General features: G+C 37.6%; 2 protein-coding genes across 9 annotated transcripts; both read right to left on the bottom strand.

Annotated features, from left to right (window-relative positions):
• Window positions 1-897: 897 nt before the first annotated feature.
• LOC147505638 (uncharacterized) lies at window positions 898-7,778 on the bottom strand. 8 transcript variants are annotated; one of them, XM_086558130.1, is made up of 4 exons: window positions 4,612-7,778; window positions 4,015-4,527; window positions 3,873-3,949; window positions 898-3,787 (listed from the first exon to the last, which is right to left on the bottom strand). In XM_086558130.1, the coding sequence occupies exon 1, from the start codon at window positions 7,290-7,292 to the stop codon at window positions 5,808-5,810; it is 1,485 nt and encodes a 494-aa protein (XP_086414256.1). In that variant the 5' UTR covers window positions 7,293-7,778; the 3' UTR covers window positions 898-3,787; window positions 3,873-3,949; window positions 4,015-4,527; window positions 4,612-5,807. The 8 variants fall into 8 exon arrangements, with proteins under 8 accessions (XP_086414256.1, XP_086414251.1, XP_086414253.1 ...); XM_086558125.1 differs by having other exon boundaries at window positions 898-1,723; window positions 2,734-3,787; window positions 3,873-7,778; XM_086558127.1 differs by having other exon boundaries at window positions 4,015-7,778.
• A 25,840-nt stretch (window positions 7,779-33,618) lies between these two features.
• LOC147505637 (Bifunctional inhibitor/lipid-transfer protein/seed storage 2S albumin superfamily protein) lies at window positions 33,619-34,634 on the bottom strand. The gene is made up of 2 exons (XM_086558122.1): window positions 34,242-34,634; window positions 33,619-33,942 (listed from the first exon to the last, which is right to left on the bottom strand). Exons 1-2 carry the CDS (start codon window positions 34,585-34,587, stop codon window positions 33,920-33,922), a joined length of 369 nt encoding a protein of 122 aa, XP_086414248.1. The 5' UTR covers window positions 34,588-34,634; the 3' UTR covers window positions 33,619-33,919.
• Between the last annotated feature and the right edge of the window lie 26,314 nt (window positions 34,635-60,948).

The raw sequence follows: 60,948 nt of genomic DNA, 5'->3' as shown, positions 1-60,948 counted from the left end.
CGTAGATCTTGCAACTGGATATCATTAATATTTTTGAAAATGAGGAATAACATTAATTACAACTTATAATGGGTATTCCTAACTAACCCAACAAAAAATATCCTCACATCATCAAAAGCTTGTAATCACTTTCAATCAGAACTTTTCAGAAGTTCATCTTGTCAATGAACCTCGAGTCCTCAACCTCAAGGAAGCTTGGAACTCGGCAACATTATTAGTGGTATGTAGGATGCAGCAGTCACTCCAAATAACCTGCCATTTTCATCTCTTATGCAACTTACCCAGCAGCTCCTGTGTTGCTAACTGACGAGCCATCTGCGTAAAAGCTTCAACCAATTAAAAGGAGGTCCTTCCCATTTGATGTAGATTATTGTATGAACCTTAATAGAAACTGCATCCTCGTCTCTTTTGAAACTTTTGCTACCTTTGACAGGTAGCAGCCAGGGTTCACTCATTCTCTAAGCCACCGCATTATATGCTTTAGCCCTCTTGATGAACACTAGTTTTCAATCGAAGGACTTGTAATCGACAATGCATAAACACATTAAGCCAAATGAGCAGTTGGTTTTACGGGATGGACTATTTATGACAGTGCTTTTTTTGGAACAATAATCTTACTTGCACATCAGATTCTGCAACAGTATAAGGTTCGTAGTTATAACGTGTTCACCAAGGGGTTTTAAAATTTTGGTTATGTGGACAATGAATATTGTTTTGTGGTAATTGGAAAATCCTAAAAGAACCGATCATATTCATACATTACAGTCTATTGTTTACAAAACTTTCAGCCAATTCAACAGTACAATTTTTAAATTTCTTCAGAAAGTTAAATGTCATTTTCTCTATTCATGGAAACAAGTCAAACAACAATGAGCGCCCAACTAGAATGCCTCAACATCAGAATCTGTTTACAGGATGATCCTTAGGTTCATAATGTCTTGTACTTCGCTCTTGCTCACAAGTTGCAATTACATGTAGAAATAAACATCTGTCTCCGAGATACTATTTATTACACAGAGATACTATTACACCGGATTCAAAATAATGACAACAAACAATAAAAACTTACCTGATAGCTGAACAAGTTCTTCAGTTAGAACAGAGGGAACAAGTAAACAGACATAATGAAACTTTCTTCACGCATGATCTTGTCGTGGACCGAGGGTGCACTATACTGAGTTCATAGCAGCCCCTTGCTTCTACAGGCAAAAATCAGTTTTTCCTTGACCATAAACTCATTTCTCCTTTTAGCTTTCCAAGAGTTTATGAAGCTTCTCAATGGTCATCATCTAGTTCATCCATGGATAGTAGTTTGAGTTATATTGGTTCAGCAGATTTCTTTGGCATGAAACTCCTCTTTACCATTTCCTGGAGATATGACAATAGCTTCAGTGTCATTTAGTTGAAGAGATCCTCCACGAATTGAACTGAAGATAATATAATCTAGAAGGCAGCCCTTTTCTTCAACTTTTATAAGTAAATAATTAGCTTCTTCCAATAGCCCTCCTTTACAAAGCCCATCAATCATTGTGTTATGTTACAGCATCTGGCTTGTAACCTGCATCCACCACAGAGCTGAAGACCTTTATTGCTCCATTAATTTTTTCCTTCTTTGCAAAGCGCATCAATTAGATCATTGAAAGCAGTGACATTAGCCAAGATGCCACATCTCGATATCTCATCAAACAGTTCGGATGGTTCCTTCTGATGACCTGAAGTACAGCTGCCACAAATTAAAGAGTTATTAGTAATGGCATCCAGTAAAATGCCTCCGTTGATCAAACCTGAAAACAGTGTCATGACCTTTGTGATCATTCTCTCTTCAAAGATTATCAATGATTGTATTATACATTCCAAATCAATTGCAACTGAATATTCCAACTTTGCAGAAACCATTAACTCTCAAGCATTTCTGTAATCAATGCATTTAAAGGTTACAACAATATTATTTGTAACTAGATTTGAACACTTTCTCAGGCATTGAACTGAAAATGTTCAGGGCCTCATCAAGGTAACTGTATTAGGCTCACAACCTCTTTCCGCCATAGAATAAAAACTTCCATCACCTCATCTATTCACCTTGCAAACAATAACAATCAATAAACGAGTTCAACATCACAGTATCCGGTTTAATGTTTTTTTTCTAATCATCTCTAGCAATAACTAATGGAGTTTTTCAGGCATTCCATCTTTGAAACTGAAAAGTTAACTAGCTGAATGTACATAAACCAGGTAAGATTCCGCATATTGATGTTTCACCAAAACAAATTGGCCCCTTCCTTCCATTGCTCGGATTTAGAAAAGCCATGAAAGTGGCATCAGGGGAACTATCTTCAACGATCATAGAAGTTTCAAGGCCTCTGTCACCATTCTACGTTAGCAAAGATTGTAAATGATTGCAACATAAGTTGTAAGTTGTAACATTCCAAAACTCGAGCAGAGACACAACCCATAGAACAACAAAGAGTAAAGTTATAGAGAACAGAGGCAAAACGTATGTCCCAGGGACCCCGTGGCAAACAACAATTCCACAAAGAGGAAGAAATACATTATTCCCATGAAATGATATTATGTAAATAAAAGAAAAAAGAAAAAAGTAAAGCAACTAACGTAGAAATTCACAATAATGTAGTTACTTCGAGGAAGATTATAAACGAAAACTAAGGCGCAAATGTAGAACAATTTAGTTAGTACTCCAAGAAATGAATGGTATGTGGTAAAAATTTGATTCACCTTTGCCTCAGCCTTTTGGCAACAACTAACGATTAAAGAAGCATTTGCATGCGGTTGAAATCTGGTTCACCTTCTGCGTTCAAGTCCAGTAACATCGATGTAGTTCCTGCATTTGGTGAGAAACCCTTCTTGGTCATGGTTTTCAGAAAGTGCATTGCTTTATTACTATCATTCTTTTTCAGCAAGAATCCTTGAATGATGATATTAAATGTGACATCATCTGGAGCTAAACCTCGTTCGATCATTTCATTGATCAAGTTTTCTGCTTCATCTAGCATCCCCACCTTACAAAACCCAATGACTCATCAAGGCCAAGTGTTCCTGAATTATTACATCATGCTCTTACAAAACACTCGAAATCAATCCGACTTTGAGTAGTTGTATTTTCTGGTTGTTAATGTGGGTATGGAATGAAATTTGTAAAGAGAAGAAGTCCCCTTTCGATTAACCAACAATCCTATAAACGCTTGTCATCTCTGCATTGCCATTTCCCAAATCTTTGTCCTGAAAGCCGAAAATATTCAAAAAAAAACACTACCACACTGTAACAATGGTGCCCCATATTTCAGCTATATACAATTCAGGGTCAAGGACTCAAGGTATCATCGTCATCGGCAGCTGTCCATTTCAATAATGTGACCCAATGAGCTTAGTGTTAGCTGCTATATCACAGTAGACAAATGTAATTTCGAATCCATCTTCGTTACTTCACAAATTGTGCAACCTGTTTCAATAGCTATGGATACAAAATGGATTTAATAAAATACGTGAACAACTATGCCAACATATGCAAAACATCGTCGTGTTTAAAACAGAACAAAAGTAGTCTTTAATAAATCACCAACAACAGCACCCCAAGTTAAACTGTCTTAGGCAGCTGCTTAAAAAGCTCTTACAAAGACCACTGAGCTTGTTTTCCCATTAATCTGAAGAAAAAAAACCCCTCTCAGTAAGCAACGTATGCATGTGGTGCTGGCTGATTTTTACTTCTCACTAGTACATAGTATGGAACACTTGTTATGTGGCCTGGGCACTTCTCAAGTTCAGCGTAAAGCTTCAGATAAGCACAAAGAAATGTCAGTTCAAAAATGAGAATAACAAGTGTATATAAGAAAAGGTTTTGAATACGAAGTACAGACCTCCTGGACGCCCTCATAAGGGTCTTCAAAAAACTCTGCTGATCATAACCATTTTAGCAGCTTCTCCAAAAAATACCCTGCATCAAAATTTCATGAGTCATACTGCTAATATTTCTAAAACAAAAAATGCAGAACATTGTACCACTGTTATCAGGTAATCACCACTTGTCTCCATTCCCTAGGGTGCAACTCCTCCACAAGGGCGATTTGCTTATCGCAACCTTGATGCCCTGCAAATATCAAAACTGTTTCCCCTGCATATTTAAGCATATAGGTCAATGATTATCTGGCAACATTCTCTTGACTAATCTATAATGAGTTAGCTTGTGTGAGCCCATCCACGTTGTAGTCAAGACCATTACCAGGAAACACCTGTAGGCTGTAGAATTCCAATTGTCATACAAAAACCATGTGTATTGGACCAAAGAAACTTACACAATATATAGACAACAAGGGAAGGAAAAACCTCAGCAATTTGAGTTTCATTCCTACAGAGTTCAAACAGTCCAATTTTTTTCCTGTAATAAACTTCCCTAACAACACCTTCATTTGGAGCTAAAGTTAAAATGAAATGATATTGGCACAAATAAAGAATATCGTAGTCATTCACGATAATGGAATTCCTTAGAGGAGGCTACATTGAAAACAAATACACCTGCACAAATAATTGATGAATACGACACTAATTAGTACTCCCAAAGGAACTTGTCAACAATGAACTCAGCTTTGATAATATTACCTTTGCCTCGGCCTTTTGGCAAAAACTTAAGACACCTTTGTATGCGCTCAAAATTTGGTTCACCGTCAGCATGCAAGTCCAACAACATAGACGTAGTTTGTGCATTTGGAGAGAAACCCTTCTCTACCATGGTTTTCAGAAACATTATTGCTTTATCATTCTTTTGAAGCAAGAAATCCTTGAACAATGATATGAAAAGTGAAATCATCTGGAGCCAAACCCTTCTCTATCATATCTTCGAACAAATTTTCCACCTCATCTGACATTCCTTTTTTACAAAATCCATAAATCATTATGTCATAAATTCTACAGTTAAGTTCCACATCTTTAGTTAGGAGACTGTAGAAAAGTTTCTGTGCCTTAAACAGTATGCCAGCTTTACACAAGCCATCAATGATGATGTCGTAAATTGCATTGTCAGCCTTCAGCCCATCGTTTTCCATCACATGGAACTGTTCTATTGCTTCTAGAAAACAGTTGTTTGTGCACAGTCCATCCATTAATACAAGGTAGGTGACTAAGTCTGGGCTTTCCTAATGCACTAGCATGCCCTTGAAAATCTCTTTTGTAGCTGAAACTTTCCCATTCTTGCAAAATCCACCTATAACTCTATGTGCATTATAAACAGTAGTGTCTGGTGTCATCCTTGTGCATTGCATTTTCCTAAAAATTTGGACAGCGCTGTCCATTTGCCCAACCTTGCATAAGTCATTAATAAGTTTTCATTCTTCGCACATGTAGAGAATAATATAATATAAATCACATCGGTTCTTAACCTATTGCTTTCCATCAAATGAATGAATTCCATTGCTTCTGAAAGACTATCATTAGCACACAAGCCTTCCATTGCTTATGTTGTCTATTGACATAGGTATATATCAGCAAGAATATGGCTTCTTACATATGAGCCGATTTCAATAGTTGATACATGACAAGTGTACCATTGTATTTGGTGTGTAATGTATAAAACAGAGTCGCACAGATTAGGAATGAGGAAAAATCCTTGCTCAAATGAGGGAAAAAATGGAAAAATGATCGACAAAGAAAGAAATGTCACCACGAACACAGTAAATGATTTAACAAATGAAGATTCAAGTTACAGAGTTCATCAACGTGGGTGGGATCTACACAAGGAAATATTACTAAGAACAAAACCTGAGCAAATGAGCCATCAACCAACATGCATACTAACGCCCTCATTTGTCACTCAACAAGAACTTGCGAAGAATATATGTACCTTCATCATTCGGTTCATCTCTCACAAGCAAATTCAATATCATAGACATAGTTTCTGCACTCGTCGAGAAACCCCTATCAATCATTTTTTCATGATAGTTGAGTGCCATTTGAGTATCTTTTTCCTTGAGAAATCCTTGAACCATGATATTGAATGTATAGTCATTTGGAGATAAACCCCTCATTTCCATCTCAATGAACAAACTTTGAGCATCATTGAGCATCCCCTCCTTACAAAAGCCACTGATCATTGTGTTATATGTTATGGTGTCAGGTTGCACCCCTTTTGAAGAAAGGCTGTAAAAGAGTTCCTTTGCTTCCAACAAATTTCCGTCCCTGCACGTGTGGTGAATAATACTGTTATAAATCACAACATTGGCTCTTAACCCATTTCTTTCCATCGCATGGATCAATTCCATTGCTTTAGAAAGGCCACCGTTAGCACCCAAACCTTCTATTAAAGTACCATATGTGACAATATCTGGACTTTGTCCATGAGTTTGCATGTCCTCAAAAATCTTCTTCGCATCCATAACTCTCCCAACCTTACAAAGGCCACCAATAAGGGTGTTATATGTAACAACATTAGGATTCACTTCCTTGCAGGTCATATCGTTAAAGAGTAGTATAGCCTCATGAACTCTCTTAGCTCGGCAGTAACCACTAATCAAAGTGTTATAACTAACAACGTTAGCTTCCACACCACCATCCACCATTGAATAAAAAACATTTATGGCCTCTTGCATTCGACCTTGCAAACCATAACCATCCATCAACGCATTGTATGTGAATGTGTCAGGCACCACACTTCTTTGAAACATCTCCTCTAATAGCTTATGCGCTTCACTAACCTTCCCTTCTTTGCAATAAGTATCAACCAAAACATTATATGTTTGCACATTTGGCCAGACTCCTCGACTAATCATATCATGTAACAATTCAGCTGCCTTGTTCCAATTACTGGAGATGCATAGGCCACGAATCAAAGAATTATATGTGACGACATTAGGCGCTATATCTCGTTGAAGCATCAGTTCAAACACCTGAAGTGCTTCACTGGTCCTACACTCATTGCCAAGGGCATCGACAAGAATGGTGAAGGTTACTACATTAGGTGAGATGCTTCTTTTCGACATATCTTCAAATAAACTAATGGCTCCTTTCAGTTGACGAATACTGCATAGCCCATGAATTAAAGAGTTAAAAGTAATGGTATTTGGGACAACTCCCTTGTCAACCATTTCCTGAAAGAGAATGACGGAGTCATTCACCCGATATTGCTTGCAAAGACAGTCAATGATCATACTGAATATGTGGATGTCCGGCTTCAGCTTTTCCTTTTCCATTGAGCTCATCAATTGAAGGGGAGTATCTGAATTTAATGATTTGCAGAACCAATTGATGAACAATTCCAAAGCAGGTGTCGGTTTTCCCTCCAAAAACATCCCCTTAATTAGAGCGTTAAAAGTAAAAGCATTCGGTTGAAACCCACGTTTTAAAATATTCCCCAATACAGCAATTGATTAGTGTAGAAAGCGTAACAATATCAGGTTGGACTCCAGCGGAACCCATTGCATTGTACATGGATAAAACAGTAGAAAAGTGTTTCCTTTTGACAAGGGCTCCTAGCAATTGAGTAAAAGAGTGAATGGAAGGCAAGGGTCGATACCGAATCAAACGGTTGAAAAATCCCAATGCCTCGTCAAGGCCAAGTGTTCCTGATTTAGAACGATCTCTAACCAATTTCTCTAATAAATGAAAATGAAGGTGGTCATTATCCATGGAAGTGGGAGATGAGTGATGTGGGTGATTTGTGGTCGTTTTGAAACGAAAGAATGAAAGAGAAGGGAAGAGAGGAAGGAGATTAGCAGAAGTAACCCTCCTTAACATCGCCATGGAAATCCAACAAACAGACAAAAAAGAGGTCACACCTGCTGCAACACTCTCACTGTGTCAAAAAACTTCTGATTCAAAAAAGAAAAGCATGTGGGCCAAGGCCCATGTCGTTTTATTTCTGGCCCATTACTTGCTCGATTTGTTGGTGGTTTTCTTGTTTAAGAACTTTCTCCATGTGCTTGAGTGCTTGCGAATTAACCTATCAGCCTTCGCTACTATTTTTCAAGGCCCAAAATATTGATATCGATAAATATATTGGTATACCCAAAAACCGATATATATTAGATATATCAGAAATATCGGATATATCTATTTTTTTTGTGACCAGTCAAAATTTTGTTTTGTATGTCGATATATAGAAAATATCGTCGATTATATCGGAAATATCGTCTATTATATCGAAAATATATCAGTTAAAGTCAATAATATTTGGTCAAAGTCAACAATATCAGTAAAAGTCAACAATTTATATCGGATATATCGTATATATCGGTCGATATATATATATATATATATATCGGAAATTCCAATATATATCGGGAAAAAAGAGTTCTATATTCGGTGGATATATATCAAAAATATCGATGTCGGCGTACCAAAATACCGATATATATATATCAGCGATATATCGGATATATCGGTGATATTTTGGTCCATGCTATTTTTAACCTAAAATGCAGACTACTGACAATACTATCATCCTCCAAGAGATCCTCCATCAACTCCAGAGAAAAAAATGTATTCATGGTTGCATGGCTATCAAATTAGACATGCACAAGGCATCGATCCCATCAGAACTTTGCAATTAAGCGTGCTTAGGCGAGAATAATTCTAAGATAGGTGACCTCTTGGGAAATCCTAGTGTTGTATCCAATAGCGGATCTATTCATGGACCAGCCTAGGCCTAGGGCCCTGAACTCTGGTTAAAAAAAAAATAGTACTATTGCTAACTTAATTACTACCCTACCTAAGGCCCACTGTCTAGCTACAACCCCACCCCACCCCCCCCCCCCAAAAAAAACTAATTGAAGTGTGAAAAAAGCCTAAGTGCAAATGATCTATGCGTTGTTAAGACTCTGTTCGACAATAACAATTAGTGTTGTATAACGTAGTACTTGATCATATTTGGAGTATCCAATTCTTGTTGTTGATGTCCCATGGAAGATCAATGTAGAAAGTGTTTGGTTCCATCTCTCTTCTCCAACCAAAATTATCTCACCCCAATTAAATGAAAAAAGAAAAAAAAACTTTAAAGATTATACAAAAAATAATCCAAAAGGCTTCAAATTAAAATCTCAACCTTCAATTCAACCAAAATTAGATTATTGGATAAAACTTCACAACTAATTTACAAAAACAACTCACAAAGATAAATCACATCAACTTCTTTTAGAGCAACAATAACCAATTTAAATTGGGTTTAATGTATTTGAGAATATGGAGGAATTCCCACTTTAAATCTTTTGAGAAATTAAAAGATATTATGTGGAGAGAGACGAAAGAGGTGAAGATGGAGTTTTGTTTTGTTTTGTTTTTTTTTTTTTAAGTGGAAATTTTATTGATGATAATAATGAATTTTACAAATAATTAGGACAAACGTGCAACAAGCTGCACCGCAAGTCCTTTATAAATAACAAATCCTATCATTTTAAAAACAAACTCGTTAGAACTAGTTGTCATAACGTTACTATATCCATAACTTTCTAAAGTCTCTTGAGGAGCTCCACAGACTGTTGTTCTAAGAAATCGAAAGTGTCGAAACTAAACGGAATGAAACAATATTGGTTAGCCCTGCAAGCTTCCTCATGCTTCTCCATCTTTCCTGTCGCTGCTCTCTTAGCTGCTTCTCCCACCTCAAAATCACTATTCCCTAACCCTACCAACGGAGAGACTCCAGTTACATCAACACATGTATGTTTTCCCTCAGACCAACTATAAATCAAGACATCCGGAGGCCGAAGTGTCGATCTACCCTCATTTGGATCAATGAGAAAGTTAACCAGGGCTTCTTTCTTCACTTGTACTCCAACCCTCCAAAATGCATCACACAAAATGTCTCTAACATGATCATGTCGGTATTTAAAACCCAATTTTTTTTTATAATGTGTTGCATGGTCCCCATAAGCATCTAATCTACTATTTTTGCATACAGGGCAAAGACCACCATCAGAGTACAGAGGAATCATAAGACGGTACTGGAGAATGACATGATACTCCACCTGTGACATACGTTGTCCAAGTCCCACAATTGGAATAGCAAGTAGAAAATCTTTTGCATGTTCCGACTGCAAGCATCCCATGACTACTTTCTGACGAGCAGATAACTCAAACTCCCTTTCAACACTAACACCAATCTTATCGTAGAAAGCTTCCGCCAAAACTTTTTGTGGTTTTGAGGGGATGGTAACATTCACAGCCAGAGAATCAAGGTCAAAATGGGAAGACAGAGATGCAATGCACTGGTGGCATCATCAAGGATCTCACCCATAGGCACTGGACCACAACTCCTAAGAATGTGGTTCTGAAGCTCTAAAGTCTGACAACGGAGGCCACAAAAGCAAAAGTAGAGACATCAAATGCACAATAGATACCTAACCCATCCATCAAGGCGTAATGGAAGCGTCGCTAAACTCCACTGCAAATCTCCGAAGCCAGGACCATCAGAAACTATAATACCCTGCAGAACCATGTGAAGGTGCTGATCAAAAGTTTTAGCTACATCCCTAAAAAATGATGGTGGACAAGTATGAATCGCAAATACCAACTTAGAGAGCCCAACACAAGCTCATAAGAGGGGTTTTTTTTTTTTTTTTTTTTTTTTTTTTTTATTAATAATGATAACGAGTTTTACAAATAATTAGGACAAGCGTGCAACAAGCTGCGCCGCAAGTCCTTTCTGAATGGCAAAACCTATCCTCCTAAAAACAAACTCGTTAGAACCAACTGTCATTACGTTGTAGTCCATAACTTTCTGCAATCTCTTAAGGAGCTCAACAGACTGTTGTGCCAAGAAACCAAAGGTGTCAAAACCGAAAGGAATGAAACAATCTTTGGTTAGCTCTACAAGCCTCCTCGTTTTCTCAATTTTCCCTACCCACCGCTGCTCTATTAGTTGCTTTTCCCACCTCAAAGACTCCATTCCCAAGCCCTACTAATGGAGAGGCTCCAGTTACATCAACACACGCATGCCTCCCCTCGGACCAACCGTAGATCAATACATCCATCCAGTCGGGGTGTCGATCTCCCCTCATTCGGATCGGAGAAAAATTCACAGAGCCTCCTTCTTCACTGCATACCCAAATCTCCAAAATGCATCACATAAAATATCTCGACATGATCATGTCCGTATTTGAAGCACAGGAAATATCTACAATATCTTTGCATGGTCCCCAAAAAGTATCTAGTCCGCTCTTTTTGCACACAGGGCATAGACCACCATCAGAGTACAAAGGAATCATGAGACGGTACCGGAGAATAGAACGATACTCTACCGGTGACATACGCTGTCCAAGTCCCTCCATCGGAATAGCAAGTAGGAAATCCTTTGCATGTTACGGACCAGAAGCATCCAATGATCGCTTTACGACGAAAGCAGATAACACAAACTCCCTCTCAAGACCAAAGAACAATCTTACCATAGAATGCTTCCGCCAAAACTTTTTGTGGTTTTGAGGGGACGGTAGCACTCACAGCCATAGAACTGAGGTCAAAATCGGGTAGACAGAGACTCAATGCACTGCTAGCAACATCAAGAATCTCGTCCAAAGGTACTGGGCCACAACTCCTAAGAATGTGGTTCAAGCTCGAAAGTCGACGGTGAGAGAGGCCACAAAAGCAAATGTAGATACATCAGTGGCACAATAAATACCTAAACCGCCTAGACGTAATGGGAGTGTCGATAAATGCCACTGTAAATCACCGAAGCCAAGACCATCAGAAACCACAATACCCTGGAGAACACTGCGGAGATGCCGATCAAAAGTCCGAAATCTCCGAAAAAGGATGGTGGACAAGTACGAATCGCGAAGACCAACTTAGAGAGCCCAACACAAGCTCGTAAGAGTGCTAACTCACACTGTGGATCTTCTAATACAGCCAAACAGTCCATCAAAGTCATAGCCTTGTCAATACGCTTGCGAATAAGACCCATGACAAAAGATGCATCAGTGCTAACTGCACCTCCAAGCAACCTGACCCCCTGCTGAGGATGGGACAAATCTGAAGGAAAGAGACCAGGAGTAGAGCGACGTGAATCTAGTGATGGCCAAAATATCTCAGTTTTAGCCACATTAAGAACCAACCCATAAGAAGGTCCTTCTTCCTTAATCATACCCAAAGCTGTCGCCACCTATTCTGTATCCCCGACCAGAGTCCCATCATCTAAGTACCATGCCTTAGAGCAATAACTGACAACTGGACTGGATCCGTAGAATAAGAGGATGCAACACCAGTGCAAATAGAAGGGGACCTAGAGGGTCGCCTTCTTTGGACCCGTGCTTGAGACCATATGTAGCCATCCCCACGATAACCCTCGCAGTGACAATACAAGTACTTTCGACCCAGGGGCAATAGCCGGGCATCGGATACTGAACCTCTTTCAACATGATGGTCCAATCAACCATGTTAAAAGCATTTTGAAAATCTACCAGCATCATAGAAAGAGAGCTATTGTCGCTGTTAGCATACACCATACGGTTGACAAATGCAAAATCGCCTCTGCTCCACCGAAAACACCCACCCCATACCGGAAATCCCGTAAGTACCCAACCACATCACCGAAACTCCTCTCATTGCAATCTTAGAGACCGACGATGCCAAACCATGCCCACGGCTATAGGGCCGAATCATCGTTATCCGGCTTTAAGAAGTGGAGTAAGCGGAGCACTCGCTATGAATTCAGCTAACGGCTGTGGACAACGCCCCTCAGAACCAAAGATTCACCATTGGGGTCAATGCATCTAGCAAATCGGGACGATATAGGCTGCTGCGGCACCACTCATAGCATCCAACAAATGCCGAGCTCGGGAGACCATCACGGCCACAAGAAGTGCCTTTTCGAAACGACCTAATGCATGACAAAAGGGTATTTCTCTCTACAAATAAAGGAGGCTCGCAAAAGGAAATCAGTTGGTCTCACGGTGGTTGTCGACCGGGTGTTTCTCCTCTAATGCTTGGATAGTCTCTGCCCGAAGTTAGGGCTTACCCACGATGATGACAACACTTTTACAAATGCCGTAAAATGTCCATCGCAACCTTCAGAAGCATCGGCATTTTCATTCGAGTAAAACAGTCATCGCCGGGTGGCTGGATTGAAGGAGGCTCTACCGCGGACTCTAAAGAGGTGAAACAGTCCACCAGGCTCGTTCCATATCGTCAACGCATGGAGTATCTGTTTCTGCTGAAGGTTTTTCCTAGTACCAGATCAACGTTCCTGACGATTCTGTGGTTGGAAAACCTATAGAGTGCAGCACGGGAGAAGGAGAAGACGAACCCATGACAAAACTGAACTAGGATCAACCGTAATATCCCAGAGAGCAGACTTCAATGCACCAGAAAACGCCAAATGACATGCACGTGGTATACTTTTCACAGTGCGAAAGGGTATACGAAATGCCCTATCAAGTAACATCTCATCAAGAGAGGGAACAACACCCTGAGGCCTCGGGATATCACTAGCGTCCCCTTGTGATGTGAGTGCAGATTGCATAGTCATAGGGATAAGCGGTGGTTCTGGTATACCAACAATAAGGCATCCCAACTCTCCATTATCAGTCATTTTCGGTGGTTTTGTGATGCCTCCTGAATGACGACATGGTATGGTTAATGCATGCATGCTGAGACAGTGGCCACATATCCATTTGTTCACCGTTTTCAAAAAATTAAGAAGGGATAAATATAAACTTATGTCCTTCTTAATCTTATCCCGCAGGCTATCTATATCTCCCTGACCACCCAAGTGTTGTTTTTTAATGTGAGTTTTGATATACGAAACCGCAAAGCCGCCACCACCATTGGCCCCATCTTTGCACTTGTCAAACTCACGAAAAGGACAATGCACATGCTTCTTCTGAGAGAGCATGATGACGACACCCTATGTTTGAACCCAAAAACAGACGACACCAATACGAAACCACAACAAACAAAAGCACTACCATAAATCAAACCCAACCACCAAACATAGCATGGAAGCAAACCCAACTCCAACAAACCCAACCGACAAACCTTGCTCTGTGCTTAATGGAATTAAAGTTCCAAGCAATTGTGGAAAGCGTCGTCCAAGCGGTACATATAGATGGACCAAGGTATGGATCCAGACAGACTCAACAGCAGCAGCAGAAGCTTTTCAAGGGATCAGTCCACTTTGGAAATGTAGAAGCGACCGACGGAGCAAATTAGGAGCAAAGTCCAATGGCTTCTAATCACTACAACATAGCGAGAAGCTAATTTCTCGGCCGATCAGTGAAAGGAAGGGGTGGTGGTGGTATTGCACGAGTGGTGCGGCGAAGGTGGCGTTAGTAGTCGATGGGAGATGATGAATGGGGATGGTATTTTGGACTGACGTGGCTTTTTTTTTTTTTTTTTTTTTCGATGATGAAAGATGGAGGAGGTGAAGAGTAGATGCTAAGTGCTTGCATGGTGGAGGATATAGGAATGGAGGGAGATGAGTGCGTGAAGAAAAAAAGCTTTTTGTTGCAACTCTCGATCTAATTTACACAATGAGTATCATAATCGTAGCTAAATCAAGAGATAACGTTATACCGATTATTGGGTTTTTTTGTGTCCGTTATTCATAAGTTGTGGCCCGTATTTGATCAGTAAATAAACATGACCAAACAACTAAAGACCTTATTAAAGGCCTTATTCATTATACAAGCTACCCAATCCATGCCACCAAATAGGCCCTAAAGGACCGAAAAGATTGTTTATGCTCCTAATTATTTCCTAAGGTAATTTCGTCTGTTCTTTTATACTTTACAGTATGTTAAAGTAATGATCCAATTGTTGTTTTTCTGAAATTGGGTTGTTAGTTTATCTGCGGATTGTGTTGTTTTGGTTATGGGGGTTCAAGAAGCCATGTTCATACTTTTATAATGATGTTAATTGGGTTGTACAACATTGCATTGTAATTGTTTGAAAGAGTAATTATATCATTGTCAATTAAGAAAAGGTTATGAAATTGGTCTGGATGAAGTTTATTAAAATATTGGATTGTAGTAGGTAGTTATGTGGTTATGTTGTCTAAGGCTCAATTTTTAGTATCGACGACAAGCAATAGTTCTATAAAAAAAAATCCAAGGATTTATGGTCTGGACATTTTAATATTTCAGAAAAGTTGTCAAACAGGACAGAGGGGTCAAGGGAGGGATTAAATGACCGTGTGTTTATACTATGTTCTCAGACTTTGTGTTTGTATGTTTAATTTGTCGGGTTTTTCACTTGTTTGGTTAGCCTTTAAGGAATATATATATTTTTTTTATAGTGTATGCAATTGATTTTTGTGTAGATAATTAGATATGGATAAATTCCTAGTAAGCATATACCTGATCAATCACTCATGGACGTGGTAGTAGAAATACTCCCCCTAATCAAGTGCAACATGCGCTAAAGTGAAACTGTGTTGTTTTCATATTCAAAAGGTTATTGCGATATACTCCTAAACATATTAGGAATTTATCGTTAGTAGTCACATTCTGTAGTGCCCTACCTGGATGAAATTTTTGGCTCCACCACTGGTTGCACCCCTCAATCTTTTGCATTTTTTTTTTCTTAATTTAGTTTTAAGCGAAGTTTGTTTCGATTTTAAAATGGGTGTAAGTTCGAACATGAGTTGGGTCAACTAAAAATAAAATCCCAATACTTTCGGGTGCGATCATACCAGTACTAATGCACCGGATCCCATCAGAATTCCGCAGTTAAACGTGATTATTGGGCGCTTTTGATCAAATCGAATGACCTTTTCTTCTCCAAATCTTAAAATAGTTTGGATTCTGTCCTAAATGGCTAAATTGGATCAACATCTACTTAAGTAATACTTCTTTCTCTATAAATTTGAATGGTTCCCTCATGGTAGATTTGTTGCTTCTAGGAAGATAAGGCAAGGAGAGCCTCCATCCTTTTTTTTTTTTTTAAGTGGAATTTTTATTGATAATGATAACGAATTTTACAAATAATTAGAACAAGCGTGCAACAAGCTGCGCCGCAAGTCCTTTCTGAATAGCAAATCTTATCCTCCTAAATATAAATTCGTTAGAACCAGCTGTCATTACGTTGTAGTCCATAACTTTCTGCAATCTCTTAAGGAGCTCAATAGATTGTTGTGCCAAGAAACCAAAATATCAAAATTGATGGAATGAAACAATGCTGGTTAGCTCTATAAGCTTCCTCTTGTTTCTCAATTTTTTATTTATTTATTTATTTTTTTTTATTTTTTTCTCATTATATATACAAAATTCTTTTCTAGACATATTTCTAATTTATTAGTTTCTAAACATATTCATGGCATTAATATCTCTAAATCATCTACCCTATTACTCATTTCATGTTTGCTGATGATTGTTTTGTCTTTATGAGAGTTAATATTGTTGAATCTCATCATGTGGTTAACTGCATTAATAAATATTGTGATTTGTTTGGACAATGCAATCTGTGAACTTTGGGAAGTTTGCTTCTCTAATTTTTAGCCATAACCTTCATTATAGACATAAAAAAATTGGTTTCTCGAATCCTTAAAATCCCTTTGTCTAACACTAATAATACTTATTTAATTTAGGTATTGAATTTAACCCCTCTAAACCTAATCATATTAGTACTGCTAGAATACAGAAAGATAAAAAAAAAAGTGCTTGATAAGCTTAACTCTTGGACTAATAAGTTATTATCTATGGCTGATAGAAGTACTTTAGTAAATAGTGTTGTTTATGCTATCCCTATCCCTATCCCTATCTACTCCATGCAGACTAACCTGTTTTTTAAAAATTTGGACAACGTTGTCCATTTGCCCAACCTCATTATGTTAAAGCTAACAACAGAAAGTTAGCTTTTGGTTCAATCAGTTTTCATTCTTCGCACATGCAGAAAATAATATAATATAAATCACATCGACTCTTAACCTATTGCTTTCCATCAAATGAATGAATTCCATTGCTTCTGAAAGACTATCATTAGCACACAAGCCTACCATTAATTGCTTATGTTGTCTATTGACATAGATATATATCAGCAAGAATATGGTTTCTTACATATGAGCCGATTTCAATAGTTGATACATGACAAGTGCACCATTGTATTGGGTGTGTATTATATAAAACAGAGTCGCACAGATTAGGAATGAGGAAAAATTCTTGCTCAAATGAGGGAAAAAGTGGAAAAATGATCGACAAAGAAAGAAATGTTACCGACGAACGCAGTAAGTGATTTAACAAATGAAGATTCAAGTTACCGAGCTCATCAACGTGGGCGGGATCTACACAAGGAAATATTACTAAGAACAAAACCTGAGCAAATGAGCCATCAACCAACATGCATACTAACGCTTTTATTTGTCACTCAACAAGAACTTGCGCAGAATATATGTACCTTCTGTATGAATCTAGTATCGAAAAACAGTAATAAGAAAGGAAGTAAAACTTATCACTGAGGATTGTGCTCGGCACAATTTCCTTAAGACGAAAAACGCCGCCGGTATGGTAGCCGCCGACCTCTCCGCGTCGCCTCCCGGATACAACAGTGGATGAGCGTGTCACCAGCCAATGACCAGCTCTGCAGGAACTCTCAGCATACTCCAGACCAGTTTTTAATCAGAGGAAAATAATGTTGTGTTTTCCTATTTCCTAAAAACAGGAGAGACCTTAGTTTTATAGATCTGAAAAAACGCAACTTTCAGGCTATTGCCTTTATTGTTTGACTCGAATCAAGGAAAGACTGCTACAGTTTCAGTTTTGGAAAGAAGACCAAAAACGCAAAAACAAGCCCAGTACTCGCACCCACGCGAAGCCCAATTGGGTGGATTTGCACCCCCCCCCTGCGCGCGACGTGTGTGGGGGTTTTTTGGAGCTCCCACCTCCCGAGAGCCCCCAAACCAAGGAGGCCTTGTGTGCGCGCGAGCACCTCCTTATATCTCTCTACACTATCCCTCCATAAGGACACAACCAATATAAACTTAAGAGTCTTAAGTTTAGTAACCAATGTGGGACTAAAGCCCCCACATTAGAGTGTAGTAGATACAAAAAGGTCATGGGTTCAAACCCATGAGGACACAAATTCATTCACATTTCCAACAATCCCTCACATGAATGGAATTATTAAGAAACGTAAGAAAAGAAAAACAAAACAAGAATGTCCGAGTATGAAGAAGTTATGAATGGGTCAAGGTGTCATAATGACTTGAACCTTCGCTTGGTGTTTGTCCGTCGATTACTAGTTGACCGGTGACCTTAGTCTTGAACCGCTCAACCTATATGTAAGCCTAGTCAACGGGTAACACACATAACTTCAAAAATCATCATAGAGTTCCCTCGCTTGTGCTCAGTGAGCCCATGAGCTTCCTGTTTTTCATGAGTGCTCTAGAGAACAAGCCTATAAGTTCTCATAGGAAGCGGCTTTTACTTCCTCACTCATATAGGTGCCTCTATCGAGTGTATTGTATCATTACACCCCAATCGAAAAACCAAATATAGAAAGCATTAAGAGTATTCACTCATCCTTTAAAAGATACGAAGAGGGTACTACTACATCATAGGGATGGGTACAGAGTTTTCACTCTAGGTGTAGTACCCCCCACAAATCACGCAGATAACTTGTTTCCCCATTGAACCTTGATCCCGGGATCTCCATTCACGAAGGTTGGGTGTCGCTTATCGGTGATTTAATTAAATAGGCAATTAGTCTTTAATAGACTTTAGCCCCATCCCCTCGATGTACTAAAAAACCACTCTCTAGCCAGGCCTTTAGTTAAAGGATCACCTAAATTTTCTTTTGACCTCACAAAGTCAATAGCTATGATCCCATCTCTTAACAACCGTCGCGACAAGTGTTATGTCTTCGAATTAATATGTCGAGATTTCCCATTATAGGAAGTATTTTTGGCCCTCAAGATAGCAGCTTGGCTATCACGATGAATAGAGAGCAGTGGGAACAGGGTTTAGGCCAAAGCGGGATATCCATCAAAAATTCCCCGATCCACTCTGCTTCCTCCTCACTAGCTTTGTCTAAAGCTATAAACTCGAGATTCCATAGTGGAACGGGCAATGCAAGTTTGCTTAGATGATTTCCAAGACACTGCACCCCCTGCCATAGTGAACACATACCACTAGTGGATTTAGATTCCTGAGAATCAGCAATCCAATTGGCATCACTGTACCCCTCAAGCACAGCTGGATATCTGCCATAATGAACACCATAATTTGAAGTATATTTCAAATATCTCAATACCCTGATAAGAGCATCCCAATGCTCATTGCTGGGATTTATGGTGTATCTACTAAGTTTGCTTACGGCGTAAGCTATGTCGGGTCTAGTGCAGTTCATAAGATACATGAGACTACCTATAACCCTAGAAAACTCTAAAGGAGATACACCTAATCCAGTATTTTTTGTCAAATGTATACTAGGATCATATGGTGTTCTGGCAGGTACACAGTCAAATTGATTAAATCTTTTAAGCATTTTCTCTACATAATGAGATTGAGACAAAGTAATTCCATCAGAATTATATACTATCTTAATGCCAAGAATGACATCAGCGATACCCAAATCTTTCATGTCAAAATGCTTACTCAAAAAAGATTTAGTCTTATTAACGGTCTCTAAACTGGTTCCAATGATCAACATGTCATCTACATATAAACAGATAATTACACCAGATTGTTCCTCAAATTTGCAATAAATGCATTTATCTGCCTCATTAATATTAAAACCATTAGAGATTAGCACACTATCAAATTTCTCATGCCACTGTTTAGGAGCTTGTTTGAGACCGTAAAGAGATTTCTTTAGCCTACAAACTTTTCTCTCAAGGCCTTCTAAGACAAACCCTTCTGGCTGATCCATATATATCTCCTCTTGTAATTCCCCATTTAGAAATGCCGTTTTAACGTCCATTTGGTGAATTACGAGATTACGAGTAGAAGCAAAGGCTATTAACATTCTGATAGATGTAATCCTTGTCACAGAGAGTAGGTATCAAAGAAATCAAACCCTTCTCTCTCGTTTATAGCCTTTTGCTACTAATCTCGCTTTATATTTATCAATGGATCCATCTCATAAGTTTTTCTTTCTAAATAACCATTTATTCCCAATAGTTTTACAACCAGGGCAACCGAACCAAAATCCCAAGTGTTATTGGTTATAATGGACTCATATTCACTTAGAATGGCCTCTCTCCAAAAAATCGCATCGAGAAGATGACATGGCCTCTCGAATAGGTCCGAGGATCCTCCTCTACTAAGAAAGTAAGGAAATCAGGTCCAAAAGAGGTGTTAGTCCTAGGTCTTTGCTCCTCCCGAAGTTCAATTTCATCTTCGCCAGAAGAATCTTCTCGAACTCTAGGAGCAAGTGTAGAAGAACTTCTGAGTCCCTCCCCGATCTCTCAATAAATGGGAATTTATCCTCAAAAAAGACAAAGATCCCTAGACTCAATAATGGTATTATCATCAACAAATTTATTTTTTAGATTTCAAGACTAAAACCAGAGGCACCGCTATTCTTACGGCATACCCAATAAAGACACAATCTACAGTTTTAGGGCCAAGTTTAGTCCTCTTGGGTGTTGGTATAGATACCTTAGCCAAACACCCCCACACTTTAAAGAATCTATAAGTCGGTGTCCTATTTTTCCACATCTCATATGGAGTTTTATCTGTGTCTTTAAAAGGTATCTTATTCAGAATATAACAGGCCGTTAGCAAAGCCTCCCCCATAGGTTCATAGAAGCCCCAGAGCTATTGATCATTGAATTGATCATATCTTTGAGAGTCCTATTTTTCCTCTCTGCTATCCCATTGGATTGGGGAGCATAAGGGGCAGTGGTCTCATGTACAATACCATTATTTTCACAAAATTTATTGAAAGGACCAGAATATTCACCTCCTCTATCAGACCTAACTATTTTTATTTTCTTGTCTAACTGGTTCTCAACTTCAGTTTTAAAGGAAATAAATTTAGCTAAGCTATCATCCTTACTCTTAAGAAGATAAACATGACAGAAACGTGAAGCATCATCAATGAATGTAACAAAATATTTATTACCTCCTCTAGTCATGTAACCTTTAAGATCACATAGGTCAGTGTGAATCAATGCCAACAACTCAGTGTTTCTTTCTACCTTTTTGAAAGGTTTCCTAGCATATTTAGATTCTACACATACTTCACATCTCTTATTTTCAGAAATAGTATTCTTGGATATGTTACCTAGATGCATCAGTTTTTTAATTGAAACATTATTAACGTGTCCAAGTCTACTATGCCACAGATCAAATGACTCAACCATATAAGAAGAAGTAGATGCTTTATTTAAATCAAAATCAGTTACATTGAGCTTAAACAAGCCTTCATCTAAATAACCTTTACCCACAAAGGCTCCCCCCTTAGTCAGAACAAATTTGTCTGACTCAAAGACAAGTTTGAACCCCTTCTTACTTAAAAGGGAACCAGAAACCAGATTTTTCCTAATATCAGGAACATAAAGAACATCCTTCAAATTAAGAACATTTCCAGAAGTGAACTTCAAATTAATAGTCCCTTTTCCTTCAACTCTAGAAGCAGATGAGTTACCCATGAACGGACTTTCTCCTTCTCCCGGAGGAGTGAAGGACGAATGCACTTTTAGTGCCACAGATGTGTTTGGTAGCCCCAAAGGTCTACCCACCGGTCCATCATGTTACTCACCAAGTTAACCTCAAGAACCCAAAGCAGAAAAGTTACCATCCCCGACTACATTTGCTTGTGCCTTGTCTTTCTTCCCCATCATTCGGACCTTTTTGAATTTATAACCGGGCTATATGACCTCGAGATCCGCATTACATAGCAATGAATTTCAGGATTGTAAGGTTTCTTTTTAAAGTGAGGTTGGGACTGTTTATTCTTGTTCGCATATGGTTTCTTTTTGACGGGGAATTTAGTTGATTTAGACTTAGAAGAACTAGCAGCGTTACCTTCCACCAGGTTAGCCTTAGCCTTCATTTCTGAAGTCTCCACATTGATTTCAAATTCTTCTGTTATCCTCCTCGATCCGAAGGTTGACGATCAGATCTTCTAGTGTCATCTCTTTCTTCTTATGTTTGAGACTGTTTTTGTACTCCTTCCACGAGGAAGGGAGTTTCTCAATGATGGAAGCAACCTGGAAGCCTTTGCAGATTTTATAACCTTCCTGCAAAATCTCATGAATAATTATTTGCAGCTCCTCCACTTGAGAAACAACAGATTTCCCATCTTCCATCTTGAATTCCAGAAACTTTCCTACAAGAAACTTCTTAGAACCTGCATCTTCAGTAGCATACTTCTTATCAAGTAAACTCCACAATTCAAGAGCGATTCATTACACAAAGATAAACATCATACAAATCAAGGGAAAGACAATCAAGTATATAATTTCTACATAAATAGTCTTTCTTTTCCCATCTCTCCACACCACCAGAACGACCAGGTTCATCACTAGGTTTTTCCATCTTAGCAGTATTAACAACAACGAGCACAATACTAGATAATAACAGTCGTTATTAGACAATCGATTTTTTCGCCTTAAGATTGTATGAATCTAGTATCGAAAACACAGAATAAGAAAGGAAGTAAAACTTATCATCGAGGATTGTGCTCGCACAATTTCCTTAAAGACAAAAACGCCCGGTATGGTAGGTTTGCCGACCTCAAGCGTCGTCTCCCGGATACAACGGTGGATGAGCGTGTCACCGACCAATGACCACTCTGCAGAACTCTCAAAGATACTCGCACCAGTTTTTAATCAGAGGAAAATAATGTTGTGTTTTCCTATTTCCTAAAAACAGGAGAGAGACCTTAGTTTTATAGATCTGAAAAAAACTTCGGGCTATTGCCTTTATTGTTTGACTCGAATCAAGGAAAGATCATTTTTCAGTTTTGGAAAGAAGACCAAAAACGCAAAAACAAGCCCAATGATCTTCGCACCCACGCTGAAGCCCAATTGGGTGGATTTGCACCCCCCCCTGCGCGCGACGTGTGTGGGCACACGCGCACTAAGGTTTTCTGGAGCTCCCAAACCAAGGAGGCCTTGTGTGCGTGCGAGCACCTCCTTATATCTCTCTACACTATCCCTCCATAAGGACACAACCAATATAAACTTAAGAGTCTTAAGTTTAGTAACCAATGTGGGACTAAAGCCCCCCACATTAGAGTGTAGTAGATACAAAAGGTCATGGGTTCAAACCCATGAGGACACAAATTCATTCACATTTCCAACACCTTCATCATTCGGTTCATCTTTCACAAGCAAATTCAATATCATAGACATAGTTTTAGCACTCGTCGAGAAACCCCTATCAATCATTTTTTCTTGATAGTTGAGTTCCATTTGAGTATCTTTTTCCTCGAGAAATCTTTGAATCATGATATTAAATGTATAGTCATCTGGAGATACACCACTCATTTCCATCTCAATGAACAAACTTTGAGCATCATTGAGCATCCCCTCCTTACAAAAGCCACTGATCATTGTGTTAAATGTTATGGTGTTGGGCAGCACGTCTTTTGAAGAAAGGTTGTAAAATATTTCCTTTGCTTCCAACAAATTTCCTTCTCTGCACAGGTGGTGAATAATACTATTATAAATCACAACATTGGCTCTTAACCCATTTCTTTCTATCGAATGAATCAATTCCATTGCTTCAGAAAGATCACCGTTAGCACACAAACCTTCTATTAAAGTACTATATGTGCCAATATCTGGAGTTTGTCCATGAGTTTGCATGTCTTCAAAAATCTTCTTTGCATCCACAACTCTCCCAACCTTACATAGGCCACCAATAAATGTGTTATATATAACAACGTCAGGTTTCACTTCCTTGTAGGTCATATCGTTAAACAATAGTATAGCCTCATTAACTCTCTTAGCTATGCAGTAACCACTGATCAAAGTGTTATAACTAACAACGTTAGCTTCCACACCACCATCCACCATTAAATCAAAAACATTTATGGCCTCTTGCATTCGACCTTGCAAACCATAACCATCCATCAACACATTGTATGTGAATGTGTCAGGCGTCACACTTCTTTGAAACATCTCCTCTAATAGCTCATACGCTTCACTAACCCTCCCTTCTTTGCAATAAATATCAACCAAAACATAATAGGTTTGCACATTTGGCCAGACTCCTCGACTAATCATATCATGTAACAATTCAGTTGCCTTATTCCAATTACTGGAGATGCATAGGCCACGAATCAAAGAATTATATGTGACGACATTAGGCACTATACCTCGTTGAAGCATCAAATATAATTCAAACACCTGAAGTGCTTCACTGGTCCTACCTTCTTTACCAAAGACATCGATGAGAATGTTGAAGGTTACAACATTCGGTGAGATGCTCCTTCTGGACATATCTTCAAACAAGCTGATGACTCCTTTCAGTTAACGAATGCCGCATAGTCCATGAATTAAAGAGTTGAAAGTAATGGTATTTGGGACAACTCCATTGTCAACCATTTCCTGAAAGAGATTGATAGCGTCATTCACCCGATATTGCTTGCAAATTAAAGATAGTCAATGATCATATTGTATATGTGGACTTGAGGCTTAGTAGGTGTTTGGATTTCATTTTTTCAAAAAATCAGTTTTTCTCAAAAAAAATTTATTCTAAAAATAATTTTTAAATAAACATGTTTAGTTGAGATTTTTTCTTAAAAGCTATTTTATCAAACCAGATTTTGGGTTTAATCTCCCTGGTTCATAAACATTCTACATAAAAACCCCCTCACTATGATGTACTAACCCATAAAAACCCCAGCTTTTTCTAAAACACCCGAACTGACTAAAATACCCCCACACATATAAACCTAGATCTCAAATTTCTCTCTTCTCTCTTTCTTCTCGCCGCATCCTCTCTTCTTGCAAACCCTAGATATCCTGCAAAACTAAATTCACATAGAAGATAAAATGGAAAAACAACCCAAAAAGAGGAGAGAAACACCCAACAAAACAAAGAAATCAAAAATTTCAAAAGAAGATGCTCCAGTGAGAATGAAGCGAGTGGTTCAATCACAAACAAAAGGGAAGAAAGCAACAACCGATAAAAAGACGAAATCTAAGGTGAGAATCATATTTATTTTTGAAATTTGTTTGTAAATATATGAGAATTTCTATATTTATATATGAAAATGCTTAATTTATTATATAAATTTGCATTTTCATATATAAAAGTACAATAATATATATATATATATATATATATATATATATATATATATATATATATAGCTTCATATGTAAATTCGTATTTAAGCATATTCTAAATGTGAATTCGTATTTTTACAAGTGAATTTGTATTGCAACAGGATGTAAAATCTACTAGTTCTAACAAGGTATTCCGTTCTTCTACATTGTTAATGCTAAAACTTGTGCAAGATTTGAAGGGAAGAATTAGGGATGTTCATTTCACCAAGATGAAAGAAACTCCTTTTGGCAATCTTTTTATGATTTTAGTTGATGGAAAGGTAGATAATAGAATGTTAGAGAAACCAAGCCACATCATTATAAAGTTGTTAAGCAGTTGGTGCAAAGAGATACGTAAGTTTAAGATAGGAAATCAGTTTGTGCCTTTATGTCCATCTAACGTGCCTGTAACCTTTGGGCTTCCCATGATGGGGAAAGTTGTTGTTTTCCAGTCAGGAACGAGAATAGACGAAGCTATTTCTGGATCACCGTTTCTGTTGAGACGTTTCTCCGGAGTTAACAAGATAATTAACAACAAGGGTTGTAAAATAAATCTTGAACCAGACTGTAGACTCAATAGACCATACGGATATTGAAGATATGGTGAGACTACTCATCATTTTTCTGGTGATGACAGTATTTGTAAGTAGTGGTGCAAGTGGAATAGCTTGTTTGGTCCTTCTCGAAGCATGTTGAGACTTTTGAAGCTATGTGGAGTGTGTCATGGGCTACCTCAGTTCACTCAGAACTGATTGATTTTTTTTAGAAGTGGGATAGCGGTAGTCCATTCAAAATTTCAGGATGCATCATTCAGCTTTTGGTAAGATACTTACATTGTCTACAAATTCATATTTTCATATGTAAGTTTAGTTTGTTTTTTGACATATGCGTAGTTATATTTTCATATCCTATATGACCTCACATGTAAGAAAATATATATTTGCATATGCAAATTGGTTTTTACATATGAAGACAGATGTCATATGTTGGTAAGATACTAACATTACATTGTTTGCATTTTAGTATTTTCATATGTAAGTTTGTTTTCACATATGCATAGTCATATTTTCATAGTCTATATCACCTGTCAGGAGTATGAAAATAGAAATTTGCATATGAAAATCTATATTTGCATATGAAAATTGAACTTTACATATGTTTATTCATATTTACATATCCAATGCAGATGTCATATGTTGGAAAAAGAAGTCTATTGAAATGTTGCTAATACAAATTCGCATGTTATATGCAATACTTTTTGTGTGAGCATGTGAAACTTTGTGAGCCAGTACGCGAGACTTGTGCGCTTCCCACGGATTACAAAGTGGTCGATGGAACGACTAGCGAATGAAGTACAAAAAAATTTCAAGCTAGAAAATGTTCCCAATTGCCACATCAAAGTAAGATTAGAACTGACCCAGGAAAAGAAAGAGGTATTATACCCTGAACACCACCAAAGTGAAGCTGAAAGCTTAAGGAGGGAAAATGCTGAGTTGAAGAGGGAGAATGAAGAGTTGAGGAAACTTAATAAAGAGTTAAGGGGTGAACTTGGCAGACTGACGAGAATAGTTTGTAAAGAGAGTCTAGAAGATATGTTTAAAAATCATGAACATAGCGAGTTCTATGGGGAGGAGAATAGGGAAAATGTAGATTCGGTTTAAGGGGGAGGAGAAGTAGATATGGTTAAAGGAAAAGGAGATGTAGATATGGTTGAAAGGGTAGAGAACAGAGGAGATGTGGATTTGGTTGAAGAGGAGGGCAAAAGAAAGTCCGAGTTGTCCGAGAAAGAGTTGGCTAAAAAGGAGGACATTGGAGAGACTGAGTTATCTGAGAAAAAGTTGGCTGAGAAAAAGTTGTTTGAGAAAGTGACATGTGAAGAGGAGGAGAAAGGAGAGGCAAATGAAGAGGAAGAATCCGAGTTGGATGGAGAGGAGAAAAGCGGAGAGACAAAGTCAGATGAAGAGGAGAGGAAAAAGGTGGGGGAGAACCTAACTCGATGTTTAAGAAAGTGAAGGAAAGGGAGCGAATGAAGAAAACATCAACGATAAATGAGTTTGGAAATATTAAGAAGCAAACAAGGAATATTAAAGTTGTTGAAATTGAATTGGATGATGAACTGGTGATTAATGCAGATGATTTCGAGACTCCACCACCACGCGTAGGAAAGCCTATGTCAAGACCACATTCAAACAAGTTGTGGAGTACGTCTACTTGATAAAGAGAAGTTGTCGTTGGTGGAAAGATTTTTCAAAAAGCAAACCAGAAGTAAAATTTATTTTTCATAAATATATGTAAGTTTTTCTTATCGTCTATGTAGTTGCACAAATTGTTTTGATCGTGTATATATATTGCAGTACAATTGCGTGGATGGACATCCAAATGCATTTGAAAATATAGGGGGAATACTTGAACCACATGATGTTGAACTTCTTCGTCAGTGATAAGGTAAATATTTTGATTACTCAAATATTTTGAAATGAAAAAACTTAAAATTTAGTAATTTTTCGTACTGTTTATGGTAGATCATTGATTGGTACATGCACTTCCAACTCCTTAAGGAAGTGGAAAAGCTAATTGGATGTTCTCCACCAAAGTGTCTCCATTTCCCATCATTTGTATGGGTAAGCATCTTCTATGTAATTTAATTACTGAAGTTGAATATGTAAATTCACAAAATCTCTGAAGATGTTGTTGTTCTTATTTGTTGTAGCTGACTTTAAGAGATAACCAAAACAAGGCATGAAAGTCTATGTTACAGATGTCCTAAAATAATTGGATAACAAGGCCGCCCATCTGTTTTTCATCATAAATAGTCCCAAGTTAAGAAAGTACAAAAATGGTTATCACTGGACTTTGCTTCATGTTGATACTTTGAATTGGGAATGAACACACTATGACTCTTTAAGGCCAAGGAACTACAAGAAGAAGAAATGCATTTCGTTAGAAGATGATGAAATGTTGGTAAGTGAAATTTTATGATTTGGGCTTGTTTTGTTTTCAGTATTGCAATTAGTATAGCTTTAATATATAACTTTTTTTTTACATAATCAGGTGTTGGGTAGTCTTTTGGTAATTTAAATATTGTTCATTTTTTGCTGATTCTAATTCAATTTAATGTAGCAAGAGAGGGTGGTGGAAGCTATTATATGTAGGCGTCGGGAGCTAAGGTTGCCAGATGTGGATTTGATGAAAGATATCAAAGTTGGAGTATGCACACAACAAAGAGCATTGTAAGAACTTAACTTTCCGAACATAAATGTTTTTTTAATATCTTATCTCTTATCTTAAACTTCTTTTTTTGCATTTTTAGTTCAGATTGTGGTTCTTCGTCATTTTGTTTGTGAATGCTATAGTATATGAAAAAACTATCCCTATCTAAGATATTACGCTAGAAACCGCGAAACAATTGAGGGTTGACCTGATACATGAGATTGTATCAAGCCAACAAGAAAAATGGGATCCAAAATAATAATGCAAGAAATGATGAGCTGGTTTTTTGTTTAATCATGTGTTATTGGATTATATTTGTTAGAATTCTAGATGTAAAAAGGCTAATTTGGGTTAATGTGCTGGCAGTAAATGATGTAATTAATGGGAATCTCCTTTATATTTTCAGTTGGTTTGTCTATCTTTGCAACTTACATATGTAATGCAAGAAATGATTGTTAGTTTGTCAGATTTACATAGCTATGTTGCATGTCAGGAAAAAGTCTATGAAAATTCATATTTGCATATGTAAGTTGGTATTTACATAGCATGTGCAGGTGTCACATACATACTCACATGTCAGAAAAAGTCAATGCAAATTCATATTTGTATGTATAAATTTGTATTTGCATATGTTAAGTTACTATGTAAATATAGATATATTTACATATATTTTGTATATGCAAATTCATATTTGTATGTGTAAATTTGCATTTGCATATGTGGAGTTACTATGTAAATATAGATTTATATATATTCTGACAGGTGTCAAGCAATTTTACTTCTCAAAGGTTACTATGTAAGTATAGATTTACATATATATGACTATGTAAACATACATTTACATATATTACGTAAGGTGTTGGACACTTTTTCTTAAAAAAGGTTACTATGTAAAAATATCTTTACACAGTAATACAAAACTTGTGTTAACTGGCTGTTTTAAAAATCTTCAACTAAAAGATGTAACATATTCAAACTAAGCTCAACATCAAAATATATAATCTATAATATTGGAAGTATATTTTTTCCATATAAAATTCAACTTCAGAAAAAGAATGCAAGTTCATCGACATCTCATTTTTATATACGAGCAAAATATAGATTACTAAATCATTGAATTGGTGTAGAGCATGTTATAGGAGTGGAGCCCACTCTTGGATTACGATGGCCATAGCAAGGGCCCTTGTTCTTCTTCCTACCTCTTGCAGCACCCGTGTTGTGCTTCCGTTTCTTGTATGGTCTCCCTATCTTCTTTTTCAGATCCGGAGATAGTAAATCAGGCACACTTGGTATCTTAGCAGGCATTTTATTGTTCTCCACAGGTACTATAACTTTTGAATAACTATCATAGAATGTTTGAGAATAGAAGAATTTATCACAGTAGGAATACACACTCAATCTATCAGCCAAAATGGAGTGCAGTGCGTGCGCACAAGGGAATCCTTCGATTCATCTTCACCAATTACAAGAGCAATGACTTCTATTCAAGTCAACCAAGTGAATATGGGTAGCATGCACCTCGAAAACACCCTCCCTTGACTTAAGAACCACCCAACTTCTCCCCACCTTGATCCTGCTCTTAGCCAATAAAATTTCCATAGACGGACATAAGATAGTAGTCCAGCTCCTAGATGACTCCTGCCGATTAGACATCATTTTTATAATTTTCCCATGGATCTTGTCCACCATTGCAGTGATAGGCAAGTGGCGTTCTAGCAGGATCCATGGGTTGAAGCTTTCCGCAATATTGGAGCACATATCGCCATATCTATTTCCTTGAAAATAAGCATTACACCAATGCTCATAACCTGTGGTGAACAAAACTTTGTTCGCTTGATTGCCACAAACATCTCGAAAATTAGCAATCAGTTTCTCAAACTCATGGTGCGTCCTAGCATAGGCAAGGACTGAAAAGAGATCTAGGGTATACAAGCGGAAGCAATGGTTGCTAGGCATAGCTGAATTAAGCTTATTTTTAAGGTGCCACAAACAATAGCCATGATGGGATTAAGGAAAAATGCGAGGCACCACGAGCAGACCATGGTTTCTGTCAGATATAAAAGTTAGCCTACGATCTTTAGAGACCACCAACCTAAGTTGCTCCAAGAACCAATCCCAATTGTCATTAGTTTTAGAAAGTACAACCGCCATAGCTACTGGAAAAATACCTAGAACACAAATAAACATTAATTGCTGAATTGGTTTTGCATATCATACTCACTATGAAAACTTAACTCTTATATGTAAAAATAAATTTTTATAGGTTAAACTATTATGTAACTACTAAAATGTATAGGTTAAACTACTATGTGAACGTAAATTTTCATAGTTTATGTTACTTCACAAGCTTGTTCAGCTTTACAAACTACTATGAACTACTATGTGAAAAGTCACAATACCCCCATTTGCATTTTTAGCAGTAGTTGACAAGACACACCCCTTGTATTTTGTTTTCACGAAAGTTCCATCCAAACAAAGCATATGACGACAGAAGTTAAAGCCGTGAATACAAACGCCAAATGAAACAAATAATCTCTTGAACTTTATTGTTGTTGATTCTTTTTCCAAAACAACATGACTCCCTGGATTGGTTTCTTTCAGTTTTCCAACATACCAATGTAACTGATGATAAGATAAAACATGGTCCCCATGTATCTCCTTCAATGCAAGATCTATGCCGGTATGTGCAAAGTAATAATTCAAGGTCACACCATATACTCTTAGAAAATGGTCAGTGATTTCACCTGGCTTAATTAAAGGCTTGTCTCTCACTATATCTAAAACAATACTCTTTACAAGTTTACTATTCACTGGGGGATTGTTAACATCAACGAATCCAGCTCCACATGTGTGTTTTGCTTCCATTGTTTTATTTCAAAGAACTTCGTCATCTTATACTTTTTGGATGCGTGAACTCTCCATAGACACCCGGTTTCAGTCTTCAAATAACACTCAGCCATGACTCTTTCGGGATCATTCTTCTTAATAAGAACTCTGTAATGATTAACAAGACAATGACGTAAAAGCTCAACACAAAAATTAGCGGCACCACTAGGAAATCTCTGTCCCACACCAGTCAAAATAGGCAAAGAAATGACATTAACATATTTTTCATCATATGTAGCAGAAGACATAGAATAACTAGTAACCAAATCTCTAGAAGTACAAGAAAAAGCCTGAAGAGAGACTTTGGAACTTGAACCAGCGTCACACAAAGCAAAAAATCCTCTTGACGATGCTATTATCAATAATGTATCAAAACCTTTAACCAAATTGAAGAAAACAAGGGATTGAAGCTCCGAGTCAGTATCTATCACAATACGCTTTGAATCCCTTACAAAAGACAGTTCTATAAACAATGGAGTAAGCTCTGACCACTTTTCAGAAATCGTACGCTTCAAATAAGCAATTATACCATTAGTCCGATCCCGACATAGACACTCATAATTTGTGTCTCGTACATAATAACAAAAAGAGCAGTCCCATCCATGTCTGCATTTGGAAAAAGCAACAAAGAAAAACTAATAAATAATAATCATTGTTCTAGCAAACAAATTGATGAATCTATGTAAATGTATTTTTACATAATCAATATTGCTAACGAACCAATATTTTCAGCAATTTAACTTTTAAATTTTCATGGTCAAAATCAAAATCGCAAAGAAGATTGAAAAGAGGTGAATATCTTCAGCGTCAAACCTTCTTTCGTCAATAGAGAAACAAAGGAGGTCAAATCGTGTTATCCAAGCAGATGAATCGCCGTTCTTCGTGGTCGAAATGACGATGAATTTGTAAAAAGGGTAAAACGGATAATAAAATAAAATAGGAAATAAAAATCAGACTGTATTTGCCCTCTTATTGGAAAACAAGGAGGTTATGTGGTATGAGTCAATAAATAGGGAGGTTATGTGGTATGGGCCGATAAGAAGGGGTTTATACTCAACCATATTAAAACCAAGGGGCTGAGCCGCATTTTTTGTTTGTCAAACTAGTAAATTTCGTGATATTTTTTGAAATATTTTAGCATATTTGACATTTTTAACTGATATGCCTTTGGAGTTGGATGAGAAATTGAGAAGAAAAAACTGTTTTTTAACATGAAAAACAAGTTTTTGCTATTTATCATAAAACATGTTTTTTGGACCAATAAATGTTTCTTGGGTGAAAAACTACTTTCTACAAAAATAGAGACCAAACATGTTTATTTTTTTTCAAAAATGTATTTTCACTAATAAATGTTTATTGACAATAAATAAATAGGATCCAAACACCCCGCTTAAGTTTTTCCATTTCCATTGAGCTCATCAATTGAAGGGCAGTATATGAATTTAATGATTTGCATAACCAATTGATGGCAACCCATAAGTGACTTCATCTCGGGCTATTTTGTCGAACAATAATTCCAAAGCTAGTGCTGATTTTCCCTATGTAAACAAACCCTTGAGTAGAGTTCAACAGTAGTACAATGAAAGTAACCACATTCGGTTCAAACCCACATTTTAAAATATTCCCCAAAACAGCACATCCGAAATCCACCGGACCCATATAAGAGTAGCAATTTATCAAGGTGTTAAATGTCACAATATCAGGTTCCATTGCATATATTGTACATGGATAAAACAGTAGAATAGTGTTTGGTCTTGACAAGTGCTCCTAGCAGTTGATTTGATTGAAAGGGTGAATGGAAGGCAAGGATCGATACCGAATCAACTCATTAAAGAAACCCAATCCATCGTCAAGCTCAAGGGTTCCTGTTTTACACCTTTCTCTAACAAAATACTTAAAATGGGTACAAGTGGAAGAAGGTTGTTTTTGTGGTTGATTAGTGGTGGTTTTGGTATGAAATAATGAAAGTGAAGAAATTGCCTTTTGAGTTTGCGACACTACGCCAGTAAATGCTTGTTTTTCATGCATCGCATTTCACATATCACAGGCAGCAAGAAACTGGGCTTTTGGCCTTCTGGGTTTGAGGGATATCGCGGCATTTTAGTAGGCATTTGGAAACTCAAAATAACATCATTAAAATATCGCAGCATGGAGAAATATCACCCCGTCTCAGCCCCCTTTTGGCATTTTACATGTTTTTTAAACCAAAACTTGTTACTTCGTACTCTATCGTTTTTCAATTTTACATGTTGGCTAAACATCAATTATTGCTGAATAAATCCAATCTATAGATACTGAACTTGTTTAAATATTGTATAATACACTTGCGAAAACTATACATTATTATCAGAGACCTTAAATGAGGACCAATTAAGTAAGCAGTAACTAGCTTCTCCAATAATTTATTCATTTAACAACACTACAAAAGACTATGGTATCTGGAATGTATGTGTTGAGCACAACATGAAACATACACTGTGTTAAGTACTTCAGGAAACATAGACGATCATCTTTTCACTGTTGTTCTCTCGATCACTCTCACTGTTGTTCTCTCGATCACAATATTACACACGCACGCAACAACTTTTATTCAATTAACTACTTGTCTTGCCCATGAAAATTTGCTGCACCGACTATATATAGCCCCGCTTCATGGTAAGAGAGAAACTGACATGATCATTCTCGTGGAAGTGTATAACCTGCACAGGAAAATATTTACGTACAGGACATCAATATTGACAGGAAGAAGAAATTATATATGAATTTATAACCTCAATAGGCATACCATGAATTTTTTTTTTTTTTTTTTTTTTTTTTTCGATAATTGACATACCATGAGATAAGGTAGCTTGCAAGTTGCAACACAACTCCCCCTGTATTCCGTGGCAGACACTGAAATACAAGGCGAGTTCTATAGCAAACGATGCCCTAGTATAGGTTATCTGATTTCTATCGTCAAATGTTTAAAAAATTTAGCGATGAGTTAATGTGGTCTTACGTCCACATTTCTTCCCAATTGGTCGGTTCCTGATGTTGCAACGCTTAGGAATAGTGATAGCAACTGCAGGCTTAAGTCCAGCTTTAATCACCAAGGGGGACAAGAAAACTGCACACAAACATCTTGGAGAATTTTTCAGCAATGCAGCAACTTTAGAGCAACAAAGTGGGGGAACCTTTGCACTGACACTTCCTGCAGCCCCTAAGCATGGACTCAGGCTTACTGCGGCATTGTTAACAGGAGTTCTGCCACATTCTCCAGCAGCTTTTGTTTCTTTGATATGAGCATATGAAGCTAGCAAGAAGATGGTCATAGCAATATAAGGTGTTCTTGAGATAGATGCCATTTTTGTGCTAGTAAGTGAAAGCCTGTAAGGAACTTGTTTGCACAGTCTTTCCAAGGGGTAGAAATATATATAGTTGAGCAAAAAGTTGGATTAAGAATCGACTCAAGTGGGGTGGTTGTGGATGTGATACGTGGATTTTCTTTATGGTAGTGTAATCCTTGTAATTCAAATGTCAATGATTCAAGCATGTTAGAAGATCAAAAGAAACAGTTCCACTAACTAAATTTGGAATAACTTAAGATAACTCTAAGCCTTTGCTTTCACATTGAATAGTAAACAATTTTTCAAAAGTAGTCTGAATACTGCAGGACAGGTGTGGATGCGTAGTAAATATTATTCTAGGATGATTTCTTATTTGGAATTATATGCAAGGGAAAGTGATGCGTATGTGCTATTGTACTACAAATGCTCCGTACTTTGAAGTCACTCATGCATAGGCGGATCGTCATTTGGAGTCCCTCGCCACTCGTGGTAAAATTATTCCAACGTCCAGCTTACGTACAGAGGAACCAAACCTCCTAAAACCACGGTACTGTCGTAGTTAGCTGTGGAGTAAATTGGTGGCGCGTTGGGACTTGGGAGTGGGAGTCCTTCACTCGTGACACGTTGGAAAGTCTTCTCCAACAGCATTTCTAGTCAAGTTCATAAGAGAAGATTGTTTTTTAAATGATTGCGAACGTTATAGGCAAAAACAGTTCTAAACAATTTTAACATTGAAGTTTCAGACTTATCGTCTACACGCTCAACAGAGACTAAACAAGGAACTAGACTGCCAATGGAAAAATAAAACTAGTAGTGTCAATTCGAGACTGCATATATATAAGCATATTTATGGTACTTCTACTTTTTTTGGTAACCTATGGTATACTTCTACTTGATCCAATGACTGTAACCTTTGCTTCAACAATACATGTATCATTAACCAAGTAGCCCTTCATTGGATCTTTAAGATCGACAAGTCTAATGAACTTTGACCATCCCCATACTCTGCTTGAGTTCTTGAACCAATAATTATCTACAAGAAAATGTATAATCAATAATCAGTTTATGGTCGTCGACCCAGTTGACACAATCAAACATGAAAAGGAGTAGTTTTAGATTTTAAACATATTGGTACAGTTGATTACAAAATGAGAATACCAAGCAAGTGCATTATGCTGACGTATAGTCTGCAAGGACCTATAAATTAATCCCTACTTGTATGTGCTCTCACTTGTGAAGTACTATCGCAGATAAAGCATAGGTAGAGGACACACGGGTTCCTTCCTTAGTTTTATCAATTAAAACAAAAACAAAAATATGTAGACTAAAGCATAACTGAATACACAATCGGGAAAGGTCGCTCTGCTTAGAACTCACCTATATATTCAATGTGTATTCCGTCCTTGCTTTTCAAGCGCAATAAGAATTTGGCATACACTTTTCCGCCAGAAGAGAGTGACTCAGAATTAACTAGAGATAAGTACACAGAAAGGTGACTATGCATCCCCTCTTTGGTACATTAGGATGAAGTCCTATTCTCCTAATAACGAAAAACAGAACAACCAAGAAAAATGCGCGCAATTAACTGACTGTCAATATATCATAGATTTACAAAGTTTTAATAGTTAACTAAAACTTACATACCATTTGTGATCTGCTACCGTGAAAACATGGGAAGTAAGAAAATCCTTCTCCAGTTGTGAGAAGGTTCCAATTTTCCACATATAGGTAGATGAAATCGGTTTATTCAACATAGACAAATACTCACTTCCACCAGTATTCCTAATAATGAACAAGAAATTGGGCCTAGCACCCAATTTTGGAGAAAATGAAGTCTAGAGGACACGGTTTTTGGTGAGTAACTCACAAAGACAAATCCTAGCAATTAGTAATTCACGAACCCACGATTTTAAATTTTGTAACCCTCAAAGACAAAATAAGTTGGCTCGACCATTTTATTTTTTTTAAATACCAGTTATACCCTTTCGTGAAAATAACCTTCAAGGACGAATGACCCGGATTTAAAATAAATATTTTCCAATTTTATCTTTTCTGTCATTTTACTATAAACAATGAGTGTTCATACATTCTGCTGGTGTATGAACAATGATTGTTCATATCTAAATAGGTGAATGTACCTTATACAATATATTGATGTATGAACATTGAATGTTCATACCAAAAAGACTATGAACATTCAATGTTCATACTAAAAAACTATGAACATTGAATGTTCATACCCAAAGGACCAAAGACTGTGAACATCGAATGTTCATACCCAAATGATTATGAACATTGAATGTTCATACCCAATCAATGTTCATACCTAAGGACTATGAACATTGAATGTTCATACCCAATCAATATTCATACCCAAGGACTGTGAACATTGAATGTTCAAAGGACTATGAATATTGAATGTTCATACCCAATCAATATTCATACCCAAGGACTCTGAACATTGAATGTTCATACCCAAAGAACTATGAATATTGAATGTTCATACCCAAAGACTATGAACATTCAATGTTCATACTAAATACACCAGGTCGTTTCGTCTGGGCCGGGCCGTTAATTATTTCGCGTCAGGGGTATACTTGACATTTCATCTACCCGATCCGTTTTTTATTTTGCGTCAAGGGTATACTTGAACTTTCATCTATCCGGTCATTGAGAGTTACTTTTTCGGCATTTTTGCCCTTGAGAGTCACTCCCTGAATAATGAAAGCCTCCACTCCAAACTCACAAGTGTCGTCGACAACGAACCCGTTAATAGGATCAGTAAAATTTGCAATTGATAGTAGTTTCGAGAAGCCCCATTGGGTCCTTCTACCATGAAATCGCCTAGCTCTTCCTCCAAAATCTAGGCACCATTACAATAATACTAGAATAAACTTAATGATGATACACTGTAAAATAGTGGATTTGGGTAAACACCTAATAAGAGAGCGCCCAAGGATTATACCTCCAATTGTTAAGTAATTATCCCTGATGTGATCAAATACGAAGAACCTGAAAACCACATTAACCTCCCAACCTGGTGGGAGAGAACTTGGTTCGGAAATAACCAAATAGAGAGATATATGATAATTCACATTTTTTGCTACATCTCCATTTGGGTAGAGCAACAATTTCCTGTAACCAGATATAATATAACCATTAATATATAACATTTGTAATATATCTAATATGTCTAATATGAGAGCAACATACCATTTGTAATTTCCAACTTCGAAGTCACATGATTCGTACTTTTCAACTGCATTCTTTGAAAGTAAGGAGAAAGATTGAATTATCATGGAATAATGAGAAGGTGGATCATATCTGGTGAGTTCTGCGACTTCTGAAAAATCAAAGTTGCGTAGTACGATAAAACAAATATAATTATGATCCCTCGTATAAAAAACATTGTTCGCTGAAAGAAATTTTGCTACCTTCTAATTGTGCTTCCGATGTCAAAATGCAGAATGAAATCAAAACTATAAAAACTCTTAAACTCATCTTAGTTCTGCAAGCTTTGCAGTTTGTTCTGCTAACCATTTTCCTTAGTAGGAAGTATTTTTCTTTGGTGTGTCGTCTTAGGGCATCTCCAATGGAGAGTGTAAAGCGTATAATGTGTGAAATTTACACTCCTATTTTGAAAAAACTCCTTCCAATGGAGGGGGTAAACCGTATACAATAGCTATTAGTTGTTAAAATTTGGTGGAAATTCCCTCTCATGTTTTAGCTAATAAGAAACACGGACGTAGCTTTAAATGTCGTTTGGGTTTTAAGTCCGGACGCCAAACGAAAAAATTTTCATTTATTTAACGGGCCATGACCGTCGCTACGCTTTGTTTTCAGATTTTGAAAATACGGACGATAGTTGAAGTGACGCGATTATACGATTCTCTATTTAAATTTTACTTTTGCAAACTTTAACGCCTCTATTTACTCTTATTTCCACACCACCATTGGAAGAGCCATGAGGTGTATCTTTATTACTTTAAAAATAAGAGTGTAAAATCCTAATGGCCTATGTGGAAATGCCAAAATGTGGAGATTTACACTCTCCATTGGAGATGCCCTTATAATGCTTAAGAAATACACTCTGGAACATATTCCAAGATTTCTGTCATGTTTAATGTGTAGTCTTTGTTTATGCAAACGAAAAGTTTCATTCATTAAGCTTTTCAGTATTCCTAATAGATACATGCACTACATTTTTTATATATACCTGGTCTATAACACTAATGGCTATTGAATGTAGTAATTTAATTAATTAGCACGTACAGTTAGCTTTTTAGATGCAATGTTATTTTCAAGAAACAGAATTTACATAGAAAGGAAGGTTACGTTGCGCTATGATGTGATCTCACTTCGCTTAGACAGCTATCCAAAGATCCTGTCTATGAGTAATTAATCCTCCAAATCCTAACGTCGAGACTTTTTCCGAATTGTTTGGCTGTGAGGTTGGTGAGAACTCCATAGTTAAGCGTCCTCGGGCAGAGTAGTCTAAAGATGGGGTTACCTCCTGGCTCTTGGGAAGCTGCTGCCTGAAGTTCAAAAACCCCACACTGTCGGATGTCCATAGTGGCTAAGTGGGGGCAGTGTCGACGAGATAGGGTGAGGTGGGTCATTGCATGCTAACTCAAAAAGGTCATAGTAGGAGTGTTAGTTCGTGGGATTTATGCCATCACAATGGATCTTTGCTGCATCACAATGAAGAGGAAGATTACAAGAGGAGATACTAGATTGTACACAACAATCAATCTCACAAAGTTAAAGAGAAGATAATAAAGAATACACTCTCTCAACCCTCTTAGGGCATCTCCAATGGAGAGTGTATATATACACCTCTACATAAGTGCCACTAGGATTTTATGGCCCCTCTTACACATTAATAGTTTCCACATCCAAAATGGTATCCAATGCAATAAAGTTTGAGAGTTTGTAAAATTAAAAAACTGAGAAAAACCGACGGTCAAAGTCCGTCGCAAGGGGTTTAACAAAAATAAAATAAAACGTAAGTAACGTCCGTAGTTTATTAAAACTGGGCCAACCAATAAATGACGATCTTTACCCGTCGCAAACGTTACAATTCTAAAAGTAAATAAAACATATGTGAGTTTAAGTGACGTCCGAATTCTTTTTAATTGGGACGTTATTTCAAGTGACGCCCAAAATGTTTATTAACTAATAGCCGGATGGGGAATTCCCCACCCCCTCTATTAGCTATTAGCTTATCACCTGGGATTTACACCCCCCATTGGAAACATATTTTTGACATTTAGAGTGTAAATTTTACACTTTAAACAATTTACACCCTCCATTAGAGATGCCTTTACATGTTCACTCACTCACAAAGAGTTAGTAGAACTAGGGTTCTTCAATTCAACTTCTTATATTTCCTATTTTTACAATCTCTTATATAGTGGGTTTGGAAACAATGGAAAATTGTTGAGAAATGGGTGGATATGCAACCTAGCTAGAATGACATATTGGAATGGTCCAGTTATGGTCCGGTTCTTAGTGCGTAAGAACTAAGGGTGCAAGTGGATATCCAAATATTCGAATCCGATTTCAATTTGTATTCAAAAAATCGGATATTATCTAAAAATTTCAGATATCGGATTCGGATTCGAATAATTTTTTATGTCTGAACTGGTTTCGGATACGGATTCGGATACTACCATATCCACATCTGAAAATATCCGATCCGATTTAAAAAATTAGTAGTTATTATATATAATTAATTAATTAATTTATTATTGTATAAAATATTATATAAAAGCATAAACTAATAATATAAAACTATAATAACAAAATAATAATAATAAATGACAAATATATATATATATATATATATATATATATATATATATATATATATATATATATATATATATATATATATATATATATATATATATATATATATATTATATATATATATATAAAATAGTTTTATAGTAAAAATGAATTATTCAAAGCAAATAAAATTTTAAGTAATATTAATTTTCGGATTGGATATTATCCGATATCTGATTTGGATATCCAAAATTGGATTCAGATAAATTTTTTAATATCCGTCGGATTTGGATTTGGATTCGGATTCGGATATAGACATATTTGAATCCGAACCTATCCGTTTGCACCCCTAGTAAGAACCAATGGCCATTTAATTTTGTGGTTCCTGTTTTAGTTTCGATTCTTAAAATTGTCGAACCTTACCCATAACCACCTAGCAGGTATTTTCGGTTCCGGTTCTTCATTTCAGTTCTTAAGAGATTCACTATTTACACACATTTTAAAATGTGTATTAAAAAATGTGTACTAAAAACACAAAATTAAAATACTGCACGAATGAGTCGCTTTTTAAATATTGATATAAATAGTTATGTTATTCAATAATAAAGTAAATTAAGCTAGTAAAACCACATATTTAAGGTTGTAAGAGCATCTCTAAGTGGTAGTAAATTCAGTCGCATCCTTCAAATTTGAAGGAATGGGTCGGAATTTGCTGAAATTCTATCTCTAGGTGGTAGCATTAGGTGGTCGATTACCGCTTTGTTCGCATTCTTGTTATAAAATTTGGCAATTTGGATGCGGATCTTGAGGCGACATTAATAATAATGTCGCTACCATTGCAAATGTCGCCCCAATTTTTTTTTGACTTTGACCAGCACCACGCGCTAGTAGTACTGTCGCGTGCCACTACTAATGTCGCGTGAGTTATCTTTTTTTACATTTTCAATTTGGTGCGACAGTGGAAATGTCGCGTGATTTTTTTTTTCAACTTGGGGGCGACATTGGTAATGTCGCGCGACAGTATGAATGTCGCACAAGGTAGCCCTATTCCAAATTTGCGACAACCTAGAGTTGGTCGAAATTTGCGACCAGTTTCTTCATTCCGCATTATTCAAATATGAAGAGTATGCTACCACCACCTAGAAATGCTCTAAGTTATATTATTTATAATGTTAAATACCATGAAAACTACTTATTACACTAAAAAATAGAATGAAGTAATATATAAATGAATGTTTTGAGTTTTTATATACATTATTTAGATATTTTTTATGTTAAAAGTACGATAACATTCGGTTCCGGTTACAATCCGGTTATTTTGTTTAAAAAACCATTCGGTTCCGGTTCTAAATGGTCTGGTTTTTTTAGTACCCATTTTAAAATGGTTCCTAAAATTATATTCATTCTTTGTGAGTGATTGAGAGTTCCTCTTGTATCTTCTTGTTTATCTTGTGAAACCATCGATCTTGCCATGTGTAGATGTTGTATTTACTGGACAACGACCTGATGATTCGTTTGGTAGGGAATGACTGCACTCTTCTTGGGATAAGAGTTGCCTATGTATCAAGTTTCTCAGGGTAAACTTGAATCAAGCCTTATGTAGTTCATCTCTCTTTACTTATAGACGTTTGAGCTGACTTTCCTTATTTGCTCCAAGCCGTTATGAAGTGTAGATCCACCTTGTGTGCTATCGTGATAATTCACCATTACTCTGCTGTTACAAAGTTAATGGCTCCATGATTGTGGCGTTGATTGAGCTCTAAAATTGAGCTAGTTGGTTTGCTTCCATAAATGGTTGTAACTGATGTTGTTGGACGACCTGGGTGTTGGATCGTGGAGTACGGTCTGATGGTGTGGGACGAGTTGAAGGTGGACGACTTGGTATATGGACACATGCACTGTATTGTGGAACGGAAGGTACTTACACAACCCCCTTTATTTTTTATTCGTTCTTTGGATAGCTGTCGCATGGAAAAAGAATGGTTAAAAAATAAAGTTTGAAAGCACGTGTCTGATAGCTGTTTGTTTTGAATTTAGGTTTTGGAAAATGTGCGGGAACTGTTGGGCTAGATTCGTGGGCCCGAAATTATGGCATTTTTGTGGGCGAGTAGTGATTTAGGTGTTTGGGAACATGAAATGTTTTTGTAGTCTCGAGGTTTTGGCAGTTGAAGGGTTTTGACTTGTAAAGCGTTTTCGTCTGTTCATTTTTCAAGCAAAGGAAAAAGAAAAACAGAGCGAAAGAAAAGAAAGAAAAGAAAGAAAGAAAGAAAGTTCCTCTTCCTTTGCTATCAGGTTCGTGTTTGACAACTTAAAAACTTGATCTTTTACTCTTTCTTCAATTTTGCAATGTCTATGACTAGTGATAGTTTGAGTGGTGAGGTTGAAGTTGATGAATGAAGAGAGAGAATAGTAATTGATGAAGAGGAAGATGTTGAAGCTAGGTCTTGTAGTGGTGCAGAGGCTTCGTCATTTTCATCTTTGGAGACGAGGGCTGAGGATGCGAGGAGGCCTAAGTCAGAGGATTGTTATGCTTCTCTGAGGTAGGAGTTTGGTTGGGTGGAGGCCGACCTGACCATGTACGACCTTGAGGGGGGAGAGGAATTTGTTTCATAGTGACTACGTTCCTTGGGGTGAAGGAGTAGTTGTTTGCTATGGACAGTTGAAGGCTGGGATGAGGTTGCCTCTATCCCGTCTTACTGTGGAGGTGCTAAATTATTTGTTTTGTTCTTGTAGAGGTTTCTATTTGTGTTCGTACCAAGAACGGTGTTATAGAAAGGTTTGCTTGTTTGAGCTTGGAGGAGAAATGAGCTTTGCTGGGGGAGGTTGCTCATTACTTTAAGAGGCGTGGAGGAGAGAAGATTAACCGTAAGAAGTTAGAGCAAAAGAAGAGGGCTCGCAAGGCTATCGTTGTTCTCTCTGATTCTAGCTCGGATTCTGCAATGGAGAGGGAGAGCCAAAAGAAAGCACCTGTCTCTGGAGTGAAAAGGGCTAGAGGGGCTGGTGATAGATGCTCTGGGGCAGTTAGGATGGCTGGAGGAGCTGCTAAAAGCCGTTCTGCATCCAGACGCTCTGAGGTGGGTGATGTAAATCGTTTGGCAATCCAACGTTCTGAGCTGGGGGATGGAGGACGCTTTGCGTCCAACCGCTTCTCCTCTGGTGATGCAGATCGTTTTGCATCCAACTGCTTCTCCTCTGGAGATGGGGGTGCTGGCGGTGGTGCTGCTAGTGGAAGCGCTGGTGGAGAGGGTGATGCTCCCACTTCGTTCTGGAGGCCTATCCTGAAAGGCGCTCCGAAGTGGTTGAGTCAGAGGGGGCTAAGAGGTCCCAAACTGAGTCGGAGGAACGACCTAGTACTATGGAAGGTCGTACTTCTTAAGGTAAGGTACCTTTGAAGAAGATGAATCTGATTGATTTGGCCATTGACGCTGGGGTAGCTGAGGCCCATGGTAAGAAGAAGGTTGGTGATGGTGAGCCTGCTGCTCAGCAGTGCAAGGGGTCAGAGAGTGTGGCCCCAAGCGACAAGAGTGAAGATGATGTTCTGGACAGGTTCGTCATGTATGAGGACCCTGTTAACTATTTGAGGAAGTTTGTGGAGAATGGGGACTGCAGTTTCAAGTCCACGTTGGTTGCTGGAGGGTTGATGGAAAGCATTGTTCTTGATGGGGATAGGCGTAAGCTGGATAGTAAGAGTCTTGAGGTGAACCTAAAGGAGATGGATCGGTCGCTGTGTTATGTGAGCTTTATTCTGTTCCGAGCTTGTTTTCTTTGGGTTTTGTCAATATATATATGATCTAATCTTAATTTGTTATTTGTCAGGTTCTGGCCATATACAGGAAGTTGAGGGAGATGACATCTATCTCCGATCTGTACAAAAAGGAGTTGGATGCCAGCAAGAAGGCTTATGGCAAGCTGGTGGCCGAGCAATAGGTGGAGAGGGTTGAGGACTCAGGTGCAAGAGCTAGGTGGGAAAGTGGCTCTGTTGCAACCCTTTCTTGACTCTGCAAAGCTGGAGGTTCAGTAGTGGGTTGCCGAGTGCAAGAAAGCGCGGGCCGTTACTGAACGAGCTGAAACTGAATATAACAACCTGGTTGATTTGGTGGAGGGTGGTGATACTTACGTTTTGGTAGATAATTATCTGGAGCTAGATCGAAGTATGAGCTCCTGAAGATGTCAGTTGAACGTGGGGTTGCAACAGTGTCTGCTGAAGATACTGGTGCAGATGCTAGTAGACGATCTGACCTGCCAACCAATCTAGGTACTGCTCCAGTCGTTCCTCTAGTTGTTCCTCCTGTTGTTGTTAACTTGGATGTGTCTGAAATGGTTGTTGATCCTGCTAGCGGTTCCATTGCTGTAGAGGACTGTGTGCTGGATCCTTTGAACATAAAGCAAGTTTCTCATGTCTTGTGATCTTGAACGTCTTGTGTTTGATCTTGGGTTGAGGGATCTTTGAACAATATTTAAACACTTCTTTGTTTTTTTAGATACTGATACTCTATATATTTTTTATGATGGGGGTACTGAGGTCGTTTACTTAGGATAACCTGGGGGGCCCAATATCTAACCGAACTTGTACTTAAGTAGAAATATTTAAATTACTTACTTGTTGAAATTGGCTTGAAGCATACATGTGATTGCTATTGTTGCTTTTGATTTGTTGTTTGACGACCTGTGTTGTATTGTTGTAGTATTGATGTGCGGTTTGACTTTGCTAGGTCGTCTGATTGTAACAGGTCATAAAACGTTTGTGTATGACCTAATATATTTGTGTAGTTGGCATCTAGGCTTTGCCAGGTCCTTAGGTATATGCGCTGAGTCGTTCCTTTTGGGGGAACTTCTTATTGATATAGTAAGCCTTTGAATGGCCATTATAGTTGAGTCTAACTTAAACCCTTTTTGAGGTCGTAAGTTGACTTGGGGTCCTTTTGGGGCCCCCCTAGATTGTATTTGTCTGATAATTGGCCTTTGAGTGACAATTACAGTTGAATCATACTTAACCCTGGTGTTGGTGTTAAGTTGATTTAGGGTCCTTTTGGGGGACCTTGTTTGAATTGATTGATAATTAACCACTGCGTGGTTGTAGTTGAGTTGTTGTAGACTCTGCCTTTGTTGTACGACCTGACATTGTGATGTCCTAGGTCGGGTTGCGCAGTGTAAGAAACATTGTATTCATGTAATACAAAAAATGACATCAGTACTTGAAATATTGATGGAATTTTATTCGAATCGACTTACGTATAAGGAGAAAAAACTTATTGATAAAATCGCTTTAGTAGAGCTGTATTCCAAGGTCGGGGAAGCATATCACCGAGCTGGGTTTTGAGCCAGTATGCGCCATTTCCAACGACTTTGTCAACAATGTAGGGGCCTTCCCATGTTGGGTCGAGTTTGGCTGGAGCTAGTGTTTTTTTGAGGACTAGGTCTCCAACTTGAAAAGATCTTGGGATGACTTTCTTGTTGTAAAATCGTTGGATTGTTTGGTGCTACCGAGCTAGGGATATTGCAGCTGTTTCTCTTCGTTCCTCTAGGAGATCAACTTCTTTTGCCAAGATGTTGTCATTGTTTCCTTACTCGACAATGTCAGAACGTGTGGTTGTGAGTGTGAGTTCTGATGGTATTATTGCTTCTGTTTCGAAGCAAAGTGTGAAAGGAGACTCATTTGTACTGGCTCTGGCTGTTGTTCTGTATGCCCATAGAATGTTCTCGAGCTGCTCTGGCCATTGGCTTTTTTTGCTCTCCAACTTCTTTTGGAGGTTTTCTTTGATGGCCTTGTTTGTGGCCTTTGCTTGGCCATTGCTTTGTGCATATCTAGGTGTAGAAAATGCTTGAGTGATGCGCCATTTTTGTAGAAAGGCCTTGACTTGTGTCCCAGCAAATTGGGTTCCGTTGTCCATTACAAGGGTGTGGGGTAGACCAAATCTTGTGATGATATTAGTCCATATGAAGTTGATGACGTTGACCTCCTTGACTTGAACTAGTAGGATTGCTTCAACCCACTTGGTGAAGTAATCTGTGGCTGCCAAGACGTATTTGAGCCCTATTTTCTTTTGTGGGATGAATGGTCTCATGATGTCTAGCCCCACATGTGGAAAGGCCATGGACTTGCAATATTGATCAACTCCCTTGCTGGACTTAGGTGGTTGTGGCCAAATGTTTGACATTGGAGACATTTAAGAACGTACCTTTTTGCCTCGATATGCATGCCTAGCCAATAATACCCTTGGGCTATTGCTTTATGTGCTAGGGATCTTGCTCCTGCATGGTTTCCGCATTCACCTTTGTGGATTTCGTTGAAAATGAGTTGGCCTTCGCGTGGAGTTATGCACCTTAGGTAGGGCCCTCCTGCGGATTTGCAGAATAATCGTCCGTTGATTACTGTGTATCTTGGGGCTCGAAATTGTATTGCATGAGCATTCTTTGCCTCAGCCAGCAGCTCACCCTGTAAAGTGTATTTCAGAAATGGGCCAATCCAAGATTGAGTAACTTCCTCTTCGGATGAGGGCTGAAAGTCGGTGGGGCTGTTGACACTTTCTTTCTGGTATGCAGGTCTTTCCAGGATATCTATGTAGACTGTGCTGGGGCAAACCTCTTGGGTCTTTGAGGCTAAGAAAGCTAGACTGTCTCCATGTCTGTTATCTTCCTTGGGAATGTGCTCCAATGAGAACATTTTGAACGATCCAATGAGGTCATTGATGACCTGAGCGTACTTTGCTAGGTTTGCTCCATTCGTGACATACTTTTGGTGATCTGCTTGACGATTAGTTGGGAGTCGCTGTAAGCTTTAAGCTTTGGGACTTGTAGCTGATGTGCCATGCGGAGGCCTGTGATCAATGCTTTGTATTCCGCTTCGTTGTTGGACGTTGCGAAATCGATCTTGATTGATTTTTATAGCTGGGTGCCTTCTGGTGATGTTAACCAGCCCCAGTCCACTGTCGCTTGTTGTTGCACGCTTCATCTACGTAGAAGTGCCATGTGTCTGGGGTGGCTGGTTGATGGAGTGAAGTGATGTGCTCGGGTTCCCAGTTGATGTCCTCGGCGGGGAAGTCCGCAAGGAAATCAGCAACGACTGTCCTTTGCGAGACGTTCTGGAACGAACTCTATGTGGTGCTCTCTGTGCTCTTTAGTCCACTTGGCCACTCGAGCGGTTTTGTTGCTGGAACTCAGTACTTGCTTGAGGGGTACATTGGTGATTACCTTAATGCTATGAGATTGGAAGTAAGGTCGGAACTTCTGAGCTGAGTAGAGTAAAGAGAGCATTGCTTTTTCCATCGGAGAATAGTGTTTTTCTGAATTTGCCAACATCTTGCTGGTGAAGTAGACTGGCTTTTAGACTCCTTTGTGTTCTCAAAAAAGCACTGAGCTGATTGCAAAGTCGGTTGTAGCAAGGTAAAACCCCAGTGTTTCTCCTTCTTCTGGTTTGGACAGGACGGGTGGCGTTGATAAGTAAGCTTTCAGGTCGGTGAAGGCTTTGTGGCACTCGTCTGTCCATGTGAATGTTGCATCTTTTTTGAATATTTGCAAGAATGGTCTGCATTTGTCAGATGCTCGTGAGATGAATCTGTTGAGTGCTGAAACCATGCCTGATAACTTGTAAATTTGTTGCTTTGTAGTTGGTGCTGGCATCTCAAGGAGAGCTAGTATTTGTTCTGGATTTGCTTCAATGCGCCTTTGTGAAACGAGGTAACCTAAGAATTTGCCCGAGGCTACTCCGAATATGCATTTTGCTTAGTTGAGCTTCATCTTGTTTTGGTAAAGTCGTTCAAAGGCTTCTTGTAGGTGGGAGATGTGATTGCCCGCCTTTTCACTTTTGACCACTATGTCATCTATGTAGACCTCCATAGTGTCTCCTAGCAAGTCTTTGAACATTTTGGTGACCAGTCTTTGGTAGGTCACACCGGCGTTCTTCAAGCCGAATGGTAGGGGCGTTATAACGAGCGTTCCTTGCTTTCGATTCTGAAGGATGTCTTTTCCTGGACTTCTTCTGCAAGCGGTATTTGGTTGTATCCACTGTATGCGTCCATAAATGATAAAAGCTCGTGGCTACAAGTTTGATATACCAGTATGTCGATCCTTGGTAGGGGGAAGCTGTATTTTGGGCAGTGCTTGTTGACGTTGGTGAAGTCTATGCAAAGTCGTACCTGACCATTCTTTTTTGGAACGGCCACAATGTTGGCTAGCCAGGTCGGGATCTCGACTTCTCTGATGAATCCAATATTTTTGAGTTTTTCTATCTCTTCATTGATGGCTTTTTGAAATTTGAGTGATAGTTTCCTAGGTCGTTGTTTGACAGGCTTGACAGTTGGATCTACATTTAACTTGTGGCAAGCGACCTGAAGGTCAATTCCTGGCATATCGATATATGACCAAGCAAAAACATCTTTATTGAGAGATAGAAATTTGACAAGTTGCTCCTTGAGCTTGGGGTCTAAATCAGCCCCTACATAAACAAACTTTGGGTCATCATCTGAGCCTAGATTGACTTTTTCTCCTGGTTCTATTTGAGCTTGTTTCCCTTTGAGCTTGTCTGCTGTAGGGTTGGATGTTTGAGGATCTTGCTTCCTTGGGATGTCTTTGTCTTCGACGACCTGATGCTTGAGTGAGGTCGTTGTGTTGACGTGATTGCACCGGTGAGCTTCTAGTTAGTTGCTTCTGAGTTCTATGATGCCTCGGGAACCGGGAAACCGCAGGACCTGGTGGAGGGTTGATGGAATTGCTTGGATCTTGTGAATCCATAGGCGTCCTAGAATGGCAGTGTAGGACGACTTGACATAAATCACGCTGAATCGTGTTGAGATTTTGACCATGTCTTCCTTTTCTCCAATGGAGACTGGCAGGATGACATCTCCAATGACATTTGTGCGATCTCCGTTGAACCCATAGAGCGGTGCATTTGATTCTATCATCACTGAGTCTGGCAGGTGCATGTCCTTGTAAGTTTGATAGAAAAGTATGTCGCACGAGCTACCTGGATCAATGAGGACTATTTTGATTGTTCACCCGTTGATTTTGACGTGCACTACCAGGGCATCATTGTGGGGTAGGCACACCTTGTCTAGATCCTCTTTGGTGAATGAAATTGTTGTTGTTGTTTGAGGATTGGTGGGATTAATCACTTCGGCTTTGTGTGAGAGGTGGTAGATTTCTTGAAGCGCTCCTACTCTTCTGCGCTTCTCGAGACCTGAGGTTTCATCGTTTGTTGTGTCTGTAATCATGTTGATTATTTTCTCCTCATCGTGGTCGGAGGAGTGTTGTCTCCTGTTGTGCCTCGACCGACCTAGATATTTAGATCGTCGGGTTGTTCTGCTCCTGCTTTTGTTGTTGGTAGATCGTTCGTTGCTGCGGCTCCTGCTTCTGTGACGTTTGGCATCCAGCTTGTGCTTTAGGTCGCTTTCTGGCAGGAACTCTTTCAATTTGCCATCCTCCAAGATCTGACTCGACGTCCTGGAGAAGTTGGAGAATTTCCTCTCTGTGTACGAAGACTTGCTGGAGCTGGATCTCTTGTTGTTGTTGTTGTTGTTGCATGAATACTGATGGCTTTCTTTGGGTCCTCGCCTGTTGCTTATTGCGAGGACTTCTTTTCCTTCGCGCTGGGCCATCCATTCTTCGTATTTGATGTACTTATCAACTCTATGATACAGGTCGTCTAGGGTCTTTGGCTTGTTGCGCATGAGGGACCCTGCTAGGTCGGAATCGTCTAAGAGGGCGTTTGTGAACGCAGAAGTTGCAAAGATGTCCTTGAGTCTTGCTTCCAGTGAGAGGAGGTCCTTCTTAAAATGTCCAAGGAACGCACGGATTGTCTCGCCACGCTTTTCTTAGCTGGAACAGCGAGTCTAGGTCGGCCTGCTTTTTCCTGTTGTGGACGAATTTTGCCGCGAATGTTTCGGCCAGCTTGTCGAAGTTGCTGATGGAATCAGGAGGGAGTGTGTAGAATCAATCTATGGCTCCGTCCTTCAGGCTGGCTAGAAAGAGTTTGCACTTAAGGTAGTCGTCGATACGGGCGCTACCGTAGAGTCGCGAGGGGTCCGGGCTGAAACATGCTACATGTCGGCTGGACCGCGAGCTACCGTCGTCTGTAAAGCGTTGGTTAGATGAACTCTGACGGCGGCTTCTTGTGATTGATTTTTGTTGTGAATGGTGACGCCTTGTACGTTTGGAGTATTTTCTGGGCGATTTGGAGTGCGCTATCCTTGTAATTCACCTTCTCCAATCTTTGCACGAAGTCTTCCAGCCTTTGATTGGTGGTGTTGGTGAGGGCTGTGACGACATTGTTCTCCATTGCGTCTGGAGGGCCGTTGTTGGCGTTGGAGGTGGTGTTTTTGCGCATCGTTTGGTTTTCATGTTGAAGTGCTACAAATGACTCCTGTAGCGTCTTCATCTGATCTGCTAATGCTTGTAATTATGCTTCCATGGTGGCTTGTTTGTGACCAGGTTTGTGGGCTTGAGAAAATGGTGTGTGTATTTTTTCAAGAGAACGAAATGGCAGACGGCGCCAATGTAGATGTTGTATTTACTGGACAACGACCTGATAATTCGTGTGGTAGGGAATGGCTGAACTCTTCTTGGGATAAGAGTTGCCTACGTATCTAGTTTCTCGGGGTAAACTTGAATCAAGCCTTACGTAGTTCATCTCTCTCTACTTATAGATGTTTGAGCTGACTTTCCTTATTTGATCCAGGCCGTTATGAAGTGTAGATCCACCTTGTGTGCTATCTTGATGATTCGCCATTACTCTACTGTTACAAAGTTAATGTCTCCGTGATTGTGGCGTTGATTGAGCTCTAAGATTGCACTAGTTGGTTTGCTTCCATAAATGGTCAGAATCGCGATCTTTGTTGGGCGACACGGGTGTTGGGTTGTAGATGCGGTCGATGGTGGTGGGGACGAGCTAAAGGTGGATGACCTGGTATGTGGACACGTGCACTGTAGTGTGGAACAGAGGGTACTTACACCATGTGTGGACGTAGGCATCAAGGCCGAACCACTTTAAATCCTTGTGTCATGTGGTGTGTGTAAATATCCTTGTGTCATGTGGTGTGTGTTATTTACTTTCTCAGCTCTTTACTTGTTTTATTCTTTGCAATATTGTTATTTGGGTTATACTTGTCTAGGTATAAAGGTCACACCTTGTGGTTGATTTTGCGTTGTCCTACACACTTTCGCATTTAGTCGCGCAACAAAAATATCATGAGAAAATAGACATAGAGTTGATATTTCGACATAATACAAAATGGGAGGGGTTCTAGGGACATATTTTATCTTGACACGTAAACAAACTCAAAATCGTTATGACATTTATAAGTTTTGGATTAGGCTAATTTTGTGTAGATATGATCTCCTAACTATTCTAAACATTATCACAAATAATAAAAAAAATCAAAAAATTCCAAACTTGAAAAATGTAGTTAACAATTTACAAAATTTGGCTAATTGTAGACCGTTCATTTTCACCATTTTTGATACTATATTTGGCAAGTTTAGAAATTTTTGATTTTTTTGATTATTTATGACAATGTTTAGAATAATTATGAGATTATATCTACCAAAAATTAGCCTAATCCAAAACTTATAAATGTCCTAACGATTTTGAGTTTGTTTACGTCTCAAGATAAAATATGTCCCTAGAACCCCTCCCATACAAAATTCCAATTATGTTCGCGTTGCCAGGCCAAAATGTCACATCCACTTGGACATTTTTATTTTTTAGTTGGTAGAAAACGTACTTCATATCCATTTCATTAAACTACACTAGGTTTGAGCACGTGGGCTACGCCACGTGTCTATGCCACAACTTTTTTCAAAATACTCTTAATACTTTTTGCCCCTAAAGTATAACAATTATTACAATGTTATAAAAATAATTATTTTATAATTTAAGATGCAAAATAGGGACAGAATTGTCTAAATAACTTGTATTGATAGAGACAACTCAATTCAGAAGTTGGCCTATGTCACCAATAAAGTCAGCTTCATCTTTATAGTATATTACATATTAACCCCTAAAATACAATAAATATTACAATTGCATTTAACTGACTATATTTTTAATTTAAAATGGAAACTGGGGACAAACCGTCCGAAGTGGTGTGAACGGATTTGCCACGCCCAAACGGCTCACTTGCATGTGCCTCATTACAGGGTTGAATAGATTTTGGCCTGGGCACGCTCAATGAGTGTCAAATTTACCATGCACTGTGTGTTCATACGTAATAAAAGTTGTGAGATATAATTATTTACCATACAATTTTGCCATTTTGCATATGAACTTATATAAAGAATATATAAAAGCCGAACTATAGACTTATCCTAGTAGAATGATGCGAAGATGAGAGCTCAATTCAATTAAAAGCTCGGCTGAAATATAGAATCACCCCAATATAGATTGATGTGCATATGAAAAAAAAAAAAAAAAAAAAAAAAAAATCAAATATTTGACCCAAATCAGCATCAATAATACAATGAGAATATAAACAATAGGAAATATAGACATAGAGTGTTTTAAGTAAACAATTGGGCATTTAAATTCCTGTTCATGCTTAATATACTCAATACATATAGTTTTTATCTTATTTGGTTAAATGGTGTTGGTGGGAAGAAATCGACTTTTCTTACTCTTATCTGCGAAAACGCATCCCGTGATTAGAGATGGAAAATAGGCAGTGGAAGAGTTGGGAATTTGTAGTGGGGTATGTTGGTCCAAATTTAGTAAGTAATGGGTAGTTTCCAATTCAATTAATAAAGTTCACAAACCTCCTAAACAAAACAAATCCATAAAGCCCCGCAGTTTTGACGACTTTATAGGAATAAACAATTACATATTAAATGACATATATACCCCTCTTACATACAACAATCCACATATTAGATTTGGTTTGGGTGTTGTAATTAGCATTTATCAATGAGGAGAAATTGAAAAAAAAGAAAAAATCATTGCCATGGACATGGATTATTATATTTTTTAATACAAGTAATGTTCAATATAATTTTATTTTATTAGGGTTTAGCCCTTTGCATATATAAAAGTATTACACATCTTACATATATAAATAATTCAAATTAAGTCTTTTCTCCTTTAAATTCCATTAAAAAAATAATAAAATGTTATATATATATATATAGTAATTCTCTAAAAAGTAGCTACTTAAGTTAACTTAAAATAAGTACGTAGATAAAATTTCACCTAGAAAATGAGTTCAGCCTCAATGTTTTGTAGATATGATATACTCACTATAAAGATCATCTCCCAACAACTTGGGCGAATCACGAAGCGTAATATGATGCCACTAAATCCAATCATGATAGTAGAATTTTTTGACGATTGGGGCATTGATTTCATGGGTCCCTTCCCTGTTTTCCACAGTTTCATTTATATTCTAGTTGCCGTGGACTACGTGTCTAAATGGATAGAGGCCATGGCTTGTCGTAGCAATGACCATAAGACAGTTGTATTTTTTTTATTAAGGAGTATATTTTCTATCGTTTTGGCATTCCTAAAGCCATCATTAGTGATGGTGGAACACATTTTTGCAATAGAGTTGTTGCATCTCTAGTGAAAAAGTATGAAGTTACACACAAGGTAGCAACTCCTTATCATCAACAAACTAGCGGACAAGTAGAAGTTTCTAATAGGGAAATCAAAAAGATTTTAGAAACAACAAGTAAAATCGATAGGAAAGACTGGTCGAAGCGTCTATCGGATGCCTTATGGGCGTATAGGACGGCTTTCAAAACTCCTATAGGTATGTCTCCCTTTAAACTTGTATTTGGAAAACCTTGTCATCTGCCCGTTGAATTAGAGCACCGTGCTCTGTAGGCTATAAAAAGCCTTAACTTCAATATTGATGAGGCGGGTGTCAAACGCAAGTTGCAATTGAATGAGCTTGAAGAAATCCGTAGCGATTCTTACGATCTCGCAAGGGATTATAAAGCTAACATGAAACATGTTCATGATAAGCAAATCTTGCGCAAAGAATTTGTGGTCGTTCAAAAGGTTTTGCTTTACAACTCCCGTCTACATATTTTCCCAGGGAAACTAAAAACCCGTTGGTCTGGTCCTTTTCTGGTTACTGAAGTAACCCCTTACGGGGCAATCACCTTGGTAAATCCCAAGGACAACAGTACCTTTCAAGTCAATGGCCAACGGTTAAAACATTTTCACGAGCCGTCCCGATGTAGAGGAAGTCCTTTTACAGGACCCCGTCTATGAGGACTGACCTTTGTCATTTGGTGTACTTCCTTTCACTTCCATATAGTGGTAAGTGCACCATTCAGGTAACCGGGCCCTCCCTATGGAGTATGTAGCTGTAAGTACCGGATCCTAAGTTCACGTTTCACATAATTCATGTTTTCCACTTTTGCATGTTTTCTCGGTTTTTGAGTCATGTTCCTCTATGGGTGAATTATGTATTTATTGTTTTTCATTTTTCTTATAATAAACTATTAAAAAAATATATATATATTGCTAAAATCATAGAAATAGCAATCTAACAAGTCTTGGGAATCTGACTTTAAATGACCCACGTTTAAAACAAATTTTGTGTTTAAAAATTTGTTTGGGGGTGAGCAGTCGGTCTTTCCATCCGGACTGCTTGAACTTTCCATTTGTGTTGCTTAGGCCCGTTAGTCATAGTTCATTTGGGTTGACGTTATTTATAACTTAGATTTCCTTCGTTCGCATAACTTACGTCACACAATTTTTATCTATGTTAGAAGTTTCCAAATTAGCTGAAATTTTGTGGAGATGATCTTTATGGTGAGTGCTTCATAACCACAAAAAAAAAAAAAAAAAAAAAAAAAAAAATGTTTGAATTCATTTTATAGGTGAAATTTTAACTACATACTTATTTTAAATTAACTTAAGTAGTTATTTTTTAGAGAATGACTATATATATATATTTTCAATAGCCTGCTTACTATACTATATGGTTGGAGTTTTGGTACATACTTTGTGACGCCAAACTGCCATCTAAAATTTGACAAGTTCTTTTTTATTTTTATTTTATGGATAAGTTCATTTATTTTGACATGATCAAAATGCTTCTTTAAAAGCGAACGCATCAACGACCTTATATAATACAATAGGATAGGTACAATAAGATAAAGAACTTACCATTTGTGCCTTCCAGCTTCAAGAACATTTGAAAGTCATGGAAAGTACAAGATAAATCTAACAATTTTTATTTTTATCTATGTTAGAAGTTTCCAAATTAGTTGAAATTTTGTGGAGATGATCTTTATGGTGAGTGCTTCATAACCACAAAAAAAAAAAATATATATATATATATATATATATATATATATATATATATATATATATTTGAATTCATTTTATAGGTGAAATTTTAACTACATACTTATTTTAAATTAACTTAAGTAGTTATTTTTTAGAGAATGACTATATATATATATATATATATATATATATTTCAATAGCCTGCTTACTATACTATATGGTTGGAGTTTTGGTACATACTTTGTGACGCCAAACTGCCATCTAAAATTTGACAAGTTCTTTTTTATTTTTATTTTATGGATAAGTTCATTTATTTTGACATGATCAAAATGCTTCTTTAAAAGCGAACGCATCGAAAGCGAACGCATTGATGACCTTATATAATACAATAGGATAAGTACAATAAGATAAAGAACTTACCATTTGTGCCTTCCAGCTTCAAGAACATTTGAAAGTCATGGAAAGTACAAGATAAATCTAACAATTGGAATGAATTTATAAAATCTAACATGAAATTATACATTTACAAGTTCTCTAACAAAGTAGTTGATGAATGAATAAATCACGATATCTCATTTTCAAATCTAATAAGTAATTAAAGCTAATACCTCCGATGATAAGTTAATAGACTTGGAAAGTTCGAATCCGTCTTCTTCTGCTTCGAATCAGTTTCTCGATTAACTCTAAAAACATATATGGAAACCCTAAAGAGAATTGAACAAGAAAAACTAATCTCATTCTAATTTAGTGTTCAATTCGTGTTTGTTGTTAGAGAGAAATGAGAATGAAGAACAATTAGTTTTCAAGAGAATGTTACATTTTTTGTTGAAAAAATAGCCAAAGTGGGTAACGTATTTTCCCGAAAAATTCAATTTGGGTATCACATTTTTTTTTCCTAGTCAATTTGGGTAACATACTTATTAAATTCGTCAATTCAGGTAATTTGTTAACTTGCCATTCAAATCAGCCGTTTATCTAATATAAACAAATTCTGTAATTCAAAAATGTTTTTTTCCAAATAAGAAAAATGTTGGACACGTGTACTAAAAGAGTCACCTCAACAGACTAGTGGAAGAAGGAACGTGTGAAGAAAGCGCGTGAGTAGAAAAGTACCGTTGTTATTAGTGCGTGGTTATTGATCATCTTCTCCAACAAATAAAAGCAGTCGTCCTCGAAATTACTTCGATTTAATTAGAAATTGAAGCTAAGATAATGTGAAGTTAATCTATCCTTATTATACAACATCTCTTTGTTTCAATTTCAAATTTTTATTTATTCAATTTCATTTGTTTTAATATAGATAATGAGTTCGAGCTCAGTCAAATCTGGCTATTCTTGTTACCGTGGAGATCCTGCACCCATCCAAGTTTCTTCCACTAACAAGAATCCAGGAAGGAGGTTTGCTGGATGCAAGAAATCTCCAAATGGGCATTGCTTATTTTTCATATGGGTTGATGATTACGTGAATCTAGGGCAAAAATATAAGGAGTTGTATATGAGGCATGAAGCACTGAAACATAAATATTAATCTTTGCTTCATGCAAAAGTGAATTCAGGGAGATCAAATCAGGATTTGTATATAAGGCATGAAATGTTGGAGCATAGGTATGAAGCTTTGAGTGATGTGAACGTGGAACTGAAGAATTTGAAAAAGTTATTAAGAGAATCTTTGGATGATGAGAAGAGGCTCAAGGTGGAGTTGCTTGAACAATCGAATGAAATGGAGAAGAAATATTTAGCTAGTATGAAAGCATGCAGAAAAGCATACATTTTTATCCTTATTGTCGTTGTGTTATGGTTGTTGCCTAATGCTTAAATGGAGTCAGTTGCTGATGTTGCTATGGGTTCCCATTTTGGTGTAATTATAAGGAACTTATGTTATGGTTGTTGCCTAATACTTAAATGGAGTCAGTTGCTGATGTTGCTATGGGTTCCCATTTTGGTGTAATTATAAGGAACTTAATTAGAAATGTACTTTGATTTTTCTTGTCATTTTGGTTTATATGCTCATGTATATTACTACTCCGAACAAAAATGAACTGAAGTACTCTGAAACAGAAACAGAAACAGAACTGAAGTCATTTTGGTTGAAACATCATTTTGGTGGTCAGAAACAGAACTGAAAACTGAATAAACTAAAACAAGAATATTAAACATGGTTTCATTTCACTAAACATGAAAGAAAACAAAAAACATATTGAAAATAGAAGCAAAGGAAAACATAGAAAACATACACACATAGAAAACATACACATAGAACTAATACAACATGGTTTACATCCTACCAACATCACTTATTTTTCTTTTTGATCATGCAAACACCAGGATCATGTAGTGTTAGAACAATTTCCTTAACTTGTTGCCTCTATTTTAGGTTTGGTGGTGGTGGTAGTTGATCAGCTCCAAAATGTGTGTTTTATTACCCTTACATTACTGCATTACAACCCTTCTTACGCATAATAAAAATACAACTCATAGCTTTTATTGTTTTTTTCAGATTACATAGCAATTCAGACCACGTATCATAAAAGTTGTGTCTTAGCACCTAAATGAGCCTTATTTACACTTATTATGAAGACTCGGAGCTGCTATGAAAAAGTGCTGAAAAAGTCAAAGTCAAAGGTCAAGGACTCATAACCAAAGAGTTGAAAGTCAAGTCCTTAACTCAGAAGACTAAAGATAGATGTCCTTAACACAAAAGAAGGCTTTCTCTAAAACCTATCTTGATCAAGAAGAAATCAAAAAGCAAAAGCATAAGGCAAATGGTGAGGTGTCTCAAACGTAATAGGAGAAGGAAAATCAGTCTTTTGTAAAAGTAGGGGTATAAGAACTAAAAGTTAAGGAGAGAGAGTGCACTTAGACTTATTCTAGTGTCATGTAAGATTTATTTTCTAGTCATTTTCATTCAAGTCATTTACTTTTTGTTCTACATTTTCATTCAAGTTATTTACTTTTTGCCCCCCATGGAACCTCATCAGGTCAAGTAGCATACCTGATGGACACGTAAAGAAGTACAAGAAGCAAATGACTTAAGCAAATGTGACAATGGACATGCTTTCTGACAATGTTAATGATATGAACTTATCTGGTGTGGTTTCTGAATGTCTCATGATTGAAAATGAAAGGGAATGGTGGGTGGATACTAGTGCTACTCGCCACATATGCTCCAACAAGTCGATGTTCACCACTTACCATGCTGTGGAAAAGGAAGAATAACTCTTTATGGGAAACTCTTCTACGTCCAAGGTTGAAGGCAAAGGAAAGGTGGTGATGAGGTTGACTTATGGGAAGGAACTAACTCTGAATGAGGTGCTCTATGTGGCTGACATTCGCAAGAACTTGGTTTCTGGGTCGCTGCTGAGTAAGAATGGCTTTAAGTTAGTCTTTGTTTCTGATAAATTTGTACTAACTAAGAATAATGTATTTGTAAGTAAGGGCTATCTTCAGGATGGGCTCTTTAGGATGTCTTGTTTTACTATTGCATCAAAGAGTGCCAATAAAGTTGAATCTTCTGTTTACTTGACTGAGTCTTCACATGTATGGTATGGTAGATCGGGACATGTTAATTATGATACTTTGCGTAGATTAATTAATTTGGACTATATACCAAAGATAAAAATAGACTCACAATATAAATGTGAAACTTGTGTAGAATCCAAGTTGACCAGATCATCCTTTCATTCCATTGAAAAAAGTACTGAACCTCTAGACTTAATACACACAGATATATGTGATCTTAAGTATGTGCAAACTAGAGGTGGTAAAAAATATTTCATTACTTTTATTGACGATAACACTAGATATAGTTATGTTTACTTGTTGAGAAGTAAAGATGAGGCAATTGAAGTGTTCAAACACTATGAAAATGAAGTTGAAAATCAACTTAGGAAAAAGATTAAGGCTATAAGGAGTGATAGAGGAGGTGAATATGAATCATCTTTTGAAGGTTTATGTTCTGAACATGGAATCATTCATCAAACTACGACTCCTTATTCCCCTCAATCAAACGGTATTGCAGAATGCAAAACCGAACTCTAAAAGAGATGATGAATGCTATGTTGTTAAGTTCTGGCTTACCCAGAATTTGTGGGGGGAAGCTTTGCTTTCTGCCAATTACATTCTCAACAAGATTTCTAACAAGAAGACGCTTAAAACACCATACGAATTGTGGATCGGAAAGGTCATCAGACTTCCTACAAATTCTTAAAAGTGTGGGGGTGTCTTGCTAAAGTGGAAGTCCCTAAACCTAAGAAGGTGAAGATAGGACCCAAGACTATTGATTGTGTATTCATTGGATATGCAAACAATAGTAGTGCATATCGTTTTTTGCTTCGTAAATAAGAGATTCAAGATATACATGTTAATACGATTATTGAGTCAAGGAATGTTTCATTCTTTGAAAAGACGTTTCCGTATAACATGTGTATAGAGCCAAGTTCAACAAAGAGAACTTTAGATGCTACCACTAGTAACCATCCTATACAAAGAAAAATTGAGGAGGAACCTAGACGTAGCAAAAGGTCAACGTCTTTTGGACCTGATTTTCTAACATACTTGTTAGAAAATAATCCTTAAACGTTTAAGGAGGCAATGTCATCTCCAGAAGCTACTTATTGGAAAGAAGTAATAAATAGCAAGATTGAATCCATAATGCAAAATCATACATGGGAATTGGTGAATTTACCACCAGGTTCCAAGACTTTGGGATATAAGTGGATATTCACAAAGAAATTTAAGACTGATGAATCAATTGACAAGTATAAAACTAGACTTGTGGTCAAAGGCTTTAGACAAAAGGAAGGATTGGATTATTTTGACACTTGTTCTCCAGTTACAATTACAAGAATAACTTCCAGAAGGATGGTAATAGTAATAACATCAATACATGGATTTGAGATACATAAAATGGATGTAAAGACGACATTCTTAAATGGTGAGTTAGATGAAGAAATATACATGGAACAACCCGAAGGGTTTATTGCTCCTGGACAAGAAAGGAAAGTTTGCAAGCATGTTGAATCCTTATATGGATTAAAGCAAGCACCTAAGCAATGGCATGAGAAATTTGACAATGCAATGTTGTCAAACGGTTTCAAAATAAACGAGTGTGACAAGTGTGTCTATGTCAAAAGCACTCAAAAGGAATGTGTCATTGTTTGTCTCTATGTAGACGATATGCTAATTTTGGATAGTAATATGGATGTCATAAAATCTACCAAACAAATGTTGTCTAGTAAGTTTGACATGAAAGATTTAGGTGTCACTAATGTTATCCTAGGAATTAAGATTTCTAGGACAGAGGATGATCAAGAAATCTTTTCTACTTATGGAACCTCTTCCAAACATCAACAAGACTTGTTCTT

This window comes from Coptis chinensis, chromosome 4, assembly GCF_015680905.1.
Source record: "Coptis chinensis isolate HL-2020 chromosome 4, ASM1568090v1, whole genome shotgun sequence".
Taxonomy (NCBI): domain Eukaryota; kingdom Viridiplantae; phylum Streptophyta; class Magnoliopsida; order Ranunculales; family Ranunculaceae; genus Coptis; species Coptis chinensis.
Note: the sequence above shows the minus strand (reverse complement) of the source record. Positions and strands in the feature narration are given on the sequence as shown.

Coding starts and splice junctions, on each gene's coding strand:
- LOC147505638 (XM_086558123.1), bottom strand. CDS start 7,292: ATGTTTTTGGAGGGAAAACCGACACCTGCTTTGGAATTGTTCATCAAT.
- LOC147505637 (XM_086558122.1), bottom strand. CDS start 34,587: ATGGCATCTATCTCAAGAACACCTTATATTGCTATGACCATCTTCTTG. Junction 33,943..34,241: donor AATTGGGAAGAAATGTGGAC/GTAAGACCACAT, acceptor TTTCCTGTGCAG/GTTATACACTTCCACGAGAA.